This window comes from Cervus canadensis, chromosome 14, assembly GCF_019320065.1.
Source record: "Cervus canadensis isolate Bull #8, Minnesota chromosome 14, ASM1932006v1, whole genome shotgun sequence".
Taxonomy (NCBI): Eukaryota; Metazoa; Chordata; class Mammalia; order Artiodactyla; family Cervidae; genus Cervus; species Cervus canadensis.
This window is the reverse complement of record NC_057399.1, coordinates 8,278,601-8,350,505: the sequence shown is the minus strand read 5'-3', so window position 1 is coordinate 8,350,505 and position 71,905 is coordinate 8,278,601. Positions and strand designations below refer to the sequence as shown.

Below are 71,905 nucleotides of genomic sequence, written 5' to 3'. Positions count from 1 at the left end.
GAGGACGAGATGGTTGGATGGCATCACCGACTCAATGGACATGAGTTTGAGTAAACTCCAGAAGTTGGTGATGGACAGGGAAGCCTGGCGTGCTGCAGTCCATGAGATTGCAGAGACTCAGACACAACTGAGCGACTGAACTGAACTGAACTGATACATTTTGTTATAAGCACTTTTATATAATTTATAATTAGTCAATGGTTTAGGTGTTCTTATTATCATTATTATGCAGCAATTAGTGTAATAATATAAATTAATAAAAATGAATTATTATAATAATATATTGGTTTATAAGAAGTTAAATAACTTAACCAAGTCCACACTACTAGTGAGAGATATTGCTGGGGCTGGAAGTCTTATTGCTTGTAATGCTATCCTGTCTTCCTTACTTCAAACTGAGTTTCTGATGTAATCTTATAACTAGACCAAAGCACGTTAACTGTAGTTCAGTTAAATGTATTTTTGAAAATTAGAGACACGTGCACCCCAATGTTCATCGTAGCACTGTTTACAATAGCTAGGGCATGGAAGCAACCTAGATGCCCATTGGCAGATGAATGGCTAAGAAAGCTGTGGTACATATACACCATGGAATATTACTCAGCCATTAAAAAGAATGCATTTGAATCAGTCCTAATGAGGTGGATGAAAATGGAGCCTATTATGCAGAGTGAAGTAAATCAGAAAGAAAAACACCAATACAGTATATTAACGCATATATATGGAATTTAGAAAGATGCTAGCAATGACCCTCTATGTGAGACAGAAAAAGAGTCACAGATGTAAAGAAGAGATTTTTGGACTCTGTGGGAGAAGGTGAGGGTGGGATGATTTAAGAGAATGGCATTGAAACATGTTATTACCATATGTGAAACAGATCACCAGTCCAGGCTCGATGCAAGAGACGGGTGCTTGGGGCTGGTGCACTGGGATGACCCTGAGGGATGGGATGGGGAAGGAGGTGGGAGGGGGGTTCAGGATGGGGACACATGTACACCCATAGCTGATTCATGTCAATGTATGGCAAAAACCACTACAATGTTGTAAAGTAATTAGCTTCCAATTAAAATAAATTAATTTACAGATAAAATAATTGTTTTAACAATAGGTGAGACATGGAAAAAACCTACGTGTCCAGTGATGGATGAATGGATAAAGAAGTTATGGCATATATATTAAACAAAATATTATTCAGCCATAAAAAATGAGGAAAGCCTACCATTTGTGACCGCATGGATAGAACTTGAAGACAATATGCTAGTGAGATAAATCAGACAGAGAAGGCAAGTCCTATACAAGCTCACCTTTTGTGAGATCTAAAAGAAATATGAACAAAAACACCCAAACCCATAGAAAAAGAGATCTGACTTGTGGTTAACAGAGGTGGCGTTTTGAGGGGGAAGGGGCTGTAGAAAGGCAGTGAAAAGGTACAAGCTTTCAGTTATAAGATAAACAAGAACTAGAGATGTAGCGTACAACATGACTATAGCTCTCACTGCTATGTGACACATAAGAAACTGCTGAAGGCAGCAGATCCTAAGAATTCTCATCACAAGGAGAAGCTCTTTTCCCAATGCTTTTCTTTTTATTGTATGTGAGAACCGAAGTCAGTTGAACCAATCGTGGTAATCATTTCACAACATATGTAGATCAAACCATCATTCTGTATGCCTTAAACATATACAGTGATCTATGTTCATTATTTTTCAATAAAACAGGAAATTAAAAAAAATTCGACATTAACTGCAGACTTCTGACTTATAGAACCGAGATTACAGATGGATATTTTTATAAGCCACTAAAGCCACTATGCTGTTCTCAGTTGCCAAGTTGTGTCAGACTCTTTGTGACCCTACGGACTGTAGCCTGCCAGGCTCTCCGTCCATGGGATTTTCCAGGCAAGAGTACTGGAGTGGTTGCCATTTCCTCCTCCAGGGGATCTTCCCAACTCAGGGATCGAACCTACGTCTCCTGCATTGGCAGGCAGATTCTTTACCACTGAGCTACCTGGGAAGCCATAAGCCCCTATATATTTGTGGTAATTTGTTACAACAGCAATAGAAAAATAATACAGAGGTCTTGCTTTTCTTTAGACTGGGCACCAGCCACCACCAAAGAACTTTCCAAGCAAGACGATATGATAACACTCAAACATTTAGTACCATGTGATACCCACATTAGATGCTAAGTATACTTTCAAAAAACAAAAAAAAAACAATTTACTGACAGATCTTTTGATGACTAGGAGCAGGAAGCTAGTCAAGCTACTCAAATGAAAGGGCGTTTGTTGTAACAACATGAGAGGAAATTTCCTGTGCCACCAGCAGCTAATGAACCAATCATTCCACAAAAGAAAAGGAATCCAGTAAGGACTCCTGGGGAAGGTTTCCGTCACATCTTCAAGCCAGGTCACAGTCAGAATAAACACAAAAGTAGATCATTGTCAATAAATTAGTCAAAATTAAATGCTTCATTTCCATGCACTCTCTGCACACTGACGGTTCATTTGATAAAGACGCGCTGTGTGCTGTGCTGAGGTGTTTCAGTAGTGTAGCCTGCCAGGTTCCTCTTGTCCTGGCAAGAATACTGGAGTGGGTTACTAGACCCTCCTCTGGGGGTCTTCCTGGCCCAGGGATCGAACCCACGTATCTCATATCTCCTGCATTGGCCGGTGAGTTCTTTACCACTAGCGCCACCTGGGAGGCCTAAAGCCCTCTATGTACCTGACAATATAGGAGCTCTGTAACTTAGGATTTGAACAAGTATCTACAGCAGTGGCAATGGTGGGGAACAGAGGAGGTGGGTGCAGAGAGCTCATGAGTAGCGGAATTCATGCGTCTCCATGATGGATTGGGCATAGAGGGATGCAGAAGGAAGAACTGCGTGATTCTCAGGATTTTAGCTCCTCTGCAAACTCCAGGAGGACTGCCAAAGTCCAGTCTCCTTTCCTTCCTCAGCCTACAGCCAGACTACATTGTCCAGCCTGTGCTGGGTTTGGTATGGTCATTTGAGGATGTTCTGCTCTATCATATGTTTCCACTTACATGAGGCACCTAGAGCAGTCAAATCCATAGAGACAGAAAGTAGAATGGTGGTTTCTGGGGTGGGGGGTTGTGTGGAGAGAAGAGAATGAGGAGTTATTTAATGGGTATAGAGTTTCAGTTTTGCAAGACGAAAATCATTCTGGAGATGGATTGCACAACAGTGTAAATGTATTTGGCACTTTAAAATGATTAATCATTTTATATTTGCTTTTTATATGCTTTTTATATGCTTTATATATGCTTTTTATATTTTACCAAATTAAAAAATTAATTGAAAATAAACACAGATGCAGGAGTTCTTCAAAGGAGAGTGAGTATAGGAGAAGATGACTCACAGCTAACATTTCAGGAAATTTCCTGACCAAGCCAGTTCAGCTGTGATTGCTCTTTTCTCTACCTTATGTACTTATTTTGTATTTAATCACTTTGATCTTTTGGTTAGATAACTGATTTTTGTCATGCTTTTGCATGAGTTTAGATTCATGTGTTCAGTCGCTCAGCCCTGTCCAACTCTCTGTGGCCCTGTGGCGTGGAGCTTGCCAGGCTGCTCTGCCCACGGGGTTTCCCAGGCCGGACACGGGCGTGGAGCGCCATCCCCTCCTTCGGGGGATCCTCCCCACCCAGCGACTGAACTCGTCTCCTGCATTTCATGCATTAGCAGATGTTTCACCACTAGTGCCACCTGGAAAGCCCCATTTATTAGTAGATTATAAGCCCTTTCAGAATAGACATTCTTTTCTACTTCTCTGTAACTAGTAAATGTTTAACTTTACTTTAGAACTACACAGATTTAGGAAATTCAAAGTTTTCATTGTGAATTACTAGTAAGAATGATTAAAAACAACACCGGTGGACGCACTGCCTGCACATTCTCTATTTCACAACGTCTAGTCCGAGGCGTCCTTCCAAGGTCTTCTCAGCTGTTACTCACGATCACGATAAACAGAACAAAAGATATAATTCACACACATGAAAATCTTAGCTCTCCCTCACACAGTCAACTAGCGTGATGAATAAAATCACCTTAACATGGTCCTGGAGAACAGGGTTATTTTCTCTGCCTGCAGCACACAGCATACGGGATCTTAGTTCTCTGACCAGGGGTCAAACCTGCACCCCCGGCATTGAAAGTGCAGAGTCTTAACCACAGGACTGCCAGGAAGGTCCCCTGGAGAAGGGGCTGAAATTCCTTGACTTTTGCAACTTGCCTGAAGCTTGGATGAAACAAGCACCTGCCTTTCTACAGTTCACCTCCCCTCCTTTCTCAGACATCAAATTGTGTTCCCTTCAACTTGGGTCATCAAGGAGTGTTCAAAGACTGGGCAATAATCATACGGATGCTCAATGCTGGCTGAACTTTTACTTCCTTAAATAAACAAAAAATACCATATTTAACAAGAAAAATTCAACACAATATAGAAAAGAAGGGAGGAAGGAAACTGACGGTTGCTGAATGTGCACTTCATGCCAAATGTCAGGTAAGAGTCCACTTCAACATCAAGTTATTGTCCTACAACTTTTAACCTTAAAATTAGGATGCCTGTTTTTTTTGTTTGATGTAGGAAATTTTATCTGCTCATTCTATACGTATGAAGGGAAATTAAATTTGTTCATAAAATTTGTATTATTTAACTAGCTACTATGATTTCACAGATCCTGGTTATAATTAACATAATCAATAGAAGACTATTTAGACTATCTCTCATTGAGGAAAAAGGTGCTTACATTTCTTTTAGAATCAATTATGGTTCACATAAAAATAAATTATGATTATAAGAGACATATTTTTAAAACACATTTTAGAACTAGTCTTCTGTGACTGTTTCCTGAACCCCAACGCTCCCTAATGCAACAAACTTATATACTAACCCTTATTTGAAATTTGTTTAATTATTTCATCATAGAATTCTTGTAGCAAGTATTTTAATGAAGTAAGAATATTGCCTTTCAGTGAAATTTATGTGCCAATTAGGTGTTATGGGGTATGCTAATGCAAATTCAACTTATTTTTTGTTACAATTAAATATTCACCATAATGGAAATTTAAAATGTAACTTGGAAAAAAACAAAACAAAACTCCCAAATGGAAGCTATTTGTGCAACAATTTTCTAGAACTTCCCTCCTCAGACTAATAATAGCCACATTAGCACACATGGAGAACAGCAGCATCTCAAGTTCTTTCTGGTGCCTTTTGGGAATCACGCAGCTGCATTTTTCACTTGGAAATCCCATTAACCCAACTATACTAAAGGATTTTTACATTGTCCCATTTCAAGTCCCTTGCACATTGTATAAACACTCACAAAATGAACAGAGTATATCTATCTTAAATCTTACGCATTTGATCTTCACAAAGCAATCATATGTGGTATATTTACTAATACCTGATAAGGCATTTAAAAAGATTTTTTTGAAATATTTATTTATTTGGCTGCACCAGGTCTTAGTTGCAGTATACAGAGTATTTAGTTGGAGCACGTGGGATCTTTTGGTTGTGAAATGTGGGCTTTTAGTTGCGGCACGTGGCATCTAGTTCCCCATCCCGGGATCAAACCCAGGCCCCCTGCACTGGGAGGATGGAGTTTTAGCCACTGGACCACCAGGGAAGTCCTTAAAAAGTATTTTTTGATTACTAGATATTGTAGAGAATCACTCATGGGACGTATTTATAGACCAGGCTTGCATGAGGTGTACATTAATTCTGAATACCTATGAGTAAATACAAATCTAAAATATTTAAAAATTTATTTAATTAAAATTCCCCTTGTGCCCAAAGCGAAAAAAAAATTCTCCCGTCTTCTTTCATTTTAGCATTTCGTTTTAGAAAACTTGAAGCTGTAATTGCTTTCTCTGTCTCCTGGAGATGTATGTAAATCTTTTTTAGAACTAAGTGAGCTTCTTGCCAGTTCAGCATCTCGGGAATCTCTTTTCTGGAGCCACCTTTTTGAAACTGAACCTCTAGAAGCATGGTTTCCTAGCTACCTGGTCTGACCTGGGATGCTTGGCTACAAGATGGGACCTCTCGCTTGTTGAAAAGATATGAGAAAAGAAAAGATATTTTTCCACTTTGGTAAAGATAGTTAACGTGTGTATATAAAAGGGTGAGATTTCTTTTTGATTTTACATCTTTTTAGTCATTAACTGTGATAGGTATGGTGTAATGCTTACTCAATGATAAAACTTTTTTCTTTCTTGAGTACCTTTGTGGAAATGTTTCCTGGGTTGTCAGTAAATTTATTTAAAATTATTTCCTCAACACTCATGTTCCATTGACTAATGTTCAGTTACAGGGCCACAGCTACAGAGGGAATACAGAGAATATAGCTAAACTGTGTGTCCATGTAAATAAGGGAAGGAAAACTTCAACGACTGAGGTCAAACTGATCATTGGCTGTGGGATTGGGGGGGCAGGGCGGGGCTGGGGGGGAAGCTGCAAATTAACTAACAATAGACAGATTAACAAAGAATAATTTATTATGCTCAAAAGAGTACTCAGTAGTGAGTAATTCCCTGACTAGTCAGAGATAAATGTTTATATACCAGCTTAAAAAAAGGGGGATGATTTAGGGCTTCAAAGGGAAAGTATGTTTCCCACTGAAAGGAAGGTTCTTTTGAGTTTTTTTATACTAATGTCAGCTGAGTTTGGGCTTCCCTGGTAGCTCAGATGGGTATAGAATCTGCCTGCAATGCAGGAGACCTGGGTTTGATCTCTGGGTCGGTAATATCTGCCGGAGATGGAAATGGCAACCCACCCCAGTATTCTTGCCTGGAGAATCCCATGGACAGAGGAGCCTGGTGGGCTACGGTCCATGGGGTTGCAAAGAACTGGACATGACTGAGCGGCTAACACATATAAACGCAGCCGAGTTTATACTTTCTCGTGCTGAGGGTTAGTCTTCTTCCAAGAAGGAAACTTTCTTGGAGGAGGGTAAATGGCAGCTCTATTTTCTAGAGGTTCTGCTTAAGTTCAGATAACAATTTTTTTCTGTGGCTGCTGATTGCTGAGATGTTTCCAGTTTAAAATAATTTCCAGACCACTTTCATACCACTTTGGTGAGCTGTTAATGCTTTCAGTTTGATAACAACTAGCTAGCTTTTGCTTCTGTAGATCAGATTCACATGTCTTCCCCAACACAGAACACATTCAACAGTTAGCCAATGAAGAAATCCTAATGTTCCATCCTGTCAATGCATTCAGGAGGAGAGTGACTTAGTACATAGCTCCTGTTGAAGATCTTGTCTCCTCTTAGCGACAGAGAAACCAGTGTAGGTGTTGGATTTTTATTTACCCTTAGGTAAGCAAAAGTAATGTACGCCTCCTTCAGGCCTGGCCCATAAAAATGTTCCATGAGTGATTCTCTATATGCTTTCTCCATCTCATATTTTGAGATAGAGAAACCAGATGCCACATTTATATGGCTTTTCCAGTTGTTCATTGCTAACATATAGAACATATCCCGGTTCAAATAGGTTAATATGCAAGAGGACAAAATTTTTCACACACTTGGATATCTAGGATGGGAGTAGTCATTTGAAAAGGGCCATCTGCTGGTCTTGGAGAGCCTCCCATAGATGAGGGAGGCAACTGGGACTCCACTGGGGACACAGACTCTGGAAGCAGCCATTCTGCTGGGCTTGTTTCACCATGAGGATGCCGATGCTGTCAAAAGCCACTTTGGAATCCTCACTCTAGTTTATTAGTGCTGACGTGGTCCTGCCCATCAGGCAGTTAGCACCAGTGCTGGGGTACCCTAGACCAAGCAGCTAGCCAGGCAGGGCTGTAGCATCACCTATCAGCAGACCAGTTGCCATAGGAACCCCAGAGTCCCCAAACAGCTGGGGACAAAACCCAGCCATCAGTGGGCCAAAGCCCACTCCAGGAACCCTAGAACTCTGCAGCCAGAGACCCCAGTACCCAGCTCCACCCACCCCTGGGGAAACGCCAGCCCGAGGGCTATCCCAACCCCTTTAGCCAGCCAAGACCAGGCCCCACCCGCTAGCAAGTCAACACCAGCCTCAAGACACCTTTAGCCGCTCATCTAAATGCCTCAGGGTCTAGTCTCTCCTACCGGTGGGCTGACACCAGCTTTTCCCTGGTGGCTCAGATAGTAAAGAATCCCCCTGCAGTGCAGGAGACCCTGGTTCCATCCCTGGGTTGGCAGGATCCCTGGAGAAGGGAATAGCTACCCTCTCCAGTATTCTTGCCTGGGGAATTCTATGCACAGAGGAGCTTGGTGGGCTACAACCACGGGATTGCAAAGAGTCCTACACGACTCAGTGATTAACACACACACACCTGGAACACCTCGGAGTCCACAGCCAGCTGTGTCAGGAACCAACCTCACCTACCGGCAGGCTGCCGGTGCAGGGACCCCACGGCAGCCCCAGGGACCCCACGGGCCAGGCCTTGCCCACCAGCGGGCTGACACTGGCTCTGAGACACCCCACCTTGCAGCCAGCCATCTGGCGTCACCCACCAGTGGACCAGCAATAGCCCAGAGACCCACCCGAGGGAGGGCTCTGCAGTCGGCTGCTTTGTGACCCAACGACCCCAACCACAGGCTAATATTTATTAGTCTCAGGTGCATAGCATAGTGCGGGGGGGGGGGGTTGATACTGGCACATAGGTCAGTGGAGCAGAATAGAGAGTCCCAAAGTGAACCCACACATACATGGGCAATTAATCTATGACAAAGGAGGCAAGACTATATACAATGGGAAAAAGATAGCCTTTCAATTAACGGTATTGGGGGGACTTCCCTTGTGGTCCGGTGGCTAAGACTCCTTGCTACCAATGCAGGGGGCCTGGGTTTGATCCCTGCTCAGGGAACTAGATCCCACATGCACACCACAATGAAGAGGTCACATGCTGCAACTAAAGATTCCACGTGATGCAATGAACATTGAAGATCCGATGTGCTGCAGCTAAGACCTGTGCAGCCAAATAAATAAACATTTCAAAAAATAAAAATAAACGGTCTTGGGAAAACTGGACAAATACATGGAAAAGAAACAAACTGGACTACTTTCTCACACCATGCCGCTGCTGCTGCTAAGTCGCTTCAGTCATGTCGGACTCTGTGCGACCCCATAGACGGCAGCCCACCAGGCTCCCCCGTCCCTGGGATTCTCCAGGCAAGAACACTGGAGTGGGTTGCCATTTCCTTCTCCAATGAATGAAAGCGAAAAGTGAACGTGAAGTCGCTCAGTCGTGCCCGACTCTTAGCGACCCCATGGACTGCAGCCTAGCAGGCTCCTCCGTCTATGGGATTTCCCAGGCAAGAGCACTAGAGTGGGTTCTGGGACTTGGAATCCCTCCATAAGCCTCAGGCCCACAGCCTAGTCTGTGAGACTGTACTTTTCGCAGTCACCACCAGAGGTCTCCCTACTTGAGTTTGGTTTGCACCCATCTCAAGCCGCAGCGCGGAGGAGGCAATGGCAACCCACTCCACTCTCACACCATAGACAGAAACAAACTCAAAATGGATTGAAGACCTAAATGTTAATAACTGACATCATAAAACTCCTAGAATAAAACATAGGCAGTACACTCTTTGACATGTCTTAGCAACATTATTTTAGGGAAGGGGAAAAAAAGCACAACAAGCAAATGAAACTACATCAAACTAAAAAGATTTTGCACAGCAAAGAAAACAATCAACAAAATGAAAAAGCTGCTACTGAATGGGAGAGGATATTTGTAAATGATATATCTGGTAAGGGGTTAATATCCGAAATATACAAAGAACTCATGCAACTCAACATCAAAAAATTAAAAAACAATCCAATCAAAAAATGGGTGAAGAAACTGAATAGACATGTTTCCAAAGACATACAAATGGCCGACGGGCACATGACAAGATGCTCAACATTACTAATCATCAGGGAAATGCAAATCAAAACCACAATGAAATATCTCAAGAATACTGGAGTGGGTAGCCATTCCCTTCTCCAGGGGATCTCTCTGACCCAGGGAATGAATCTGGGTCTCCTGCATTGCAGGCAGACTCTTCACTTGCTGAGCCATCAGGGAAGCCCTTTTTAAAAAAAGTAAATCCTAAATCACAGGGGAAAATATTTTTTCCTTTTTATTTTGTGTCTGTATGAGATAATGGATGTTCGCTAAAATTATTGTGGCAATCATTAAAAAAGAACAAGCAAAGAAAACAAAAACTCAGGGAAAAAATCTAAGCAAAAGTGCAAGACCTATATTTATAAAAGCTATAAAAGCTGACCAATGGACATAAATTTTTTTCCTTCTAACTAAATGGAAAGTCGTTGTACATGGACTGGTTTGGAAGACCCAAATATAGTGGTGTTTCTTTTGCCCAAATTAAATCTATAAATTTCAAGGCAAGTCCACTTAAAATCCCAGTTGGATTAAAAAAAAAGAATTGACAAGATGATTCTAAAGTTCCTTTGATTCACGGTAGCATTCTTTGTTATAGCAAGGGACTGGGAACTACTTAATGTGCATTGGGAGGGAACAATAGGATGCTAAATAGTTATTAAAAAGAATGAAGCTGAACTATAAATATTGACATTGAAAGCTTTCCAAGATCTATTGTTAATGAAAAAGCAAAGTACAGAACAGAGTGCATACCACACTACAATCAGGGCCAAGAAGGAAGGAACGTATGTATGTATACGCATGCACACATGCTTGTGTATATCTGGAATACTTCTGGAACAATACGGAAAAAATTAATAAAGACAGTTTCCTCGGAGAAGGGAATTTCTGGAAGTTAGGGTTACAGATGGGAGGGGAAACTTACTTTTCACATAGCCTTTTGTCACCATGTACATGCATTAATTAAAAAGAAAAAAACATTTATCAAACAAGTTCAGTTGGAAGCATATGCATAAGAATAGGCAGATTCTGACAAAGAAGACAATGTAGGGGATTTATTCAACTGAATTTCCAAATACACAAAGCTGTGGTAATTAAACTTCTGTGATAGCAGACCTAGAACAGACAAATAGATTGGTGAAACAAGGAGACCCAGCTATACTGTGTTAGTCCAGATCCTCTGAGAACCAAACGATGAGATATGGCTGCTTTGTTGGTGGGAATGTAAATTGGTACAGTCACTGTAAAGAATGGTATGGAAGTGCCTTAAAAAACTAAAAATAGAACTACCAAAGGACCCAGCAATCCCACTACTGGGCATATACCCTGAGGAAACCATAATTCAAAAGGACACATGAACCCCAGTGTTCATAGCAGCACTATTTACAATAGCTAGGACATGGAAGCAACCTAAATGCCCAACAGATGAATGGATAAAGAATATACAGATACAATGGAATATTACTCAGCCACCAAAAAGAATGAAATAGGGCCATTTGTAGAGATGTGGATAGACATGGAGTTTGAAGTAAGTCAGAAAGAGAAAAACAAATACAGTATATTAACCCTTATATGTAAAATCTAGAAAAATGATACAGGTGAGCCTATTTTTAGGGCAGGAATAGAGATGCAAGTGTCGAGAATGGACACGTGGCTGCAGCGGGGACGGGGAAGGCAGGACTGATGGGGCGTTAGGACTGGTGTGTACACACGCTCTGTGAAGAAGAGACAGCTAGTGGGAGCCTGCTGCCACGCACAGAAAGCTCAGCTCAGGCTCTGTGATGACGTGGGTGGGTGGGATGCGGGGGAGCAGGACAGAGGGAGGCGGGACAGGGCGTAGGTGTGTATGTACACGTGTAACAGATCCACTTCATTGTAGCAGGAACTAACACAAGTTGTAAAGCAATCACATTCCAACTTAAAAAAGAAAAGAGCTCGCCTGCCACCACTAAAGATCTTGTATGTCCCAGCGAAGACCAAAGATCCCAAGTGCTGCTGCAGTTAAGACCCGGCGCAATCAAAGAAGTGAAAACAAAGGAGAGTATTAAAAGAACATCAGAGGATGTAAGTGACTGTGGTTATATGCAATGTATTCCATTTAGAGTAAATGGTTGTACTTATGTACAATATATTATGTTTTAAGAAATATTGTGAATCCATTAAAAAGAAAAGAATACTATAGCTTTACATAAAACTAGTATGTAAAGATCTCCAAGATCTCTTTCACTTTTAAGTGAAAAATCATTGTGTGGAACAATGTTATAATGACTTCTTTTGTGTTAACTTTTAAAACAAAAGAAACCTATATGGATAGTATATGTTAATAAATGTAATTTTTTTCTAGGAAGAATCACATGTTATCATGTTTTTCTTTTCTGAACTGTTTCTATTCTCTAGCCATGAATGATTATTGCTTTTATTATTTAAAAATATCCATAGATGGAGAGTGAGATTATGGTCTCCTCTGTATTTTTTTCTGAATTTGAAAAGAATAGCAAGCATTATTTTTTAATTTATTTTTAAAACTTAAGCCACACTGCAAGGATGTGAAATCTTAGTTCCCTGATCAGGGATCAAACCTATGCCTCCTGCAGTGGAAGCAGGGAGACTTTCCCAGACTGCCAGGGATGTTCCAGGAACATTATTTTTAAATAACATTAAAAAAAAAGAAAAACTTTACAATAAAAAAGTTGAATCTGATGCCTATGGTTTATTGTGGCAGGAAAAGAGAAAGTCATACAGCAAGTATATATAAGACTTCTTTATTAATTAAAAGCAAACATATGGAACTATATACTTATATAAATATGGATAAATAGTATAATAGATATTGATACACTATGGATATAGATGTACACCCATACACTAAGCAGTTAATAGGGCTGTATGTGGAGAGGGAAGTGATATTGAGGGTATAGATGAAGGAGGACTTCAACTGCATACACTTTTTACCTCTGTATTGTAGTCTTTAAAGTTTTTCTTATTCCTTATGCTTTTACAGAGTCACTAGACTGTATCTAAGTCTTTCTCTCTGAGAACTTAGCTTTCTTTTTAAGTTCTAGACAATTAGCAGTTGCTGCCTCTTCACTAACGCTTCCCTAGCATCCTTTCTGTTCTCTTCTGAAATTCCTATATATCTAGATCTAGATCTATCTTTGAATTTGTTTTTAGGCACCTTTACCGAGATATAGTTCACATGACACATAATCATTCACCCACTACTAAATATATATTTGAGAGGTCTTAAGGTGTCTTCCATGTTTCTCAACTGCTTTTTCACATTTTGGAAACAATCCTTTTGACTGTGGGTACTCTGGATGAACTTATCCATACTATTTCCCAAGTCCATGGGAACACTGCTTCTTTCCTCATCCCGTGTCCCAATCATCTCTTCCACCTAGCTGTTTCTAAGTTACATCCTTTTGCAGTAAACCAGTAATATATTCAGTTCAGTTCAGTTCAGTTGCTCAGTCGTGTCCGACTCTTTGCGACCCCATGAATTCCAGCACTCCAGGTCTCCCTGTCCATCACCAACTCCTGGAGTTTACCCAAACTCATGTCCATTGAGTCGGTGATGCCATCCAACCATCTCATCCTCTGTCGTCCCCTTCTCCGCCTGCCTTCAATCTTTCCCAGCATCAGGGTCTTTTCAAATGACTCAGCTCTTCGCATGAGGTGGCCAAAGTATTGGAGTTTCAGCTTCAACATCAGTCCTTCCAATGAACACCCAGGACTGATCTCCTTTAGGATGGACTGGTTGGATCTCCTTGCAGTCCAAGGGACTCTCAAGAGTCTTCTCCAATACCACAGTTCAAATGCATCAATTCTTTGGTGCTCAGCTTTCTTTATAGTCCAACTCTCACATCCATACATAACTACTGGAAAAACTATAGCGTTGACTAGACGGACCTTTGTTGACAAAGTGATGTCTCTGCTTTTTAATATGCTATCTAGGTTGGTCATAGCTTTCCTTACAAAGAGTAAGCGTCTTTTAATTTCATGGCTGTAATCACCATCTGCAGTGATTTTGGAGCCCAGAAAAATAAAGTCAGCCACTGTTTCCACAGTTTCCCCATCTATTTGCCATGAAGTGATGGGACCAGATGCCATGCATAAGAAGCAGTGAAACAAAACAAACGTCACTACACAAGTATCATCGAATGAAATAAATTTTAATCATGTATGTCAGGATGAAGAAAACTGAAATTTATCAATGCAAGAGAAAATAACTTAGGGAAAAAGAATCAGTGTAAGACAAGAAAAAAGGGAATTCAAAATTAAGATCTCTAGAAAAGAAAGTGGGAGAGAAAGATTTATGGACTCTAAAAACATTGCTTAGCGCCCTGAGTGACATGTGGACCCTGATCTATACCACCTCAGTCTTCCCTGACGACTCAGCAGGTAAAGAGTCCACCTGCAATGCAGGAGACTCAGGTTCAATCCCTGGGTTGGAAGGATCCCCTGGAGGAGGAATGGCAACCCACTCCAGTATTCTTGCCTGGGAATCCCATGAGCAGAGGAGCCTGGGGGGTTACAGTCCGCGGGGGCAGAGTCAGACGCGACTGGGTGCGCTAGCACCTGCACCATCTCATCGTGTGAACAGCCCCTCGCTGGATGCCGCCTTCAGCAGAAAGCCTCTGTCCTCGCTACGTTAGCAAGGCTATGTGGTACCTAGCCTTTCACCAGGCACTCAGGCCTGAGCACACCTTTCAGATCTTTTAATCACAAAATCCCTTGCCTAACTTGTCCGTTCTTTCAGTATTGGCAAAGAAGTAAGAATCTAAGAATAAATAATTAACAAATGACCAGATTTCTTTCCTAGATTCCCCTCAGTAATCCTGTAAACAAACTGTGTGAACAAGATAAGGACTAGAGGAAGATCACAAGAAGTCCTGGAGCCTGCATGCAATGATTCTGACTCCATCTCAAGGATTAACTGAGATTACATCTCTCCTTTCCCTAGTAGTTCAGCTGGTAGAGAATTTGCCTGCAATGAAGGAGACCCTGGTTCGATTCCTGGGTCCGGAAGATCTGCTGGAGAGGGGATCGGCTACACCCTCCAGTATTCTGGCCTGGAGAATTCCATGGACTGTATAGTCCATGGGGTCGCAAAGAGTCGGACACAACTGAGCGACTTTCACTTTTCCTTTAAAATTTTCATGATTGAGCAGAACCTCCAGAAGTGGTTTTTTGGGGGACATTGCATTTACCATCTTCCCAGAGTGCTGGCACTCTGATTAAAGGCAACTTTCCTTTCTATCAGTAAGTTTGATTCTGTAAGTGGTAAGCAGTGGGCCTTGATTCAACAATTCTGTAATGCCCCTTCTCTGTCTCTCACCCTCAGCCTGACGTCCCCACAACCCAAGGTTTTACTCTTTGGTTGTAACTCAGTTCAGGGCACTATGTCCCTGCTGCACCTAAAAATGAGAACAGGGAATGCAGCGCTCTTGCGTGCTGGGGGTCTGCATATGGTAGACATGAATGCATATTTCTTTTAAAAAAATATTTATTTGACTGCATTGCATCTTAGTTGCAGCATGCAGGATCTTTAACTGCATCATGGTAACTCTTAGCTGTGGCATGTGAGATCTAGTTTCCTGCCCAGGCATCAAACCCAGGAAGCTGGGGCAGTGAGTTTAGGACCCTGGGGGTGGGTGAGGGGACGTGGGAGTGGGAGAGGAATGGCTGGGCATCTATGCTAGGAGCAGAGGTGTGAGGACTGCCAGACTGGACCTCAGCTCTCAGCCTGACAAGGGCTTCCTTGTTCTGTCCCCAGCTCAGTCTCCTAGGTCCCCCACATTCAAGAGCCTTCTGTGCTGCAGGCTGGAACTCCCTTCTTCATGGCCTGGGTCATATGCTCCAGTTCAACTCAATTGTCCTGGACACTGGGGACTTCTCTAGCTCCACTGGGAGGAGGTCCTCCCTCCTCCAAACCCGGGGAGTGATGCTTCTTTACTTTGAGAAAGATCCTTACTCCCCTGCACTACAGACACCTGACAAAATGTCTTACTTCCTGTTGCTAAGGGCTGAATTGTGTACCCCCAATTCTTATATCAAGTCCTGACCTCCAGCACTTCAGAATGTGACTTTCTGTTGGCAGCACAGTCCAGCATGTGGGATCTAGGCTCTTCACCCAGGGACCGAACCCATGCCCCCTGCAGTGGAAGCCTTAAGTCTTAACCACTGGACAACGAGAGAAGTCCCGATGTGACTTTATTTGGAGTAGAGCTTTTAAAGAGATAATCAAGTTAAGATGAGGTCACTAGGTTGGGTCCTAATCCAGTACGAATGGTGCCCTTACAGAAGGGGAAATGTGGACACAAACGCACAGAGGGAAGACGATGTGAGCACACAGGGTGAAGATGGCCGTCTATGAGCCAAGGTCAGAGGCCTCAGACTTCTGGGCTCCAGAACCGTGAGATGATAGATTCCTGTTGTCTAAGCCACAGTGCCTCTGGTATTTGTTACGGCAGCTGGAGCTGACTGATGCTCTTCCTCTGAGGCCTGTGCATCCCCACGGTAGGAGCCTCCCTTCTCTCCCCCGAGCTGGACTCCAGTGTCCCCACCCCGCCCTCTTCCTGCTGTGATGTCCCTGCCACTTGCTGTTCCCTTGTCCGGGGAGTCAGACGGCAGACCTCAAGTGAAGGGGTGCGTGCTGAGGGTCAGGAGGAGCAGTAGGGCCCCAGGACAGGATCAGGATGAGTCTTTCATTTGCTTTTATTTGGTTTTTCAAGCTTGGGTTGTGGGGGTCACAGCTGGTGGACGGGGAAGCCAAGAAGGGACCCCTGAGAGCTGATGGGGCTGAGGGAGGGGAGGGGGGAAGGTTCCAGTGAGCAGGCTGGGTCCTGAGGCACACCGCTGGAGCTGAGGGGCTTGGCGGATCACCACAGGGCCTGTCTCAGGGCCCCGAGCAGGAACAACGCCAGGGGCCAGGTCTGTGGAGGCACAACGGCTGTGCCTGGCGTGGACGCGCCGGCAGCCCGCAGAGACTGGTGTGGAACCTGGGTCTGTGGAGGAGGGGACGTCGACTCAGGGGGCAGTGTAAGGGCAGACGTGGGCTCAGGGTGGGGTGTGAGTCTCTGGATCTCATCGATCCAGTCGGTGAAGTAGGTGACGTTGGTGAAGATGCTGGGGTAGATGGGGTGTCGGCAGTCAAAGCCCCAGCTGGCCAGCCCCATCAGAACCCAGGAGCTGGTGAAGTCACAAACCAGGGGGCCCCCAGAATCACCCTAGGAAAGAAATGGGAGTTCAGGTGGGTGACTGAGCCAGTTCTGAGAAGACCAGGTAGCAGGGTGGGGCCTATGAGCCTCTGCCCTCCAGCCTCATTCTGTGAATTTCCAATCACCAACTTCCCACTGCAGATCAGCCCAATTAAGCCATGCAGGCAGGCACTGGAATCATGCTTCAGGAAGTCCTGATTGACCCTCAAAACAATCACAGATCTATATCCATCTATATATGGATCCTAGGAAATGGCAACCCACTCCAGTACTCTTGCCTTGAAATTCCCATGGACAGAGGCTACAGTCCATGGGGGTGCAAAGAGTTGGACACGACTGAGCCACTTCACTTTCACTTTCACATGCCCAGGGAGGCTGTGGTGGTTAGGAGTATGTGGTGTCCAAGGCCGAGAAGGGACAGATAGCTGCAGGATTTGAGCTCAAGAGGGCTGGTCTGAGAGCGGAACCTAGCCAGCTGAAGTTGCTGCAGACCTGGATCTTGCAAACTGAGCTGCAGCAGCACGTCCCCACCCAGGTCCTCCTCCTTTTTCACTTGTTTAGTCAGTCCTTTAGTTTTCTCTCAACTTCTTGATTGAGCATCTTCAGAAAGTGCCCATACCCAGGCCTGGGGGAGGCAGCCTGTATTGGTCAGGGAGCAGCTGAGGGTCCCCTGAGAGCTGCTAGGAGCTACTGGAGTCCTGAAATGCTGTCAGGGCAGGACCACCTGGGTGGAAATCCTCTCACTTCATCACCCAAAGGGAAGGGGTCATCCTTGGAGGCAGGGTGAGAGGAGCAGGATAGGATCCTGCCTTCCACACACTTGTCCAACACGCATGTCCAGCATCCAGGGCAGCTTCTGCCCTCAGGCACAGGGGTGAAATGTCAAGGTTCCTCCTTCACAGAGTTATCGTAAATAAGGCAACCAGCCTGCCATCGTCAGACGTGACATGTGAAAGCAAGCCATGGAAGGGACAGGACAGGAAGGGAAGGGCAGGTTCATAGGGTGGAGACACGGAGCTTTCCTGAGCTGAGATTCCAAACAGGACAACCCAACTTTCTGGTGCTGGCGCAGAGGGAGCGGGGAGTGCAGACGAGGAGAGGAGGGATGGCCAGGCGGGCGGCAGGAGGAGCAACGACACGTGGGAAGCGGGGCGGGGAGACAGGACTCGGGTTCCCAGGGCCTTAGGGTGGGGTTGGGGTTGCCTCCCGTGAAGAACTGTCCAGCTCATGTCGAGCACCTGGCTTGCTCTGGTGCTGTGATCTGGTGTTGTGTGGAGAAGGAACCTGTTTGGAGGCAGCTATAGGAGAGAAGGCGAGAGATTATGGGTGGGGAGGGGCCAGCGTGGTGAGAAACAGTCAGATTTGGGACAGTATGTTGAAGGAGGCAACAGGAACTGTCACAGCAGAGCCTATCTCAGGAGGCTGTGCAGAGGGGAGGAACAGGCTAAGCGTGGAGCCCCGGGGCCTCCAGCGTTTAGCGGTGGGAGGGGAGGGGCCCAGGTGCAGAGTGGAGTAGCTGGCTGGCCCTGGTGCCCAGGAAACGGCAGTGAGGCTTGCCCAAGTGCCGAGTGAGAGGAGGGTTTGGAGCCACGGTGGCTCGGGCAAGGCAGGCTCCTGGGGACACTGGCCACGAGGCTCCGGGGGCCCTGGGCATACTCCTGGGCAGAGCGGGTTAGATCCAGGGCTGTTAGGAGGGGTCCCTGGGGGGAGGAGGCAGAGACCGGGCAGCAGCGGGAGGGCGATTGCCCCTGCACGTTTATACGAGAGCTGCGAAAGCGGAGACAAGTATGGAGCAAGGGAGCCTCTGGGCACCCGGAACTCCAGGAGGGACTGGGCACGACGGGCCAGGAGGCTCAGGAGAGACGGAAGATGCTGCTGGACTGGGAAGATGAACGGCACCCAGGCCAGTGAAACAGGAAGCCAGCTCTCCAGCTGAGAGGGAGGGGTGGGGGAAGCGGTGACTTGAGGGGAAGAGAAGGGTACACGGTGTGGCTAGCCAAAAGTAACCCTCAAAGACGGCCGTCCTCATCACTAGAACCTGGGGCTATGTTACCTTATGTGGCAAAAGGGACTCTACAGCTGTGATGGAGTTGAGAATCAGGAAACAGGAAGATTATCCTGGATTATCTGGCTGGACCCAACATAAACACAAAGGTACCCATGAGGAAAGAGGGAGGCAGGAGGTCAGAGTCAGAGGAGATGTGATGATAGGAGCAGAGGGAGGAGCAATGTGACTTGGTGACGTAGGAAGGGGCCATGGGCCAAGGATTGCTGAGGACCTCTAAAAAGATAGAAAAAGCAAGAAAACATTTTCTCCTAGAGCCTCCAGAAGGAAGCAGCCAGGCCAACACCTTGACTTTAGACTCTGAGGTCCAGAAATGTGAGATAATACGTTTGTTGTCTGAGCCACCAATTTAAGGTGATGTCACCAAAGCACCAAGAAAGTCACACCAGGGGCTGCTTGGACTTTGGGAATGTGCCACCATCTCCTCAGCTCTTCCCCTCTGGGGTCCCCACCTGGGGTGCCCTTGTCCCTCCCCACAGTGTACCCACCCTGAGCTGTCCAAGGCCAGGGGCAGGCCTGGTCCCTGTCTACCACAGGCCTCCAGGATTCGTGCAGATAAGCCTCGTGGTTGCTGATATTATGGTGGAATCTGGGCCAGTCTGAGGGAGATGGGAAGGGCTCCAAAAGCCTCCTGCTCCCTGGGGAGCTCTCAGAAGGCAGAGGAAGCTCCAACACTAGTGTATCCAGTGGAAAGTGAGCTGTGGTTTGCACTACTGAAGAGACAGAGCAAACCAAGGCAGTGTGTGTGTGTGTGTGTGTGTGTGTGTGTGTGGTGTATCATGTATATATGTGTTGGATGGGGCCAGGGCAGTGAATTCTACCTTGGGTGAGAGGACAGGTCTAAGGCCCAGAAGAACAGGCACAATCCTGGTAGAAGGAGACAGACCAGGCCAGGAGATTGAAAGCCAAGACTTGCTAAGTACCTACTGAATGTCAGGCACAGTATTAAACTTTCTATAGGGACCTTATTAAGAGGAGGCTGTTAGCAACCCCATTTCATGGGTGAGGAAACTCAGTAAGGTCACAATCCCAGTAAACGACATTGAATACTGAAACCAGGGCTCTCCTGCCCCACAGTCTGAGCACCGAATGCTTCTGTGGCCGGTCTCTCCTCAGACCTGTTTCTGGGTGCCCTGTGCAGGGAGAGGGGTACTTCCAGGGAGAGAAGAGGGGCCTGGGTTTCATGGTGGGGGCTGGAGCAGGCGATGCGCAGGAGATGAGTCCAGACAGAGTGTCTCAGGGAGGCTGTGGTGACTGAAAGGGTGAGAGTGGGAGGAGGGGGTCATCTAATGCCTTGGCTCTTGGGGGTCCATCTCAGCACCATCCTCAGCCGGGGAAGAAATGAGAGGAGTGGGCTCAAGGGCACTATGGACATCCAGCAGGCAGGCAGACAGAGGGTTCCAGCCCTGGGCTCCGTGGGCAGGACCTCTGCAGGCTGGAAGGGAGGTCCGGGGTGACAGCGGATGGGGGCGCAGGGGACTGAGCCCTTCGTTTCACCTTCGGGAGCGGCTGACTCTGTGAGAAGGCCAGGCCAGGCCGGACAGCCAGACCGCTCATACCACTGGCTGTGGACTGGGAACCTGCAAGGAGGGCAAGGGGCCCAGCTTCCCGCCTCTGGCTCAGCAGCCCCGTGGGCGGCCGTGGGAACAGCCGTGGGTGAGGCCATCCTGTGGGCCAGGGGCAGCTCCTCCCTCCTGTGTGCATCTCCTGGCGTGCCAAAGCGTATCTCCACAGACTGGCTAGCTCTGAAAACAGCAGAAATGGATCTCACAGTTCTAGAAGTCAGAAGTCTGAAGCCAACTATCTGTGTCTCTCCCTCTTCTATAAGAAAACAAATCATTGGATTTAGAGCCCGCTCTAAATTCAGCAAGGTCTCATCTTGAGATGCTTAACAACCGTATCCGCAAAGACCTATTTCCAAATAAGGTCACATTCTGAGATTTAGGGGACACAAATTTAGGAGACACCATCCAACCCACTACACCATCCTTGCAACAATCCCATGATGGAGGCCTCCAAAGCCTACGCTGTGGATGAGGACGCAGGCTCAGAGGGGAAACGACCGCCCGAAGTCACGTGGTAGCGCAGTGTCTCCCTCCGGAGCCCTGACACTCCCTCCGCTCCACGACACCATCCGTGGAAGAATCAGCAGGGGATGCCAGCCTGGGAGCCTGGGCCCTGAGGATGATGCCGTGGAGGTCAGGTGGGGCTTGGGGTCAGAACGCAGGGGCCCAAGCTGTGGCCCTTATTGTAGGGGCGCCACCTTCCTTCTCCAGGCTTGCTTTCTCACCATAAAGACACCACAGAGAGTGGAAAAGAAGCTTCCCAGTCAAGTATCCAACAGCGGGACTTCCTTGGTGGTCCGGTGGTGATGAGTCTGCCTTCCAATGCAGAGGATGCGGTCCAATCCCTGGTCAGAGGACTGAGATCCCACATGCCCCGAGGCAGCTAAGTCTGTGCGGCAACTGCCGAGCCCACGTGCCCGGAAGGGCGCACGCCTCAAGGAAAGCGGAGGCCACGCGCCCGGAAGCGCGCACGCCTCAAGGAAAGCGGAGGCCACGCGCCCGGAAGCGCGCACGCCTCAACGAAAGCGGAGCCCACGCGCCCGGAAGCGCGCACGCCTCAACGAAAGCGGAGCCCACACGCTGCCGCGGGTAGCCTGCCCGTCGCGACTCACACCCAGCCAACACGGCCGCAACAAACAGAGCGAGGCCAAAAACCCCACAAAACAAACGTCCAGCAGTAGACTGATATCCGGAATATGTAAAATACACAAGAGCCCCTAAAGGAAGAGACGGACAAACCAACCGAAAAATGAGAGGGGGGAAAATCCTGAAAGGAAACGTTACAGAAAAACATGTCCAAAGGTAAAAATATGTGAAAGTACATTCAATTCGTCACTGGAAAAGTGAAAATCACAATAAGTTATTAAAATGAGAAAAGATGGAAAGTGCTAAGTACTGGTGAGGATATGAACTCTCATCCACTGCTCGAATGAATGGAAATGGAGAACCACTTTGGAGAAGTTTGGTAACATCTGCCAAAGTTTAATATACACACACCTTTTAATCGAATAATTCTACTCAAGGGTTTCTGTGAAATAGAAGATAAAACATTTGGAAGTGAAATGAAATGAAAAATTTGGAAAGTACTAAAATACGCATTAAAGTGTAACTGATCATAGGATTCAATGGACACAGGAGAGTCCTGTAGAGTAAGGAGACTGAACAGGTAACAGTATGGATGAGTCTCACAAACACAACGTTAAGACAAGAAAGACTGACAACCGGAAATAAATTCTACTTACAGAATATTCAGAATCTAATCCAAGGTATTAAAAGTGAAGATGGTGGTTTCCGTTGGGTGTTGGTGACAGGAAGGAGGTGTGAGTGGGCCTCTGGGGTATTGATCACATGTTGCCTCACTATGTGAAAATTCATGCAACTTATGAAAAGAGCATGGGTGTATGTATGTTACACTTCAATAAAAACTTTAAAATATGCCTCAAGAATAGATGCCGTAGATGCCCTCATGTGCCAGGGCCTTAGGAAGGGGGTGGCCTGGGGGATGTGGCCAAGGGATGGAGCCCAGGAAGATGCAGAGAGGAGGAAACGGGAAGCCCAGGGGTCCACAAAGAGAGCAGAGGACCACAGCCCCTCCCCAGAGAGACTGAGGCCCTGAGAACAGCAGGGAAACACACAGGGCCTGACTCACGTGGCAGATGGACTTTCCTGCGGAGAAGTCCCCGGCACACAGCATGTCCTCGCGCACAGAGAAGTTTTTGCCTCTCGCACGTCCATATAACATGTTACAGAGCTTGTTCCCAATGAAGCTCACCTTACCCGCCTGGAGATGGAAGGGTTCCAGCAGGGGAGCTGCGAGGATAAAGAGGAAGTCAGGGAAGGATGCTGTGGCCTAGCTACAGAGCTCTGCCTTACCAGTCAGCACCAGCCCTCAGCTCGGGGCTTTCTCCGCACAGCTGGGCGTTCACCCTTGTTTCAGTCTTCTACTTATGTCTAATAAGCCCTCCTGTGTTTCTCAGACGTTTCCAAACTCATCCTATCCCCTCCACCTCTTTCACAGCAACAGGCCACACTCCTGTTCCACAAAGGGAGCAGGCGAATCCCTCCAGCACCCGCCGCTCACTGGCGCTTAGCAGCCACTCACCAACCGGTCTACCCTTTCACCAACCTTCCCACCCACTCACCTTTTGTTTATCATTAACCTTGCTTTGCATCCACCTACCTATCTTTCCTCATGTCCCATTCACCCACTCATCCTTCCATAAATTTGCCTATACACTCATCTTTTCATCCATCTCTTCATTCTCCCCTCCAGCAATAGACCGCTCACTCCATCTCTCTGCCCACCATCCTTTCATCCATTCGCCCAAACATCTTCCCTTCCACCCACTCGTCCTCCCACCTTGCCCCATCCATTCTCTCATCCAATCACTGATTTATTCATCATTCAATTACTCATTTATTCCTCTGTCCTTGTGCTAAGTATCTTTTAACTAATGATACAGGGGAACGTTTTAGTTGGGGCAGACAGGGTAAATGAAGTAAATAAGTAGCATTACTTTAGATCTAGTAAGTGGTATAGAGGACATAAAACAGGGAGACATGCTATTAGGGGCAGCCTGTTTTAGCTCACATGATCAAGTAAAACTCCGCAGAGGAGCAGCGGAGTTCCATATGGAAAAAAAACGAGTTATGACAAGGTTAGTTGGGAAAGCAAATGAGTCCAGGGGGATAGTCAAGGTGGATACCTGAGGTGGGAATGGCCTTGGCATTGTCAAGGCAGGAGGGAGATCTGCTGGCTGGGGTGGTGTGGGTGAGGGATGCAGCAGGAGATGAGAGAGAGGAATGGGCCTGAGAGCCAAGGCAGGGAGTGTCGACCTTATTTTAAGAAGAAACGAGAAGCACTGGGGGTGATGAGCAGGGAACTGGCATGACGCCTGCTCTGAAGCAAATGCTCAGACAGCCATGTGGAGAGTGACACAGAGCACGCAGGGTGGGAGCCAGGACCAGCCTGGGGCATGGGCTGGGATGTCAGGGTCCCTGACCTCAAGGAGGAGCCTGTCTGTGTGTGTGTGTGCGTATGTGTGTGTATGAAGTATGGTATGCATGTGTTCTGTGTGTGTGTGTGTGAAGTGTGGTATGCATGTGTTGTATGTATGTGTGTGTGTGTGAAGTGTGGCATACATGTGTTATGTGTGTGTGGTGTGAGAATTCTGGGGACCTGGTTGTTTGTCCTATGATTATTGACTGTTAACTGACATACTAATAGGCAAGGACCAGGGATGCTGGAACATCCCACCCAATGAAGCAGCATCTGTTCAAAATGCCTGGAGCACCTCTGTAGAGAAACACCATACCAAATTATGACCCTACAAATAATTACAAATGAATATTCTTTCCCTCCCTAATTTGGCATCCTAAGCATTTTACCAAGTCATAAACACTCCTTTCTTCAGTGAAGGCTCTTGCTCATAAGTTTTGGTCTACTTTTCTCCTCTTTCAATCTTAAAAAAATACAATTTGCCTAACAAGTCTACAAATTAGATAGACAACCTGAGCTGGGAGAAAACCAAAGTGAGGTCTGGAGAGTGAAATCCTCTAAGTCATAATCATTCTAAACTGATCAGGCAGGCTCAGAGATCAGAGGTCATACTTGTGTTTTCTTTCCACTTTTCCCAAGCACCTCCTATGCCACTGGGAAATCAGAGAGGTTGTCAGTGACCTAGAAGGAGTCAGGCCCCAACCATGACCTTTGAGTTGGATCAAGTCATCTCAGATCTATGGTTGATTTAAACCTTGGAATCAAGAACCAGAAAGACTTCAAGAACTCAGATTCTTGATTCCAAAGTCAAAGATTCCCAGACTTCAGAGCTTTACACTTAGGGAACACCAAAGCTTTAGAAGCACACACTTTCAGAACTAGAAGTAGAATGGTCCAGTCCCCTGGAAATGAAGCACAGTGGGCCAGGGGCCCTTTGTCTGGGGACCCCTCAGATGGAGGCACACCTCCCTTCTTTGTTCCTGTCCTTCTCCCCTTCCTCCGCCTCCTCTCATCCCCCCCAACTCCCCCACACCCTCTCACTTTCCTCGTTGAGCATCCCCCAGCCGGTTATCCAGCAGGATGAGTTCCTGGGGAGCTTCATGCCAGGGACTGGGAGGCAGGCGGGGACGATGGAGGAGGTGAAGTTCACAGGAGACGGCAGCTGCAACATGGCGATGTCGCTCCCGAAGGGATGCAGCTTCTCGAAGTCTGGGTGCGTGATAATCCGGCTCACGGGTACCTCCCGGGTCTGAGGGCCGTGCTGGTAGAGCTGGGTGCTCCCTAACAGAACCCGGTAGCTCTCCGGGGCTTTGGGTTTGCTGGAGAAGGAAAGGCGCCTTGTCACCATCACCTCCAAGCGGGGACGCGCTCTCTGCCTGCATCCCCGTCTAACTGCCCGCACCCCTCTGGGCCCCTCCACTCCTCGTCTCCCCATTTCTAGTGTTCAGGAGCCCTTCTTTCCTGAGGCTGATTGATGCCCTGCTTACAGTTTCAGACATGTGGCTGGCATCTCCATCACACACTAGAATTGCAGAAGCACCAAATCCTTGTTCTGGAAAGGTCCTCGGTGGGGTCATCACATGAAGGCCTTTGATTGTAGGCAGCAGGCATTCTGGCTCAGTCCCAGCTCTAACTTCACCCTTCCCGAGACGCCACACAACGCACCTTCTGGCCCCACACTCTTCCTTCCAGACCATCCCCTTTTTTCAACACCTACCTGCCCAAAGCCTGCTTCTCCACTGAGTTACAAGGACTCGCAAAAGATTCATTAAATAAATGAGCCAGTGAAGGCAGGAAATGGAACCTTGCCTTTTTCCCCAACACAGGTGCCGAATCTCCCCCACCCTCACTGTCTCCACGGCCCATCTGCTTGGAGCCCCTCTCTCGTGTTCCCCTCATGGACCCTTCCCCTCCAGCAAGCCCTCCCTCTCCACAGCCCTTCTCCTGACCCCCACCCCATGTGCTCTGCCCTCCTCATCCATGCTGGGCTTTCTCTTCTGACGGGATGGAGACGTGGTGAGGTGGGATCTGCCACCCCTGATGCCACAGAGGGGCTTGCACGGAGCATGGCTCAGAGTGGGTGCCGACAGACCCTGAGCCCGAAAGCTCCAGCGCCCAGACCTGGGCTGCGGTGCCTGAACGCCCTGGTGAGCCCCCTCCTCTGTTCAGAAGCCTGGCACCGCGCCAGCCCCGCGTGGCTGAGTGAATGAGACTCCTGAGCAGCCCTGTCACTCTCCCAGCGAGCCCACCTCCCCCTTATGAGCCTAGTCCCTACCATGGCTCCTCAAATGCATGCCAGGGCCTGCGACTCCTCCCGGGCACACAGTTTCGCAGGAGTAATAAGAATCTCCCAGCTGCTGACCACACATGCAGTGCCAGGCGCCCCCTGATAGTCTGACACCTGGAAACAAGCGGACACTGAGCAGAAGCTGTGATCTGAGACGGGTCCACACCGCATGGCAGTGAGGATGGACACTGTCCGTCTCCTGAGGCTCACCTGTGCTGGGGACAGAAACACGGGCCAAGGGTGGAGCATGCCCACGATCTGGGCAGGTGAGCGGGAAGGACAGTCCAGGTGCGGGGTACACAGGCCAAAGGTGGAACGACACGCCTCTGAAGGCACACACTGCCCAGAGGAGGGCCCAGAGGAGCTAACGTGGGACGCCCATCCCCCTTCTCTCCTCTGCCCCTGCATCCCCCTCCCCTGCCAGAGCCTGTGCTGGCAGCCTAGGAAGGAGACTCACTTGAGAAAGCAGTGGGCGGTGGAAAGGAGCCAGCTGGAGTTAATGAGGACGGCTCCACACACGTGCGAGCCCTGGGACTGCAGGCTGGCCTGCCATGGCCACTGGCCGGCCTCCACGTCCCGGCCGCCGTAGATCCTCCCCATCACCTTGGGTTTCCCGCACACTGTGGAGACTCCCCTGCCACCTGTAACAGAGACACTGGTGGTGCCCCAAATGTCAAAACCAGGAAGGCCGCCCCGCTTCACAGATGGGAGAACCACGCCAGGTGTCCAGCGGCCTAGCCGAAAGGCCAGGCGTCCAGCAGCCTAGCCAAAAGGCCAGGACTCTGCTTCACCGGCCGCCACTGAGGACGGGAGGGCACAGCACAACGCATCAAGCCCTGTGGGGTGACGACCCGGGGGCCTGGGGGGTGGGGCAAGGAGGGACCAGCTCACAGGAGCGTCTCCAGGCAGATGAACATCCTTGAGCAAGGCTGCCAAGGGCTGCACACATCACAGACCTCATTTCCGTCAACTAGCCACCTCAATGCCTTGTCTTGTAGATCAAAGAACTAAAGGTCTCAGAAGTTGCCAAGATTACTCTCTCAAGATCATGGCTTCTAAGGGCCTGTGCTCCCTCCACTTGACCCCATGTCTCAGGGAGGGAGATTTGCAGGCAGAAGCTGTGGCGCTGCGTGATCTGGGGCAAGTCACAGCCCTCTCTGACTCTGCAGGAGTCTCCATTTCTAAAAGAAGAAGGAGTGGGCTAATGAGGACAGCCCTGGTTCCAGGACTCACGCCTGGGAGGGCAGGAGTGTGCCCAGGCCCCCTGAGACCGGGCATCCTGGTCTAGGGCCTGGGCTCCCAGGGCCGCGGTGAGGGAAGTGACAGCCCTGGGCCCTGGACTCAGGCCCATTCACGCAGTAGACCTAGCACTTTCCTCTATCCAGCCTCCAACCTCCGGACCAGACCCTGCTGGTCCCCACTCCCTCGCCCCACACAGGGACTGGGTCTTCTCCCACCCGAAGGCCTCACAGAGGAGGGCCTGACCCACCTGTGTGGAGGGGACCTCTGGGCTGCCTGGCTGGAGGGAAGGGCAGAGAAACGATGAGACTGAGTGACTCACCAGGCCCTGGTCACGGCCGTCACCCTCAGGCCCTGTAGCCTAGGGGATCTTGGCCCGAATGGAGGCCCCAACGCACCTGTGGCTCCCGGGGCCAACCGCTGTGCTCGCCAAGTCGGGGCGCCGCCCCCCAACGCTCCCGCCTCGCCTGCAGTCGGGCCGGGGGCGGCCGTGGCTGGGGACCCTCGCAGCTCCACGGTGGCCACGTCCAGCAGCAGCAGCCAGAGAAGAGCCGCGGGCTGGCCCGGGCCGCGGGGGATCCCCGCCGCCCTGCCCATTGCCGGGGTTACTGACCCCCAGCCCGGCCCCACCCTGCTCTGGCCCCGCCCCAGACCAACGCCGAACAACTCTGCTTCAACACGATTTTTAAACCGTGAAGTTCATTTATACAAAGGGCACGTCAATGATTTTCAGTAAATGTTTTAAAAATTTATTGATTTATACTTAAATAAACCTTTTAGTTTAGAATGGTTTTAGATGTATGGAAAAACTGCAATGATAATACGAAGAGTTCTAGTATTCCTCCTCACCCTGTTTCCCCTAATGATAAGATCTTTGTTTTTTTTTTTTTTTTTTTTTTTTTTATGATAAGATCTTTGGATGGCCCTCGCACATTTGCCACAACTAGCGAGCCAATACTGATACCTTAGTATTAACCTAAGCCCATTATTTCTTTCTTTCTTTCTTTTTTTTTTAAAATCTTTTAAGTTTAAGGTGCATAGCATAGTGATTTGGAGAGGGAAATGGCAACCCACTCCAGTATTCTTGCTTGGAGAATCCCAGGGACAGAGGAGCCTGCTGGGCTGCCGTCTATGGGGTCACACAGAGTCGGACACGACTGAAGCGACTTCGCAGCAGCAGCGGCATAGTGATTTGCCTTATATGCATCATGAAATGGTCACCCCAATAAATTTAGTGAACCCACATAGGTACAGAATTAAAGAAATAGGAAAAAGAATGTGTCTCCCAGTGATGAGAACTCAGGATTTACTCTAACAAGTTTCCTGTATCATATAGAGCACTATTAATTATATTTATCATGTTGTATATTACCTTCCTAGTTCTTATAACCAGAAGTTTGTTTCTTTGACTATAGCTGTCTAATTCCTACCTCCCCATTCCTGGCTTCTTGTAACCACAAATTTGAGATCTCTTTTTTCTGTGAATTTGTTTGTTTTTGAAGTATAATTGACCTACAATGCTGTTAGTTGCTGTTACACAACATAGTGATTGGATATTTCTGCACATTTCAAAATAATAGGAATAGTTATGATATGTCACCATACAAAGACATTACACAGTTATTCACTATATTCCCCACAGTGTACATTTCTTACCCATTTCACACTCATTTATTTGGCAATTGGAACTTAAAAATATATATATTTATTTATTTATTTTGGCTCCCTTGGGTCTTGTTGCTCCGCGAGGGGTTTGTCTAGTTGTGGAGAGTGGGGAGTAGGTACTCTTTATCGTGGTGTGCAGGCTTCTCATTGCTGTGGCTTCTCTCGTGGAGCACATTCTCCAGGGCGTGGAGGCTTCAGTAATTGAGGTGCACTGGCTTAGTTGCCCCATAGCATGTGTTGTCTTCCTGGATCAGGAATTGAACACATGTCCCCTGCGTTGGCAGGTAAATTCTTAATCACTGGACCACCACGGAACTCTTGCCATGGGAACTTTGTACCTCAATCTCCCTCAGCTTTCGCTTTCTTCCCCCCAATCCTCTCCCTTCTGCTAACCACCTGTTTGTTCTCTTTGTCTATAACTCTGTTTGTTTTGTTATGTTTGTTCATTTATCTTTTAGATTCCAAAAGAAGTGTAATCATACAGTACTTGTCTTTGTCTGACTTATATCACTTAGCATGATAGTTTCTGGGCTTCCCAGGTGATGCTAGTGGTAAAGAACCCACCTGCCAATGCAGGAGACATAAAACAAGCCAGTTCTAACTCTGGGTGGGGATGATCCCCTGGAGGAGGGCGTGGCGATTCGCCCCCAGCTGCCCCAGCCCAGTGTTCTTGCCTCGAGAATCCCATTTACAGAGAAGGCTGGTGTGCTTCTGTGCTCAGCTTTCTTATGGTCCAACTCTCACATCCACACACGACCACTGGAGAAACCATAGCCTTGACTAGACGGACCTTTGTTGGCAAAGTAATGTCTCTGCTTTTTAATATGCTGTCTAGGTTGGCCATAACTTTTCTTCCAAGGGGCAAGGGACTTTTAATTTCATGGCTGCAGCCACCATCTGCAGTGATTTTGGAGCCCCACGTAAATAAAGTCTCTCACTGTTTCCATTGTTTCCCCATCTATTTGCCATGAAGTAATGGGACTGGATGCCATAATTTTAGTTTTCTGAATGTTGAGTTTTAGCCAGCTCTTTCACTCTCCTCTTTCACTTTCATCAAGAGGCTCTTTAGTTCTTCGCTTTCTGCCATAAGGGTAATGTCATCTGCATATATGAGGTTATTGATATTTCTCCCGGCAATCTTGATTCCTGCTTATGCTTCATCCAGCCCTGCATTTCACATGATGTACTTTGCATATAAGTTAAATAAGCAATATGTGTGAATGGACCCTCATCTTTCTGAATCATTGCATTGTTCCTAGCAGGTGGATGAAAGAATTCCCATCAGCGTCGGGGATCCTCAGCAGAAATCATGCGTGTGGATAGAGGGGTGTCTGTGGCTTACGCTGGTGGGCACTCCTTCACCATCTGTGTGGTCCTAGCATTTGGGCCCCTAGAAGGGTGGGTCTGGTGGGCAGATGGCATGCAGAGGAGAACCTTCAGAGGTGTGTTGTTGGTGTAGTAGGCAGCAGTCAAAAGTCATGGTGCTTCCTGGGTAAGAGGCCAGATAACCAAGTGCTCTCTCAGGATAAAGGCCCTGAGAGTCGGCTGGACAGCACCAGGTGTTGCTGGCTATTCTGTGGCACAGCTGATGGGCAAGGACAACTCCACGTTGGGCCAAGGTGGTGAAAGTCTACAAAGTCTTATGTCCCTGAACCCAACTGCCCCAGGAGCCATGGGGACTATTGAGTATCAATCTGGTCAGCTGTATCACTAGGTCTCAACCAACCTGTGTGTGTATGCTCAGTCATGTCTGACTCTTTGCGACCTCATGGACTGCATCCTGCCAGGCTCCTCTGTCCACGGGATTTCCCAGGCAAGAATACTGCAGTGTGTTTCCATTTCCTCCTTCAGGGGATCTTCCTCACCCAGGGATCGAGCTCAGGGATCCAGGGATCAAACTCAGGGATCCAGGGACCAATCTGCACTGCAGGTGGATTCTTTCTTTTAAGGCACCAGGGAAGACCTTCAACCAGTCTAGCTCCATGGAAACCTAACTTCTCAGGGATACACAGGACCTCTGGGGATCAGTGAACTGACAAGGATGAAAGTGGGTGTTTTGCAGAAAGTTTTCAGTTTCGTCTCAGGTTCAAAGAATTTGTTAACAAAATAAGCCACTTGTTATACACAAATAAATAATACCAAAATTTTTTAGAGAATTATCTAGCTTTCTTTCAATATACTAATGTTAAAAGAAAAGAGAAATAGAAACAGCAGAGGATACATCACTGAATTGGGTTTTGACCAACATCCAGAATTAAACAGCACAGGGAAATCCCCTGACACAGCATTTTTGGAGTCCCAGTTAGGAAAAGTTCCCAGCAATGCATCTGCTTCATGAGTGAGATTTCAAATATTGCAGTTTGGGATTCCAGTTTATAATCCCAGGATGCAAACTATACCATCATCAATCTGTGAGCAGTTTCAGCTAGGTTTCAGGCTAATGCTATTTGTTTGTCATGTAAAACTTGGAATATTGTTAAGCCTGGGGCTTGGTTGGCCAGTGTCCCTCTGGGGGCTCAACAATTTCAAGACTTGTCTCCTGTCTTGCCTATGGTTCTGCAAAGCTTGCATTCACAGTAGGCAATTAGGACACTCAAGTCAGGGCTGTGTCCAGGCAAATTAAAAGCAAGGTCAGAGGCCTGATCTGTTTTGTCTTTGCGCCTGATCAAGACTATTTATTTAATTTACCTAATACTGGGGAGGTTTTGTCCCTGAGAGAGAGCATGAAGGACTGAGAATTGGAGAGCCTGGGGAGTCCTGCTCTGAGGACATATAGCTCTGACGTTCTCAAATCCTTTAGACATGTTCTCTATTCTTTTCTGAAGGCTTAGGATTCTTCTAGCAGTGGGAAGCTCATCTCAGTTTCATGTTTCCCTGATAGGATGAAGTGACCCATTTTTTAAAAAAACTATTCAACAGGAATTTGGCAACAAGGAGCTCATGATCTGAGCCACAGTCAGCTCCTGGTCTTGTTTTTGCTGACTGTATAGCGCTTCTCTGTCTTTGGCTGCAAAGAATATAATCAATCTGATTTCGATATTGACTATCTGGTGATGGCCATGTGTAGAGTCTTAAATTCAGACCTAAATTGAAGAAAGCAGGGAAAACCATTAGACCATTCAGGTATGACCTAAATCAAATCCCTTATGATTATACAGTGGAAGTGAGAAATAGATTTAAGGGATTAGATCTGATAGACAGAGTGCCTGATGAAGTATGGATGGAGGTTTGTGACATTGTACAGGAGACAGGGATCAAGAAAATCCCAAAGAAAAAGAAACGCAAAAAAACAAAATGGCTGTCTGAGGAGGCCTTACAAATAGCTGTGAAAAGAAGAGAAGTGAAAAGCAAAGAAGAAAAGGAAAGATATACCCATTTGAATGCAGAGTTCCAAAGAATAGCAAGGAGAGATAAGAAAGCCTTCCTCAGTGATCAGTGCAAAGAAATAGAGGAAAACAATAGATTGGGAAAGACTAGAGACCTCTTCAAGAAAATTAGAGATACCAAGGGAACATTTCATACAAAGATGGGCTCAATAAAGGACAGAAATGGTAGGGACCTAACAGAAGCAGAAGATATTAAGAAGAGGTGGCAAGAATACACAGAAGAACTGTACAAAAAAGATCTTCACGGCCCAGATAATCACGATGGTATGATCACTCATCTAGAGCCAGACAGTCTGGAATGTGAAGTCAAGTGGGCCTTAGAAAGCATCACTACGAACAAAGCTAGTGGAGGTGATGGAATTCCAGTTGAGCTATTTCAAGTCCTGAAAGATGATGCTGTGAAAGTGCTGCACTCAATATGCCAGCAAATTTGGAAAACTCAGCAGTGGCCACCAGACTGGAAAAGGTCAGTTTTCATTCCAATCCCTAAGAAAGGTAATGCCAAAGAATGTTCAAACTACTGCACAATTGCACTCATCTCACATGCTAGCAAATTAATGCTCAAAATTCTCCAAGCCAGGCTTCAGCAGTATGTGAACTGTGAATTTCCAGATGTTCAAGCTGGTTTTAGAAAAGGCAGAGGAACCAGAGATCAAATTGCAAACATCCATTGGATTATCAAAAAAGCAAGAGCGTTCCAGAAAAACATGTATTTCTTTTTATTGATTGTGTGGATCACCATAAACTGTGGAAAAGTCTTAAAGAGAAGGGAATACCAGACCACCAGACCACTTGAGAAATCTGTATTCAGGTCAGGAAGCAGCAGTTAGAACTGGACATGGAACAACAGACTGGTTCCAAATAGGATAAGGAGTTGGTGATAGACAGGGAGGCCTGGCGTGCTATGATTCATGGGGTCGAAAAGAGTCAGACACGACTGAGCGACTGAACTGAACTGAAGCCATGGACAGAGCCTGAAGCTAATGAAGATTTGTGGGGGAAAGACTTTGGCAGATCTGCTCGGGGAACACCATGGCTCTCCTGTTCAGAGGCAATGGTTACAAAGGACAGAGGGCATGACCATCTCCCCAAGCAGAGAACACCACTTAGGGCCATGCTGAGGGTGTCTGGATGTCTGGAGCTCCGCCCTAAATGGTGCCCACTTAGGGCAATGCTGAGGGTGTCTGGATGTCTGGAACTCCGTCCTAAATGGTGCCCACTTAGGGCAATGCTGAGGGTGTCTGGATGTCTGGAGCTCTGTCCTAAATGGTGCCCACTTAGGGCAATGCTGAGGGTGTCTGGATGTCTGGAGCTCTGTCCTAAATGGTGCCCACTTAAGGCCATGCTGAGGGTGTCTGGATGTCTGGAGCTCCGCCCTAAATGGTGCCCACTTAGGGCAATGCTGAGGGTGTCTGGATGTCTGGAGCTCTGTCCTAAATGGTGCCCACTTAGGGCCATGCTGAGGGTGTCTGGATGTCTGGCGCTCCGTCCTAAATGGTGCCCACTTAGGGCCATGCTGAGGGTGTCTGGATGTCTGGCGCTCCGTCCTAAATGGTGCCCACTTAGGGCAATGCTGAGGGTGTCTGGATGTCTGGCGCTCCGCCCTAAATGGTGCCCACTTAGGGCAATGCTGAGGGTGTCTGGATGTCTGGAGCTCTGTCCTAAATGGTGCCCACTTAGGGCCATGCTGAGGGTGTCTGGATGTCTGGCGCTCCGTCCTAAATGGTGCCCACTTAGGGCCATGCTGAGGGTGTCTGGATGTCTGGCGCTCTGTCCTAAATGGTGCCCACTTAGGGCAATGCTGAGGATGTCTGGATGTCTGGAGCTCTGTCCTAAATGGTGCCCACTTAGGGCAATGCTGAGGGTGTCTGGATGTCTGGAGCTCTGGGAGTGGGGGTCGGGGCTGGGCACCATCCCTGGTCCTTCTCCTGTGCTGCCTGTTTGTTACCTGACATCAGACCCCCATGAAGGACGGGACAGCGGGCTGGTACTCAGATCCTAAAGATCACCTGTGAGGTGTGTGCGGGGGAGGTCTCAGGAGGAGGTCTCTGTGGGATGGGCTGAGAGGTCTCTGGGTGAGATTTCTCAGAGTGGGCGTGTGGGAGGTCCCCGTGTGGGGACAGTGTGGGTCTCTGTGGGGACTCTTGGTGAGGGGACCTCCGTTGGTGGCTGTCCTGCCCCTTACAAGAGAAGGGCACAGGATTTTCCCTTCTGGTTTCCTGCTGTTCTGCTGGTGGCCCTCTGGGTCACTTCTCAGCACAGGTGTCTTTGGGGTCAGCCCCCCCACCCCCAGCACTCCCCCCTCGATGCCTCTGGGGGGACCAGGCAGCCCCAGGCTCAGAGTCTCTGCCTGTGCCTGCCTCTCCCCTGAGCTCTGGAGGCCACTCTGTGCCCTGAGTCCCAGCCGCTCCCTGAGACCCTGTCTGAGCCCCCACTGCGGTGCCCACCCTGAGAGATGTGGCCCAGAGGCAAGACCTGGCCCCAGGTCAGACCTCAGCACAAGCAGGCCTGTGCACGCTGCCATGCAGGCCTGGAGCTGGTCCCGTGTGTGGGGGTCCTAGCAGGCGTGGGGCAGGCCCATTCCAGCTGTCACGCGGATCAGGGCCCTCCTGGAGCCGGTCCCTCCACCCCATTAGTGACTCTGACACAGAGCCCCAAATCGCTCTAGAGAACTGCTCTTGTCTCCCTGCTTTCCAGGGCTTCCCTGGGGCTCACGTGGGAAAGAATCTGCCTGTAATTCAGGAGACCTGGGTGCGATACCTGGGTCGGGAAGATCCCTTGGAGAAGGGAATGGCTACCCACTGCAATATTCTTGTCTGGAAAATTACATGGACAGAGGAGCCTGCAGGCTACAGTCCATGCTGTCTCAAAGAGTTGGACATGCCTGAGTGACTGACACTTTCCTGTGTAGCTGGGTCCTGGGGAAGAAAGCTGACTGCACCCTTCTCCACAGGTCACTTCCCGCTCACTGGGTGACACATCGTGTCTGCTGGCTTCCTCCCTGTCTGGGCTCCGGGCTGAGCAAGGCTGATGACAGCTGAGACTTGCTATGGCTGTAGCAGAGCCCCTGGGCCTGTTGAGTCCCACCTGTCCTCTGGGAGCCTCCTCGGGCCACATGCATGCATAGGTAGAGGTCCCGGACCACGAGTCTGTCCCAAGCTCCCAGTCCTGTGCAAGCCGATTAACTACACTCTGGAGAGGTGGAGACTGCCTGCTTGGAGGCTCTGCTGCTTCTGAGGGCCTGGCCGTCTGTCAGGGGGTCCAGGTGGCCTCCCTCTGTCTGGGCTCTGGGAGCTGGAGTAGAGGGGGGACTCTGGGGCGGGGCCGCCAGGAGCCACCGGCCCCTCACTTCTTTCCTCTGGGCCTGTAGGTGCCGGTGGGACGCCAGGGGCTCCTGGGTCACTGCACCATCTATGGGCACCTCTGCCCCCTGCCTCCTTTCCCGGTGTCCGACACTAGGGGCACAGTGTCCCACCCTCAGACAGTGAGGGGACTGCTCACCAAGACATGCCCCTGCCCATTCCCTGGCAGAGGCGGGGACTATGAGCAGGGCTGTCCTCTTCTCCAGGGCAGGGGTGGACCAGCCCTCCGGGGCCTCCATGTTCCACACCGCAACCCTCAGAGCTGAGAGTGTGTGGTCCTCATCCTCACCACCTCTCCAGAGCAGGAGAAAAACAGAGGAAAGTTGACAGGCCTGGCGCATCTCATTACATCTCCATCTGGGAGAGGAGGGGCTTCCAGGACGGCGCCATCTAATCCCACCATGACACGGGGACGAGGTTTCTCCCACCCTGGACTCGGCCAGCACTGCCCCAGACTCCCCTCCTTATTCTGACATGTGAATAGTCTCTGACACCTTCTGAGCCTGGGGGGAGTTTCAGCTTCTGCAAACTCCTCCCCTACAGGCTCACAAGTTCAAGGTAGAGAAGTGGGGGGACAGAGGCGCATCCTGAGAAGAGGGGGGTCTTTAGGGTTAGTTCCCCGCGACACATCCTGATGCTGTGGCTTGTTTCTGTAATGCTGGTGTGACGGACGCTGAGGTGCAGGGAGGGAATTGAGTGTGGGTGAGTATCCATGCTGGGGTTCACTTTCCTTCCGTGACCCCGTCCCATGTGGAAGTCAAAGCACGCGCCTGGGAAGAGTGGCCCCTGATCCGTGTCCTTCCCCCGAGCAGGGCACAGACAGAGCACCATTTCTCAGGAGAAAAAAAAAACACATTTATTTCAGGAAACTAATTTTGTGGTAGGAAGAAGCTTAGCATACAGAGGATGTGCTAACACGAGAGAAAAAAGGTGTCATATGCACGGTATGCATTTTTTTCTTGGAGAAGAGTTTTCCTTTCAGGAAAGCTGTGACAAACATGTTCTGATTGACCAGAAGAGGTGTATTTCTGAAGAAGACAGTGTCTTGGACGGGGTGGAGACGGCCTGGGACACTTGTCATTCTTGATCTGTGCTGGCAGGCTCTGCCTGGCCGGGGACCTGACTCCCTGGGTGGGAAGGTCCGCCTGCAGTCCCTGGGACTGGTCCACTTACTCTTTGTAGGACAGCTGTGACCCATGGGGCTGGCTCACTGATGGCAGGCTGTTTGTCTCATCCCTCTCCTTTGCTCTTTGTTGGAGAGAAACCTATGGTAGCAGTAAGCTTAACCTAGGGGCCCTGGAGTTCTGCTTTGTACCAATGAAACTCCGAAGATGAGGTCTACGGTGAAGCTCCATCTTCTCTAAGATCTGTCCAACAGTTGTCATGAGAACCTGAGCCTCAACAGTCTTGATGTCCAAAATCAGACTTCTTTTGACTGTTCCCTGGCTCTGGGCAGTGTCTGCAGCAGGCTTGCCTTTTAGCAGGGGCTGTTCTGGTCTTTTGCTTTATTGGGGAAAATCCACTGCTTAATCCTTTCTCTGAAGTGGTTTTCCGAAGAAACCTGTTCTTTTTTCAGGATTAACTGGTGAGACTTGCTTTGTAGGGACTCTGCTGATTCCTTTTTCTGGGCAGGGTGGCTCATCCTGCGGGCCTGGAGGGCTCTGTGTACCACCAGCCCTTTTCTCTGCTGTGCTGGTTTGGGCCTCCTATTAGTCTCTCTCGCATCAGTGGAGATGAACTTCCTGCTCTGACTCTTATGTTAGGGCTGCCTTCTCAGGGCCTCCTGCTGTCCCTGGCTGCCCTCTCCACTCAATGTAACATCACATGTGCGGGAATTGGATGTGTCTCCACTGGACAAGGTCTCAAAACAGCACAGAGATTCCTGAGAAGCCAAGGCGTTTGTGGCAATGAATGTGTCCGAGTGACAGTCTTTGAGAAGCCTCTCAGCGGCACAGTCTTGAAGGAGCAGGCAAGTGGCCTGGCCTTAGCCTGTTTCTGTCAGTCTATGAACCCTTGGAACTTAAGCTTATGAGACTGTTCATCAAAGTCTACATCTTCTGGATTTGTGGCAACAGACTTTGTGTTCGAGGAGGGATTTTTATGGGACCTTGGATACCATGATCTCCTCATATCTATATTAATTATTTGGTATTTGATTAAGAGACTAGGTTCAAAAGTACCTTTCCAAGTAGTGTCTCTGTCCATCACCTCTTGTCCTCTGGAAGACTGGGAACAGTCACTGAAGTCCATGACTGTCTCACTAGAACAAGTTTTTGGAGAGGTCTGTCCTCCAGATTCCTTCTGTGGCTCATTCCTGGCCATTGCTGGATGTGGACTTGGCTCCAGGCTGCCGTTCTCAGCCTCCACAACAGACTCACTGTGCCACATTCTGCCCACAAAGCTGTATGTGGGGGCCTGAGAAGGTGGCTTGTCTTCCTGTCCAGTCAGAGGGGCCTCTGAGGGCTTCTGGGTGTTGCCAGTTGAGGTTCCTCGCAGAGCCCCCCAGGTTCCCTCAGTCACATGGTAGGGGGCAGGAAGGGCCTCTCCAGGGTGGGCCCTGCCTGCATTGCTATCACTTTCTATCCTGGATGGGGATGAGAATGTTTGCCCAAGCCCTCTGGTAACTGGGCTTGTGGGTGGTCCCCAGAGGGGCCTTCAAGATGAACCTTGGAAGGCAAATGCAGTGAGTACTTTTCAACTTCAAGCTCAATGTGATCTTGAGGACCTTGGGTAGTAGGACCCATCTTTGTCTGACCCAAAATCTTGTCAAAGGCACTTCCAGCTCCTAGAATATAAGGACTGAGGACAAGAGACCTCATGGGAGGTGTTCATGGAGGCTTCCCTATCCTGAGAGGATCCTGCATTTTCTGTACCCGTAGGAGCATTTGACTCTCCAGGAAGGTCTAAGGAGTGGTTGGCAGCAAACCTTGAACAACAGACATTAACAGGGATCCGGCACTCATGCATCTGCTCCCCCTTCCTGCTTATAAGGACCCCCAGGACTTCTGGATGCTTCCTGCCTGGGCTCAACTCTTTCCAACTCAGGCTTTGCACTTGGAACCTTCACTGAAGGGTTGGCTGAGGTCATGTACAGAACTTTTAGGATCCTCCCACACTCTGCTTCACTTCCTGGCACAGGTGCTTCCCTCGTGGGATCCTTGCTGGGTACCAGGACCTCATCTTCTGTGCATCTGGATTGCTTTTGCCTAGACCTGCAGACAGACTTGAGGGCCTCTTCTTGCCCAGTGCCTTGACGAGGCCTTGGGGAATCCCCCTGAGGCTGCATCTCTTTCTGAGGCTCTTGGGTTCTGCAGGGCAGGGCCCTCTCTTATTGCATGAGTCTTTTGGAAAGATGGTACTCCAGTTTCTCCCAAACCTCAGGGCTGATCAAATCCCTAGGAATGATGGAGACAGAGGTGTGGGCCTGAGAAGACCTGTTCCCCTGGGGAAGATTGGGGGTGACCTGGCTAAAGACATGCTGAGATTTTTTTAACCAAAGAGGATAAAGTTCTCCCACTTTCTAGTTGCTTTTTAAAAAAATGATATTCCAGGATTTGAATTGCACTGGGGATCAAAGATAGTGGCTTAATTTGGATTATAGGGCAAGAGTTCATAGTACCTAGTCTCCAGTTGAGAGGAAGATGGTTGGATTGGGAAAGACAGGGTGAGATGAGCAGCGGTCTCTAACTGAACCCAAAGTGGTCCTTGATCTTGGGGCATGGTTAGAGTCAATTGTTGGGGTCAGGCCACGGTTGTCATATGAGCCTGAAATTGAGGTTGAGAGTGAGGCTTGGTTGGAGTCAAGGATTGGAGTTGGGTCTGAGTCTTTATGTCAGCCCGAGTTTGTGGCTGTGAGTCAGATATGATTGGAGTCAAGGTTTGGTGTCAGACCTGGGTTCCCTTGAGAGCCTGAGGTTGTGGTTGTGACTGAGGTTTTATTGGAGTCAAGGACTGGGGTCAGGTCTGGGCCCTCATGTGAGTGTGAGGTGGTGGTTGAAAGTGAGGCATGGCTGGAGTCAAGGGTGGGAGTTGGGCCTGGGTCTCCATGTGAGTGTGAGATGGTTGTGGGTGAAAGTGAGCTGTGGTTGGAGTCAAGGGCTAGGGTTGAGCATGGGTGTCCACATGAGCTGGAGGTGGTGTTTGAAAATGAGTCATGGTTGGAGTCAAGTGCTTTGATTGGACCTGGGTCTCCACTTGAACTTGAGATGGTGTTGACACTGGGGTAAGGTTGGAGTCAAGAGTTATGGTCTAGCCTGAGTCTCCACGTGAGCCCAAAGGTGGTGATTGAATCTGGGGCATGGTTAGAGTTAAGGGTAGGGGTCTGGCCTGGGCCTCCGTTTGACCCTGAGGTGATAGTTGCAACTAGGACATGGTTGGAGTCTAGGACTGAGGCTGAGGCTGGGCTACAGCGTGGGTAAGGGCTGGACCAATGACAGTTGTGATGTCAATTTAGCTTGAATTTGGAATTGTTCAGCCTTAGAGCATTCATTCGGAGAAGGCAATGGCACCCCACTCCAGTCCTCTTGCCTGGAAAATCCCATGGACAGAGGAGCCTGGTAGGCTGCAGTCCATGGGGTTGCTACGAGCCAGACATGACTGAGCGACTTCACTTTCACTTTTCATTTCCATGCATTGGAGAAGGAAATGGCAACCCACTCCAGTGTTCTTGCCTGGAGAATCCCAGGGACCGGGGAGCCTGGAGGGCTGCCGTCTATGGGGTCGCACAGAGTCGGACACGACTGAAGTGACTTAGCAGCAGCAGCAGCAGAGCATTCATTGAATAAGATAGGGTGTAACTCTAGAGAGGATCCAAGTACTGTGTCAGTAGACACCAGAGACTCACTCTGCAGAAAGGGGAGACCCAGAAGAGCTTCCCGCATGTCTTCTGTAGATGGTCCCCCAAAGTGTCAGGATATCAGGTCTCTTTGGGACCAAGCAGCTGTTCTGGTTTGCCTTTTATGCTCCATAAGTGTGGTGTGGTGTGGCTCCATCTGAGGGGTCTCCAGGCAAAGGTCCCCTTGGCCCACTATGCTTCATTTCCAGGGGACTGGACCATTCTACTTCTAGTTCTGAAAGTGTGCGATTCTAAAGCTTTGGTGTTCCCTAAGTGTAAAGCTCTGAAGTCTGGGAATCTTTGACTTTGGAATCAAGAATCTGAGTTCTTGAAGTCTTTCTGGTTCTTAATTCCAAGGTTTAAATCAACCATAGATCTGAGATAACTTGATCCAACCCAAAGGTCATGGTTGGGGGCTGACTCCTTCCAGGTCACTGACAAACTCTCTGATTTCCCAGTGGCATAGGAGGTGCTTGGGAAAAGTGGAAAGAAAATACAGGTATGACCTCTGATCTCTGAGCCTGCCTGATAAATTCCGAACCTCGCGTTGCTCTTTTCCCAACCCAGTTCACCCGTCTGCTCTGTAGGCTGATTAACTGGACTGAATGACACGGGAAAGTAACTGTTTTTTAACGTTTGAAGGTGGAGAGATGGAGGTACAAACTTATGAGTGAGAGTTTCTATTAAAGAAAGGGTGGTTTATGATTGGTGAAATGCTTATGACGCAAAATTAGGGAGGGAGAGAGTATTTATTTGTAATTATTAGTTGGGTCATAATTTGGTATGGTGTTTCTCTACAGAGGTGCTCCAGGCATTTTATACAGACGCTGTCTTCATTGGGTGGGATGTTCCAGCATTTCTGGTCCTTGCCTATTAGTATGTCACTAACACACCCTAATCACAGGACAAACAACCTGGTCAGCAGCACTCTCACACCACAGACACACACACACACACACACACACACACACACACACGCACACACACACACACACAAGGCTCCTCCTTGAGGTCAGGGACCCTGACATCCCAGCCCACGCCCCAGGCAGGGCCTGGCACCTGGTAGGTATCCCAAGCTGCCCCCGGGCCCCTCCTCCCTGGACTCCAGACTGGTCCCGGCTCCCACGCTGGGTGCTCTATGTCGCTCTCCACACAGCTGTCTGAGCATTTGCTTCAGAGCAGGCGTCATGCCAGTTCCCTGCTCATCACCCCCAGTGCTTCTCATTTCTTCTTAAAATAAGGTCGACACTCCCTGCCTTGGCTCTCAGACCCATTCCTCTCTCTCATCTCCTGCTGCATCCCTCACCCACACCACCCCAGCCAGCAGACCTCCCTCCTGCCTTGACGATGCCAGGGCCATTCCCACCTCAGGTATCCACCTTGACTATCCCCCTGGACTCATTTCCTCTCCCAACTAATCTTGTCATGACTTGTTTCTTTAGGAGTGAGCAGCTCAGCTGCTCCTCTGCGGAGTTTTACTAGATCATGTGAGCTAAAACAGGCTGCCCCTAATAGCACGTCTCCCTGTTTTATTTCCTCTATACCACTTATTAGATCTAAAGTAATGCTACTTATTTACTTCATTTACCCTGTCTGCCCCAATTAAAAATGTTCCCCTGTATCGTTAGTTAAAACATACTTAACACGAGAACAGAGGAATAAATGAGTAAACTGAATGATGAATAAATGACTGATTGGATCAGAGGATGAATGGGGGAAGGTGGGAGGATGAGTGGGTGGAAGTGTAGATGTTTGGGCGGATGGGTGAAAGGATGGTGGGCAGAGAGATGCAGTGAGTGGGTCTGTTGATGGAGCGGAAAATAGATGAATGAAAAGAGGAGTGTATAGGCAAATGATGGATGGAAGGATGAGTGGGTGAATGGGACATGAGGAAAGACAGGTAGGTGGATGGAGGAACAGGTGGATGGAAAGCAAGGTTAATGATAAACAAAAGGTGAGTGGGTGGGAAGGTTAGTGAAAGGGTAGACCGGTTGGTGAGTGGCTGCTAAGCGCCAGTGAGCGGCAGGTGCTGGAGGGATTCGCCTGCTCCCTTTGTGGAACAGGAGTGTGGCCTGTTGCTGTGAAAGAGGTGGAGGGGATAGGATGAGTTTGGAAACGTCTGAGAAACACAGGAGGGCTTACTAGGCAGAGGTAGAAGACTGAAACAAGGGTGGACGCCCAGCTGTGCGGAGAAAGCCCCGAGCTGAGGGCTGGTGCTGACTGGTAAGGCAGAGCTCTGTAGCTAGGCCACAGCATCCTTCCCTGACTTCCTCTTTATCCTCGCAGCTCCCCTGCTGGAACCCTTCCATCTCCAGGCGGGTAAGGTGAGCTTCATTGGGAACAAGCTCTGTAACATGTTATATGGACGTGCGAGAGGCAAAAACTTCTCTGTGCGCGAGGACATGCTGTGTGCCGGGGACTTCTCCGCAGGAAAGTCCATCTGCCACGTGAGTCAGGCCCTGTCTGTTTCCCTGCTGTTCTCAGGGCCTCAGTCTCTCTGGGGAGGGGCTGTGGTCCTCTGCTCTCCTTGTGGAGCCCTGGGCTTCCCGTTTCCTCCTCTCTGCATCTTCCTGGGCTCCGTCCCTTGGCCGCATCCCCCAGGCAACCCCCTTCCTAAGCCCCTTGCACATGAGGGCATCTATGACATCTATTCTTGAGACATCTTTAAAGTTTTTATTGAAGTGTAACATACATACACCCATGCTCTTTTCATAAGTTGGATAAATTTTCACATAGTGAGGCAACATGTGATCAATACCCCAGAGGCCGACTCACACCTCCTTCCTGTCACCAACACCCAACGGAAACCACCATCTTCACCTTCAGTACCTTAGATCAGATTCTGAATGTTCCATCAGTAGGGTTTATTTCCAGTTGTCAGTCTTTTTTGTCTTAACGTGGTATTTGTGAGACTCATCCATAGTGTTGCCTGTGGGTGCAGCGTGTTCACGTTCCTTGCTCTATAGGAACGTTCCTTGCTCTCCTGTCTGCACTGAATTCTGTGATCAATTACCTTCTTAATGGGTATTTTAGTGCTCAAAGCTTTTCATTTCATTTCACTTCCAAATGTTTTATATTCTATTTCACAGAATCCCTTGCTTAGAATTGTTGGAGTAAAAAGTATGCGTGTATTCAGCTTTGGCAGATATTACCAAACGTCTCCAAAGTGGTTCGCCATTTCCACTCACTCGAGCAGTAGATGAGAGTTTATAATCTCACTAATACTTAGCACTTTCCATCTTTTTTCATTTTAATAGCTTACTGTAGTTTGATTTTCTTGATGACCAATTAAATATACTTTCACATATTTATTATCACTGGATATCTTTTTTTGTAACATTTCTTTTCAAGATTTCCCCTCTTATTTTTCTGTTGGGGGCTCTGTCTCTGCCTTTAGGGGCTCTTTATGTATTTTATATACTCCAGATATGAGTCTACTCTAGGATATTTTTTTTTGTGTGTGTTTCTTTGCATTTGTTTGTTTGTTTGTTTTCCTCTTTTGGCTGTGTTGGGTGGGCACTAGTTACAGCTCTCAGGCTCTTCATTTCAGCGTGTGGGCCACTCTTAGTTGTAGCATGTGAGCTCCAAGCACGTGAGCTCAGTAGCTGCAGCACGTGGACTTAGTCGGTCCGTGGCACGTGGGATATCAGTTCCCTGACCAGGGATCAAACCAGTGTCCTCTGCATTGGAAGGCAGATTGGTAACCACTGGGTCACCAAGGAAGTCCCATGTTGGATATCTGAATTTTGAGGCTTTCTTCACACTCCCTGTTTTCCCCTGTTTTAAAGGTGAGGAAACAGGTCCCAGAGAGGGTAAGTGGCTACCCTAAAACAAGGCAGCTCAGCCTGAGCCCGAGTCCACTCTTACACCCCACCCTGAGCCCACGTGTGCCCTTACATTTCCCCTGATTCCACGTCTGCCCTTACACCTCCGCCCGAGCCCATGTCTGCCCTTACACCCCCCCCGAGCCCACGTCTGCCCTTACACATCCCCCTGATTCCACGTCTGCCCTTACACCTCCGCCCGAGCCCATGTATGCCCTTACACCCCCTCCGAGCCCACGTCTGCCCTTACACCCCACTGTGAGCCCACATCTGCCCTTACACCCGCCCTGAGCACATGTCTGCCCGTACACATCCCCCTGAGCCCACGTCTGCCCTTACACATCCCCTGAGCCCATTCTGCCCTTACACATCCCCCTGAGCCCATGTCTGCCCTTACACTGCCCCCTGAGTCGACGTCCCCTCCTCCACAGACCCAGGTTCCACACCAGTCTCTGCAGGCTGCCGGCGCGTCCACGCCGGGCAGAGCTGTTTGCCTCCACAGACCTGGCCCCTGGCATTGTTCCTGCTCGGGGCCCTGAGACAGGCCCTGTGGTGATCACCCAAGCCCCTCAGCTACAGCGGTGTGCCTCAGGACCCAGCCTGCTCACTGGAACCTTCCCCCCTCCCCTCCCTCAGCCCCATCAGCTCTCAGGGGTCCCTTCTTGGCTTCCCCGTCCACCAGCTGTGACCCCCAAATCCAAGCTTGAAAAACCAAATAAAAGCAAATGACCCCACTGATCCCTCACCCACCCTATGGTCCCTCACGCACCCCCATCCATCATCCCTCACCCACCCCCACGGTCCCTCACCCACCCCCACAGTCCCAAACTCACTGCCCACCTTCCTGGCCCTCAACCCCACATGAAACTGCTCCTTTCTGGCCAGGGGCCCAGGCCAGCCTGTCCCAAATGTCCATACACCTTCAGCAGTAGGAGCCTAGTGTCTTCTTTCTGCTTCGCTGACTCAGGACTTAGCGGCCTGGCAATAAGCCTTGAAGCCATGTTCTCATCATCCTTCCTGCCAGTCTACCCGACACAGAGTCCTTGTGTAGCCCGCCGCATCCCAGGAGGCCTCAGAATGCACCCACCCCAGCCTTTAGGACACACGATAAAATGGTAAAGTTCCCCTTTAGCAGATATCCGATACGGACTAGATGCTATTCAAAAGATTCAGGCCAAGTTGTTTGCAATCCTGGCATTCCCGCATATCCTGGACTCCCCCTGATAGACGACCACCAATGGACTCGCATGCACTCCCGCACGGATCCCATGTGTGGAGCCAGGATCTTGCGCAGGAACTCCCTCCCCAAGATGAGCTTGGAAGGCCTCCAGAGTGTCTAACAAGCGTCCACACATTCCCACAGTCCCTGCATCTGGCTGGAGTTCTACCACTGAGGCACCTCCACCAGCATCAGCCCTTAAGAGCCCAGCAGTCTCTGGAAGGGGGAAGACTAGCATTCCCTCCCTTGGTGGTGAACTCAGGGATGGGTCCTCAGGCAAGACTGCCAAGGGCCCTGGAGCCAGGGAGCTACTGAGACGCCATGTGGTGCACACGCATTCTCCAGAAGGTCCGGGGAGCTCAGGCCGTTCAGCTGCACCAGGAGCCGCTCCACTGGTCCTAAGTTCTTACTTTCCTCCCAACCCCAGCAGCCCCAGACTGCCTGTGCCCTGGAGCCTGGCCTTTCTCATGTTATTTCTGGAGTTAGGTGTTTTTCCGCCCATCCTGGTTGTCCTTAGACCTCTAACCAGGATTCCAACACATGCCATATCCACATAACAGATGGACCCAATGTCAGCTCCAGCCCAGCCAGTTCCCCATTGCCTGAAACCGACTCAGTGCTCAGCATTATCATCTCGGTTTCGCTGCTTTTTAAAGATAAACTGAAGCCTAGCAGGGTTAAGCAGCTTTTCAGAGGTGACATTAGTGGGAATGAGTGGGAGCAGGAATCCCAATCTTGGTCTTTCTTACAGAACTTGAATGTCTTTGTTCTTCGCACTGCTGCAGACCGCACTCAGATGCCTGTCACCCTGTGTTCATTTCCTGGAGTAAACAGCCAGGGTTGCAGTTGCTGGACCACATGGGAAGGAAATGTTTAGCGTTTTAAAGGGACAGCCATACTGCTTCTCAGCGTGACTGTATCATTTTACACTTCCCTTAGCAGTACCATCAGAAATCTAATTTCTTGGCATACTCACTAACAGTAAAGTTAGTTTTCAATTTAGCTGTTCTAAATCAACATGTGATTATTCTCATTGTATTCCTAATTTGAGTTTCATTAAAGACCAGGAGTTTTGAACGTCTTTTCATGAACTGCTTGTCAAACAGATGTCCTCTTTTGGTGAAATGTCTCTTCATATCTTTTCCGCATTTTCTAATTGAATTGTTCCTATTTTTATTGAGTTTTGATAGTCTTTTATACACTCTAAGACTTTTGTCAGATGTGTGACTTGCAAATAATTTCTCCAAACCCATACCTGCTTCTCTTCCTTAACAGAGGTGTATTTCATGTAGGAAAATATAGAATTTTTGTAAAATCCAATTTTCTCTTCTTTTATGAATAATATTTTTGCTCTCAACGTGTAAAAAGCCTTCACCAATCCCTAGGACCCAAAGACTTTCTCCTACTTTCTTAAAAATGTTTCAAAATTTGAAATTTTACATTTAAATGTATGGTCCATTTTGAGTTAATTTTAATATTTGTTAAAAACTCTATTCCTTTTCTTTTATATTGCTTTTTAAGGTTTGTAAAAATTTAAAAGTGCAGTTGAGTCCCTTGGGACACAAGTTTTTCTTTCTGCTTAAAAAGTTTTTTACTCCTGGTGAAAAAAAGAAAAATAATGAAAGGAAAAACATGCCTCAAAAGGGCAGACTTGTATGAAACCTTAACAGTGGCCATATTGAAAAAGAAAGATAGAGAATTGGGAATTCAGAACTCAGGTTTCTTTCCTCTTCTTTGTTACAACTGTGTAGGAAATTGTCCTCAACCTATGCCCATTCCTCCTGATTTCTAACCTTTTCCCCAGCTCTAAATCTGAAAGATTTCAATGATGCATATATTCGATACTTTCAGAGGGTTTTACCAGTCACTTGAAGGGAATGGCTTTTCCATCTGCATATTTCCCAGGCCTTTAGTGCTCTTCAGCACAAAAATGTCTTCTTACAGGCACCTCACTTTTTATTTTTTATTCTCTGGGTTACCTACTCTGTGCACTCTCCCTTGACCTCAGTTAAGAAGATGAGGTGAGAGCAGTTTAAGGAAAATCACAGTAAACTTTATTTAAAACAAAACAAAACAACAATCAAACTGTTTAGGGGTGAAGAAATTAACAACTTGGAGACATTTCTCACTATTTGAGCCTTTCTCAGGGGAAAAGATGAAATCATTTTTAACCAGTAACTTCACACTAGAGGAATGGGGAGGCGAAATATTGACCCTGGCACTTCAGAAAGCGGGCTCTCTCGTTGACTCTTCCCCTGGTCCTGTCAATCAGTTGTTAAAAGAGTCTCATTCATGGTTCTGAGTAGAGTTTGAATGGGCCTTCCCAGGGCCACCGACATAAAAATTGAATTGTGGAAAAAATTAAACCATCTCACGTCTACAATCATTTTGTACTCCAATAAAATCTTAGACCACAGAGGCAGATATAATTAAATTAGTCCAGAAGTCATTTGGGGAGACAGGCAACAGAAGGGAGTAGCAAAAGTCCTTTGGACCATGATCTCTGACTATTCATGCAGAAAGGTGGGGGGCAGGTATTGTTTGCTGAGAAAAAAATCTATGGTTATGGATCACAGAGCTTAGATGATCGATTGTATTCTACTAAAGCATGGAACATTAGGAGTACAGTGGGATCCCATGCTTATGTCTTGTAGAGTTTTCAATCTGTGTGCTTGGAGGCTCTCAGTATTGTTAGCTATCAGGGGTTTTAAGAGATATTCTGTGAAGTAGAAATGGTACTAATTTTGGAATTGACCACTAAGAGAATCTGATGACTGAGTTTTCTTTGTAAAGTATTACTAACCCAAATCAATAAGCTGATTCTGAAACTCTTTCTTTCTTTCTTTCTTTTAAGATTGGGCAGCTTATATTCTCCAATATAAAATATAAATGGAAGGGAGCATATAATTATTCCCATGCTACTGCTATGTCAACTGAAACTGACCCAAATTTTCAGGTCTTGATCAAAGTTATTGACATAACAAAAACCTTTCAAGGAAACATGTGAGTATCAACATTTACTGCAGAACCTCCATGTAGTAAATAAATAATAAGAAGAAATACTCAGTAGAGTGAATGCATTTGGAAAGTGTAGGAATGGAGTCAGTAGACAGTAGTATTTCAGAGCATTTCCCAGATCTGAAATTCTTTGCTAGAATTGTTCTTTAATGGAAACTTTTGGCCTACTAGGGAAAAGGACCCACTGGTTTTTGACAGACATAAACAAGAATCACGGAACTGCAGTCCAAGGGCAAGAAAAGGCAAGAAAGGGCATGAAAACACTCCCCCAATTTAAGGATATTGTGCTCAGGGTGTGGAGAAGGCAATGGCACCCCACTCCAGTACTCTTGCCTAGAAAATCCCATGGACGGAGGAGCCTGGTAGGCTGCAGTCCTTGGGGTCGCTAGGAGTCGGACACGACCTGAGCGACTTCACTTTCCCTTTTCACTTTCATGTATTGGAGAAGGAAATGGCAACCCACTCCAGTGTTCTTGCCTGGAGAATCCCAGGGACGGCGGAGCCTGGTGGGCTGCCTTCTGTGGGGTCGCACAGGGTCCGACACGACTGAAGCGACTTGGCGGCGGCGGCGGTGCTTAGGGTGGCGGTCTCCAAAACTCTTGTATCTAAGTGCATGCATTTCACGTGTGCAATGTAAAAATCACCGGTGCGCATCTCACAACAGCTGGTTTTAAGAAGAGAGTGCTACGAAGGTTCCCGGTGAGAAGCATGGACAGAGACGCTCCCCAGCGTGCCCGGACCCTCCACCTCGCTCCGCTCCGGCCGCGACCTCCGGGACAGCTGTGTGCCCGCGTCTGCGCGCACGCGCACGCGCACGCCCCCTGCGGGCGGGCTGACGGCCGTTGTCCGACAGCTGCTCCCGGCGTCGGTTAAGGCTGTCCCCTCAGGAAGACGGAGCGCTGGCTGCAATGGGCAGGGCGGAGCCCCGACGGCCAGCCTGGCCTGGGCGAGGCGGGCTCTGCTGGCAGCCTCTAGAGTCCATCACAGGAACTGTGAGGTGTCTGAGGTAAGGGAGACGCCGAGCCTTCAGCGCTCAGCTGCGGCGCTCTATGCCGGTGTTTCACGCCGGGGATAGCTGTGCCCTGGTCAGGGCAGGGAGGCTCCGCCATAGCGCCCGGTTCCCGGGCGGTGCTCACACCAGGCTCACGGGCATCCGCGGGGAGCAGGCTGCCAGAATGCTGCCCCGACTGCAGGGCCTGCAGTGGCGGGTCAGCCGTGAGAGCAGGTAACAGGCGCCATTCTCGCCGGTGCCTTCTGAGGAGAATGAGCGCCAGAGGGGACTTCTTCCACTGGAGAGCGCTCATCGCAAGAAGTAGCGCAGGTCATTGGAAAATGAGTGGAGACTGAGTGAAGATCTAACATACATGCTCACGGTTTCACAGACGTCTTCCTATTTAACGTGAAAATATCGGTCAACACGTGTTCAAAGGGCCCTCTTGTCCATGATGAAGCAGCAGACATCTGTTTGTAGTCTGATGTCAAATCGTGATTGATTTGCAAGCACAGATGGGGTTTGCACCTAATTAATTGGTTGGTGGGGGGTCTGATTGATTGTCCGACGTGCAGGTGGTTTTGTCTGTGGATATTTGTGATTAAGGGGACTTCATGCCTCTGTTCTGGTGAGAGTGTCTAAGGGTGAGTGTTGTATTTGTATTTGTGATTAAGGTGAGTTCACGCCTCTATTCTGGTGAGAGTGTCTAAGGGTGAGTGTTGTGTTTGGAGGGTGTTGAGGTTGTAACAGGCATCAAGTAGTTGGTGATTAGGTGTTTGATGTTTGAGGACTATTTTTACCTGTGCTGTTTTCACCCATGAATTTGGGGATTTGTATGTGTTGCATGGTGGATTTTCATATGCGTAAGGGCAATGTTAGGAAAAGTACTGGTGTATTCTAGTTTGGGTGTACAGTCTGTTCTGTGTCCGAGAGTAATGTCGGGTAATAATCTGTGTACTGAGGGCAGCATTTGTGTCTAGGTCTTGTACGGTTCTGCGGTTTCTGTGTGTGTGGGTTTTCAGGAGCTATCTATGGGGCCATCTATATATATTTTGCTGTGTAGGGGCAAGTCTGTGGCTATTTTTTGGGGCTGGTGGATGTTGTTTATACTTGTGTTTATGTGTTTCTATATTCTGCAAGATGGGAGGATTAATTCTGTGTGAGAATTTGGGAATGTGGGATAAGCATATGCAGGTAGTGTGGTATGTATTTGAAACAGAGTATATGTATATTGTCATATCTTTGCATATTTGTAGTGTAGTGTGTAATTGTGGTTATATTTGGGGCTTATGGAGAGTTGTGTGTATAATGAGCTTGTGTGTACATTCAAGGGGCATGGCCATTTGGAGGAATATTTGCTAGTGTTTGGATTTCTGTTTTTCAGTAGGCTTATATATTTTGAGAAGTTAGTATGTGTATATCTGATGAGAAGGTGAGGTTTCAGGTTTATACAGGGGAGTTGGTAAATTTCATTTATATATATTAGAAATATGTGATGTGATTATTTGTTAGTATATGCAGATGTATGAGCTGGCTTCTACTAGCTAGGGATTATTTGGTGTATGGAAGTTTTTTCATAAGTGGTTTCCTGGAGATATTTCTGTGTGTCTTGTGTATACTGATTTGTATGTGTCCATCATTAGGTGTATGAATTATAAAAGTGTTCATAACGTATGGAGTGCTAGGAGGGTTGAAATGTATTTCTTTGAAGACTGTTAGGGTGTTTATACATGTGTGTTGTAGTAGGTAATATATTCGTATATTCAGGGTGAGGGTTGATATACATATATAGTGTCTTTCTCTTTATACTTTGGGAGAGAGGTGAGGAGGTTGTATTCTGGAGAGATAGCATAATGGATCCTCCAGTGTTCTTGCCTGGAGAATCCCCATGGACAGAGGAGCCTGGTGGGCTATAGTCCATGGGGGTCACAAAGAGTCAGACACGACTCAGTGACTAAGCGCAGCATAGCACAGCATTTCATTCTTTATATTCAGAATGGTGCTTTTTCCTTAATATCCTTTTTGGGATAGTTCATCGCTTTTATAGAATGACTTCTATACACTGATTTTATATCCTGCAACTTTGCTAAATTCATTTATGAGTTCTGATGGTTTCTGTTGCCGTTGTCACTGTTGTTGTTTTTGAGACTTTAGGATTTTCTACATATATGATCATCTCATCTGCAAATGGAGGCAATTTGACTTCTTCCTTTCTGATTTTAATGCATTTTATTTCTTCGTCTTGCCTAAGTCCTCTGGCTCGGACTTTCAGTGCTGTGTTGAATAAACGTGGTGGGTCTGGGCATTTTTCCTTCTTCCTGATATTAGAGCAAAAGCTTTCAGTTTCTCACTGTTGAGTAATATGTTTGCTGTGGTCTTTTCATATATGCCATTATTGTGGTGAGGTGTGATCCTTCTGTACCCAATTTGCTGAGAGTTTTTGTCATGAAAGAATGTTGAACATTGTCAAATCCTTTTCTGCATCTATTGAGATGATCATGAGTTTTTCCCCATTTTGTTAATGTAGTGTATTATGTTGATTGATCTGTGTATTTTGAACCATCCTTGATGCCATGAATAAATCACACTTAATCATGGAGTAGGATCCTTCTAATTAATTCTTGAATTAGCTCTGCTAATATTTTTTGAGGATTTTTGAATCTGCTCATTCCAGATATTGACCTGTAATCTTCTTGTAATGTCTTTGTCTGACTTTTATATCAAGGTAATGCTGGCCTTATAAACTTAATTTAAAAGTGTTCCCTCCTCTCTAGTTTTTTTGGAGGACTTTGAAAAGGATTGGTATTAATTCTTTAAATGGTAAAATTTACCAATGAAGCCACATGGTCCTGGATTTTCTCTTATTTCTACATTATTGATTCCGTCTCCTTATCTGTTATTGGTCTGTTCAGACTTTCTATTTTGTCTCGATTCAGTGTTAATAGGTTGTATGTTTCTAGGAATTTATCTGTTTCTTCTAGGTTATCTAATTTGTTGACATAATTATTTATGATAGACTCTAATGATTCTTTTATTCCTGAGGCATCATTTGTATTCCTCCTTTTTCATTTGTGATTTCATTGATTTGTCCCTCTTTCTTCTTAATCTAGCTAACAGTCGGTCACATTAGTGTTTTCAGAAAAACACTACTTAGTTTTGTTTATATTTTCTATTATTTTTCTGTTGTCTAAGTCCTTCTGCTAAATGTGAGATGAGTGTTTTCATTTTCTATAGTTCCTTGAGGCAGAAAATTAAATTTTTTATTTGAAGGTTTTCTTACCTTTTACTGTATGCATTTATCACTATGAACATCCCCTGTAGTTTTGCTTTTGGTTCATCCCGTAAGTCTTAGTTGTTGTGTTTCATTTTAGTTTGTCTCAATCATTTTCCCTTTGATTTTGTCTTTGAGCCATGGTTTTTTAAAAAAATGTTTTATACATCATGTCAATATAATTAAAATTGGTGTATTTTATATATGAGGGTTAAGAAAGTAAATTCTAAGAGTTCTCATCACAAAAGAAACATTTTTTTCTTTTATTTTTATTTTTTGTATCCATACGAGATGATGTTCACTAACCTTCTTGTGATAATCATTTCCTGATGTATGTAAGTCAAAGCATTATGCCGTATGTCTTAAAATTATGCAGTGGTCAATGTCAGTTAAGCCTCAATAAAACCAGAAGTGGGGAAAAGAGTGTATGGTTTAGTTTCCACATATTTCTCAATTTTCCTGTGTTCTTGCTCTGCAGGGGTTTATTTCATCCTATTGTGGTCAGAAAAGATACCTGAAATTATTTCAAATTTGTTAATTATTAATTAATTCATTAATAATTATTTTGAAACAGTATAATTTCAAAAACAAACTAAAGTTGTTAAAACTTGACTGTGGCCTGCTAAATATCCAGGAAAATGTTGCCTGTGTTTGAGTGTATGTGTGCTGCTATTTGGTGGTATGTTCAAATATGTCTGTAAGGAGCATGTGATCTCCAGTGTTTTCAAGGCTTGTTTGTTTATTGATTTTCTATCCATTTTTATAAGGGGATTATTGAAGTTCCTTTCGGGCAGTTTATGCAATCAATTTTTTTCTTTAATTCCAGTATTTGCTTTATACCTTTATGTGCTCTGATGCTGTATGCATATATAATTTTTATATCTTCCTGTTGAAGTGTCTTTTATTAAAATATAGAGACCTTCTTTTTCTGTGGAGACAATTTTGGACTTAATATCTATTTTCTCTTTTATATGAGTAGCCACCCCTGGTTTCTTTTGCTTACTATTTACATGCATGGAGTATCTTTTTACATCCCTTCATTTTGAGCCTATATGTGTCTTTAAATCTAAAATGAGTTTCTTGTAGATAACTTTGAGTTGGGTCTTTTTTTTTTCTTTTTTAAACCATTCAACCACTGTTTAATCCATTTATATTATTTATAATCAGTAGGGATTACTCTTACTGTTTAGTTAATTGTCTTCTGTATATTTTGCAGGTGTTTTGTCCTCTTTCTGTCTAGCTTTCTTTCACTGTTGTTTGATGACTTTTTAGTAGTGATTTGCTTTTACCCCTGACTGCATTTTGTTTTCAAGGTTTTGTATCATCTTTACTATCAGTGTTCTGAATTCTCTGATAGACTCCCTGACTCCTCTTTGTTTGTTTGGTCTAGTGAGTTTTTATAATGTTCCTTCACCTTGTATATTTCTCATCTTTTCATTTTATTTAGTTTGCTGTTTGGTGGCTCGTTGCTTTAGGCTGGAGGGTTCTTCAGTTCAGTTCAGTTCAGTTCAGTTCAGTCGTGTCCGACTCTTTGCCACCCTATGAAGTGCAGTGCGTCAGGCCTCCCTGTCCATCACCAACTACCGGATCTTACTCAAACTCATGTCCATCGAGTCGGTGATGCCATCCAGCCATCTCATCCTCTGTCGTCCCCTTCTCCTCCTGCCCCCAGTCCCTCCCAGCATCAGGGTCTTTTCCAATGACTCAACGCTTTGCATGAGGTGGCCAAAGTATTGGAGTTTCAGCTTCTGCATCAGTCCTTCCAATGAACACCCAGGACTGATCTCCTTTAGGATGGACTGGTTGGATCTCCTTGCAGTCCAAAGGGCTCTCGAGTCTTCTCCAACACCACAGTTCAAAGGCATCAATTTTTCGGTGCTCAGCTTTCTTCACAGTCCAACTCTCACATCCATACATGACCACTGGAAAAACCATAGACTTGACAAGATGGACCTTTAATGGCAAAGTGATGTCTCTGCTTTTTAATATGCTGTCTAGGTTGGTCATAACTTTCCTTCCAAGGAGTAAGTGTCCTTTAATTTCATGGCTGTAATCACCATCTGCAGTGATTTTGGAGCCCCCCAAATAAAGTCTGACACTGTTTCCACAGTTTCACTATCTATTTGCCATGAAGTAATGAGACCAGATGCCATGATCTTAGTTTTCTGAATGTTGAGCTTTAAACCAACTTTTTCACTCTCCTCTTTCACTTTCATCAAGAGGCTTTTTAGTTCCTCTTCACTCTCTGCCATAAGGGTGGTGTCATCTGCATATCTGAGGTTATTGATATTTCTCCCGGCAATCTTGATTCCAGCTTGTGCTTCTTCCAGCCCAGAGTTTCTCATGATGTACTCTGCATATAAGTAAATGAGCAGGGTGACAATATACAGCCTTGACGCACTCCTTTTTCTATTTGGAACCAGTCTATTGTTCCATGTCCTGTTCTAACTGTTGCTTCCTGACCTGTGTACAGGTTTCTCAAGAGGCAGGTCAGGTGGTCTGGTATTCCCATCTCTCTCAGAATTTTCCACAGTTTATGGTGATCCACACAGTCAAAGGCTTTAGCATAGTCAATAAAGCAGAAATAGATGCTTTTCTGGAACTCTCTTGCTTTTTCGATGATCCAGTGGATGTTGGCAATTTGATCTCAGGTTCCTCTGCAGTTTCTAAAACCAGCTTGAACATCTGGAAGTTCACGGTTCATGTATAGCTGAAGCCTGGCTTGGAGAATTTTGAGCATTACTTTACCTAGCGTGTGAGATGAGTGCAATTGTGCAGTAGTTTGACCATTCTTTGGGATTGACTTTCTTTGGGATTAGAATGAAAACTGACCTTTGCTAGTCCTGTGGCCACTGCTGAGTTTTCCAAATTTGCTGGCATATTGTGTGCAGCACTTTCACAGCATCATCTTTTAGGATTTGAAATAGCTCAACTGGAATTCCGTCACCTCCACTAGTTTTGTTCTTAGTTATGCTTTCTAAGGCCCACTTGACTTCACATTCCAGACTGTCTGGCTTTAGTTGAGTGATCACACCATCATCATTATCTGGGTCATGAAGATCTTTTTGGTACAATTCTTCTGTGTATTCTTGCCACCTGTTCTTAATATCTTCTGCTTCTTTTAGGTCCATACCATTTCTGTCCTTTATTGAGCCCATCTTTGCCTGAAATGTTCCCTTGGTATCTCTAATTTTCTTGAAGAGATCTCTAGTCTTTCCCATTCTGTTGTTTTACTCTATTTCTTTGCACTGATCACTGAGGAAGGCTTTCTTATTTCTCCTTGCTATTTTTTGGAATTCTGCATTCAAACAGGAATATCTTTCCCTTTCTTGTTTGCTTTTCTCTTCTCTTCTTTTCACAGCTATCTGTAAGGCCTCCTCAGACAACCATTTTGCCTTTTTGCATTTCTTTTCCATGGGGATGGTCTCGATCCCTGTCTCCTGTACAATGTCACGAACCTTCATCCATAATTCATCAGGTACTCTATCAGATTTAGTCCCTTAAATCTATTTCTCACTTCCACCGTATAGTCATAAGGGATTTGATTTAGGTCATACCTGAATGGTCTTGTGGTTTCCCCTACTTTCATCACCATTAGATCAGTCTAATAGGAAATGTTAAAAGGAGTTCTACAAGCTGAAATGAAAAGATGCTAATTAGGAAAAGGAAAATATATCAAAATATAAAACTCCCTGGGACAGATAAGTACACAGTTAAAATCAGAAAACTCTAGTGTTGAAATGGTGGTGAGTAAAGCATTTATATATCACATATAACTCATATATCACTTATAAATTCAGTATGAAGGTCAAAACATTAAAATATCAAAATAATGATAACTACAAGATGGACTAAAGGAGCCATGCTTGAAGAATTAGATGAAAATATGATACTAACTCAAAAGAGACACTCTGAGTAGCTAGGAATTATTTTTAAAAAGGACACTAATATAAATCCTAGAATTGAAAACTATAATTATTAAAATGAAGACAGACAGTTTCAATAGCACACTTGAGATGGTAGCATAAAGAATCCATAAACTGAAAGATGAATTCAGGAAATCAATGTAAAAAACAAAGAGAGAAGATGTTGAGGGGAAACGATCTACAGCATCCATTCAGCACACCATCACATATGGAAGGAAAGAGACTCTCAGAAAGAAGGGAGATGAAAGGGGACAGGATAAAAGTACTTGTAGACATAATGGCTGAAAGTTTATAAAATTTGATGAAAAACACTCTCCAGATTCAGAGTTCACCTCTAGAAAAATGACAGGAAACAGATCGACTCTAAGACACATCTTGGTCAAACTGTGGAAAAACAAAGGAAAAATCTTGAAAGTAGCCGGAGAAAAACTGTTCTCCATATATGTTGCTGCTGCTGCTGCTAAGTCATTTCAGTTGTGTCTGACTCTGTGTGACTCCATAGACAGCAGCCCACCAGGCTCCTCTGTCCACGGGATTCTCTAGGCAAGAACACTGCAGTGGATTGCCACTTCCTTCCCAATGCACACATGCACGCTAAGTCACTTCAGTCGTGTCCGACTCTGTGTGACCCCATAGACAGCAGCCCACCAGGCTCCTCTGTCGACGGGATTCTCTAGGCAAGCACACTGAAGTGGGTTGCCATTTCCTTCTCCTCTCCGTATATGAGGAGACCACAATGAGATTAATCACTGACTTCCAGTCAGAAACGGCAGAGGGAAGGCTCTGAGATGCCATATTAAAAGATCTGAAAGAAAAAATTGTCACCCAAGGATTCCGTGTCTATAAAATCTATCCTTCAGAAAAGAAGGCAAAATAAAAATATTCCCAGATAGACTGGGAGAATTGACTGCTAGCGGTCCAACTTATAACAAATACTGAAAGATAACATTTGAACTGAAAAAAAAAACTTGGTTCTTAGATTTGAAAACACTGGGCTGATTTGTTAAAAGGATGTGTGTGTATCTGTACAGGGTGTTCCAAAACTTTTTGTTCAGTGTATTGAGTTCAGAAAACAAGGATGCTGGAAAATTATGAAAAACTTACTCTGAAGGTTTCTTTCAATTTGTTTTATATTTCATAGCCTTATAAATTTCAAATAATTTTAAACTAATTTTTAATTCCCGGTAGTTGAATATAGTAAAAATTAACTGAAATTAAAAAAAAAAATATCATAAAAGTAAAAATACCTGGGATTAACAAAAGTTACAGGGAGAACTCCAGGTTTTTAAAAAATTGATGGGACTCAAGCAATGATATCAAAGGAACCAGGAATTCTCTGAGTTCTAGGTGGAAAGAAGCAACGCTTGATTAATGTCTCTACCAGGATGAGAAGGTAGGACGGGAAGGCTCAGAGGAAGGGAGATGAATGGAGCTGTGGGGCTGGATCGTTAGGGAGGGGCTATGGTCCAGCCTCCTCCCCTGCTAATCCCTCCTACCCCCAAGGGCCCTTTGTGACCAGACCACACGTCTGTGATGCAAGCCTAGTACTTTAGTCCCAAGTGCACACCCTGGCTCAGTTGCCTGAGGGCAGCGGTGTGATTCAGATGATGGAGAATCTGCCATTTTCTCTGGAAAGCACTTTTGATACTTGGCTGAACTCCAGCTCCCCTTTCTGGGCGATCGATAACATCCTTGCCTTTCTATGTGGACTGGGGCTCTTTCTCCTGATCCTTCCCTACCTGGAGAATAACCCGTCCTTTCCTCCCCCTAGGAAACATGGAAACATCAGAAGGTAAGGAACTCTTGGTCCAGACTGACAAGCGTATAAAATCTTTTTTATTATGATTTCTACTTTTCTGAATCAACCAGAGATTCTTGAGGTGGGAAAGAACAGGACATCTATTTTCAAGGAAGAATAGAACATCATGCCTCTAGGGACAAACCAGGCTGGGCAGGAGTGAGAGTGAACACTAGGATTTCTAGCCGAAGATCTGAGATCAGGTGTCCAGGTGTGGTAGGGGATCTGGGCATGTCCCAAACACAGTGACCAGGGGTTGAGGATTGGATACTGAGTTCAGTCTCAGGCAGAGGACTAGTTCAGCAGCTGTGAACAGTGTCTCAGGGCTGATGATCTGGCAGCGCTGAAGCCCCAAGAGCCTCAGAGCAGGGGCTGGGGGGCGGGCTGGTATCAGGAAGCAGAGATCAACCTGATGAAGCTCAGATTCACCCACAGTCTGAGAATGTGTGTGTTTCTTGAGCAGAGCAACAGTGACGAAAGAAGTACAGAGTGCATTTCACAATGAAAATCATCTTTCGTTCTTCAAAGAGGGAAAACAGAAAATATTTTACCCACTTTAAAAATGAGTGAAAGGAAAGAAAAATCACAGAGCTCTGGCAGTGAAAAGTAGAAAGTCATATTATGTATGGACACTAGTGCCTGATGCTTGTCTAGAGAGAGGAGACTGAGATTTGGGTCTTAAGCCCTCATTTTTTCTCTCTCTCTCAGCATCCAATGGAACGAAGGGGAAGAAGCAGGAGCAGCAAGAGAAATGGCGCTTTGAAAGGTGAGATCTGACATCCAGCCATGAGTGCGCCGAGTGTTAGTCCCCACCGCTCTGGCCATGAGGCGCACCTCCACGGGCTCTGAGGGGGGCCAGTGGCAGAGGACTTCTCCCTTGAGCAGCAGAGCCCCCAGGTAGGCTTTTGGGAAAGAGGGTAGAATCCAGATACTTCCCAGATTCCATGTGTAGAATGTGGCTGTGAGGGGCTGGAAAAGACTCTGTACCAGAGGGGCGTGTGGGCTGCATTGGACTAATAGCACCTGGATTGGGAAGTGAGCCCTCCAGGACACATAGGACACATGGCTTAACTGTGCTCAGGTTCAACTGCAAAGCGATGCCTGCCCATTTCACCTACAGGTAGGTGGTGAGGGCAGTAAGGAGTAAAGGATATGGAAAAACTTAAGTGATAAACCCTTTCACGAGCGTCACCATCACTGTCAGGGATCATGTGGTGTTGAATACTGGAGCTTGGGCTCCAATCTCCCAATGGTGTCCCCTTAAAGAGACAGTGCACTCAATTTCTATAAGACCCCTAGGCTCCTATCTTCACCACCATGACCCAGTCTGCTGATTTCCAGCTTCCAGAGATTGCCTGGAAGCACTGGAAGAGGTCTGGGACCTGACTTCACTTCTGCAAAGGTAGAGAATCTACCCTTTCTTTCTAGGGGGTTCTTCTAGAGCCTATGGTGTGAACCCAGGGATACTGGCAGCCTGGGGCTGAGCTGGGAGGAGTCCTGGGGGCGTGGTATGGCTATCATCCCGTGGTGAGGAACAGCAGGATATTGTGAAGTCAGCACTGGGGCCATGCAGGGCTGCGGGGTGTGGCTGCCCGCCCCTGCCTGGCCTGTCTGGTCCTCCTGGCCTGGCAGCTCCTGGCTGCAGCTTGTTCTTTGTGTCCCCTGCAGACACCTGGGGAGGTTCCCTGACAAGGGCAGCTTTCATCAAGTCTCATGTCAAGACTCACCTGGTGAGGTTTGCAAAGCTGTGCCTGCTGGAGCCCACCCACCATGCAGGGAAGAGGCAGCTCCCACCGTTTCCCCAGCTCCTCTGACCAAGCAGCCTCTACCCTGGGCTTCTGCCATTTCTCCAGGTTCAGTCTCCACTTACTCAGACTCATACCTGAGTGCCTCTCCAACACCAGAGCCTTTCTTTCCCCTGGACAGCCTTTCACCCTGGCCACTGGCTCTTTCCCCTTCCCCACCAAGCCCGCCTCATGGGAGAGCCTGCCCTCCACCTCCAGCACCTTGCTCTGCCCCAACACCATCAGGCCCCATGCTGACTCTCACTCAGGGTGACTCCACGACACTCGCGCTGGGCACCACCCCACACAGGTCATCTCTGCACTCCCCCTGGTGACCAGCCATCTCAGGGCTTGTCCAGTCAAACAGCCCTGGATTGGCCCTGGCCTGGTGGCAGGAAGCAGCCACAGCCTGGAGCTTCTCCACCTCGACACACTTAGAGTCCCAGAAAGAAAGCCTTCCCCTCTACCCACCAGAGGCCTCATTCTGGGGAGATCCCAGAAACAGGCAGGTAGAGGCTGGTAGCCTCGCTTTTATCAACCCTGATGTCCAGGAGCTGCTGGAAGTACTCATCACCAAGAGAGTGGAACTGAAGTTTTGGAAGGAGAAAGAAAAGGAGGAGGAGGCAGGCTACAGCCTGAATTCTTTGGGGAAGAGGATCGAGTCACTGGGTCACAAACAGGACACCTTGGGTCACCAACACTTCTAGAACATAAAAGGCAAACTTGATCAGCTGCTTGGTCCCGAGAAGCCCCGATATCCTGACACTTTGGGTGGCGGACCGTCTACAGCAGACATGCAGCCAGCTCTTCTGGGGTCTCCCCTTTCTGCACAGTGAGTCTCTCATAGCTGCTGTCACAGTACCTGGCTCAGCTCTAGAGTTATGCCCTGTCTTATTTAATGAACGCTCTAAAGCCAAACCTTTCCATATTCCAGCTAAAGGAACTTCACAACTGTCATTGGCCAAGCACTTGGACCCACCCTGTGGCCCAGGCTCAACCTCAGTCCTTGACTCCAACCATGCCCCAGTTGCAGCCACCACCTCTGGGTCACATGGAGACCCAGGCCCAACCCCGACCCTTAACTCCAATCATGCCCCAGTGTCAACCATCATCTGAAGTTTCTGTGGAAACCCAGTCCAGCTCCCAAATCGTGGCTTCAACCATGCCTCACTCTCAACCACCAATTCGGGCGCACATGGAGACCCAGGCCCGACGCCAACTCTTGGTTCCAACCATGCCTCACTTTCAGCCACCACCTAGGACTCACATGGAGACCGAGGCCCGCCCCCCACCATGGACTCCAATTACGCCCCAATTTCAACCACCACCTCGAGCTCACATGGAGACCCCGGTCCAATCCCAACTCTTGGCTCCAACCATGCCTCGTTTTCAACTACTGCTTCGGGCTCACATGAAGACCCAGGTTCCACCCCTACTCCAGACTCCATCCATGTCCCAGTGTCAACCACCACAACCTCAAGCTCACATGGAGATTCAGGACCAATCCCTACCTTGGACTCCAAACATGCCCCAGTTTCAGCCACCTGTTCGGGCTCACGTGGAGACCCAGGCCCGATCCCTACCCTGGACTGCAACCATGCCTGAATGTCCACCACCATCTGAGGTTTCCACGAAGATCCAGGACCACCGACAACCCTCAGCTCCAACCATGCCCCAGTTTCAACCACCACCTCAAACTCACATGGAGACCCAGGTCCAATCCCAACTCTTGGCTCAAACCATGCCTCACATGCAAGCACCACCTCAGGCCCACATGGAGACCCAGGTTCCACCCCTCCTCCGGACTCCATCCATGTTCCAGTATCAACCACCACAACCTCAAGCCCACATGGAGACCCGGGTCCAACACCTACGCTGGACTCCAAACATGCCCCAGTTTCAACCACCTGGTCATTCTCACATGGAGACCCAGGCCCGACCCCTACCTTGGGGAGGTAGAGGTCAGGCAACCAAGCCTCAATGTCCACCATCATCTGAGATCTCCATGGAGGTCCAGGACCACCAACAATCCTCAGCTCCAACCATTCCCCAGTTTCAACCACCTCCTCAGGCTCACGTGGAGATCCAGGCCCAACCGACACCCTTGACTCTAAACACACCTCACTGTCAGCCATCTTCTCGGGCTCATATGGAGATCCAGGCCCGACCTCAACCCTTGACTCCAACCATACCCCAATATCATCCACAACCTCAGGCTCAGTTAGAAACCATTGTCCATCTCTCACCCTCCCCGCTAGTCCAGTCATCATCTTCTCAACGCCAGATTGGGTCCTTTGAAACATCTTGCCTTACAGTCCAAAGTAAGGCATCATCTTTCAGTTCAAATGCAATTGAAAACCTGCAATGTCACTTTTGGAAAAAACAACTAGAAAGCGGGAGAACTTTACCCTCTTTGGCTAAAAATTCTCAGCAAGTCTTTAGCCAGGTCACTCCCAACCCACCCCAGGAGACCAGGTTTTCCCAGCCCACAGCTCTGTCCCCATCCTTCCTGGGTATTTGATCAGCCCTGAGGTTCGGGAGAAACTGGAGCGTCACATTTCCCAAAGGTTCATGCAGCAACAGAGTGGCCTGCCCTGCAGAATCCAAGCATCTCAGAAACTGATGCAGCCTCAGGATCAATATCCAAGGCCATGTCAGGCACAGGGCAGGGAGGGGCCCTCAAGATCCTCTGCAGGTCGAGGCAAAAGGAGCCAGGATGCACAAAAGATGAGGGCCAAGTGCCCAGCATGAATCCTACCAGGGACAGACCTGTGCCATGATGTAAGGCAGAGTGTGGGGAAGATTGTAAAAGATCTGTACATGTTCTCAGCCAACCCTCCAGTGAAGGATCCAAGAGCAAAACCTGAGTCAGAAATAGAGTTGAGCCCAGACAGGAAGCAACCAGAAGTCTCACGAGTCCTTACAGAGAGGAAGGCAGAGCAGATCTGTGAGAGTGAGATGCCTGTGAATGTCTATCACTCGAGGCTTGCGGACAACCTTGTTTTAGGCATTCTGGGAGAGACAAATGCTCCCATGAAGACAGAAAGTACACAGTCCTCTCAGGATGGGAAGGCCTCCATGATCACCCCCCATGAGTCTCTTGTCCTTAGTCCATATACTGAGCAGGAGCTGGAAGCACATCTAATAAGGTTTTGGGTGAGGCACAGGTGGAGCCTACTCTTCAAAGTCCTGAAGTTCATATTTAGCTTGAAGTTGAAAAAGGTTCAAGTGCCCACACTGAAGGCCACCTGTGAATCTTGAGACCACTCAACTGCCCTATTAACCAAGGGCATTGGAAAACCTCCTCAACCCCGTGCAGGAGAGAAACTGGTCACGACAGAGGCAGTTCCCCCGCTGGAGAGGCCCCTCCCTGTCCCCTCACAGGTGACTGAGGAAGCCCGGGGGGCTCTGGAAGGACGCACACCTGGGGACACCCATAAGCCCTCAGAGGCCCCTCTGATGGGACAGGAAGACAAGCCACCTTCTCAGACCCCCACATACAGCTTTGTGGGCAGAATGTGGCACAGCGAGTCTGTTGTGGAGGCTGAGAAAGGCAGCCTGGAGCCAAGTCCAGGTTCAGCCATGGCCAGGAATGAGCCACAGAAGGAAACTAGGGGGCAGGCCTCCCTGGCATCTTGCTCAAATGTGATGGTTGTGGACCTTGATGAATGTTCCCCATCTTCCAGGGCCCAAGAGGTCGTGGAGGGAGACTCTGCTGGGAAGGGCACCAGGGAACCTAGTGTGCAGGTCAAATACCTAGACATCAATATAGATCTCAGGAGATCACGGTCTCCAAGGTCCAGTGAAAGCCCCTCACTGAATACCAAATCTGCCTCAAATACAGAAGATCTACTCTTTGAGACACAGTCTCGTAAGCTTGAGTCTCAAGGGTTCACTGCCCAGCAGGCTCAGGCTCAAGGCCGAGCTACCAGTGTGATCCTTCAAGACTGTGAAACTGGAGTGCTCCTTCAAGACTGTGCCACCGATGTGCTTCTTAAAGACTGTCACTCGAATATGTTTCTTGCCACAAACATCTTGGCTTCTCAGGAATCTGTCCTATTTTCAGATCTTATCCAGTGGAGACAAGTGCAATTCCCAAAAACTCTATGATGCTACCTCAAGTGAAGGGGGCAGCCAGGGGCAGCAGGTGGACATGAGGCGACAGCTCAAATATAAGAGCCAGGGCAAGAAGTCTGTCCCCAAGGATGGGAGAGAGAAATACACAAGGCCCAAATTAAGACAGATTAAAAAAGGGCCGGCAGAACAGAGGGCTTACCAAGCCCAAGGGATGAGTCCTCCTGGCCAGAAAAAAGAATCAACGGAGTCCCTGAGAAGCAAGTTTCGACAGTTAGTCCTAAAGAAGAGACAGGTTCCATCAGAAAGCCACTTCAAAGAAAGGATTAAGCTCCTTCTGCGGTGGATTTTCCCCAATAAAGGCAGAGAACCAGAAGAGCCCCTGCAAAAAGGCAGGCCTGAAACAGCCACTGTTCAGAGCCAAGAATCAATCAAGAGCAAATCGACCACGGACAGCAGGGCTATTGAGGCTCAGACTCTCATGACAGCTGTTGGGCAGATCCTAAAGGAGAGGATGGTGTTTCACCAGGGACCTCACGCCATGGAGTTAAACTGGTACCAAGCAGAATTCCAGGGCCCCCGAGGTCCACATTACTGCCACCACAGAATCCTGTCTTACCAAGAGGAAAGGAGAATGAGGAGAGACACACCCCGTTATCACCAAGCCACCCCGACGGGCCACAGCTTTTCAAAAAAGAGTAAGTGGACCAGTCCCAGGGACAGCAAGTGGGCCTTCTCACCCAGGGAGCCAGGTCCCCCTCCAGGCAGAGCCTGCCAGCATGGCTCACGAGTGACACGGGTCCCAGGCCATTCCCCCCACTGTCCAAGGCATGGTCTCCCTCAGAAACATACCTCTTCTGGTGAATCGGAACATGCTTTTCACAGCATTCCAGGTAGGAAAACTCTCCTCCAAGAAAAAAATGCATGCCATGCAGATAAATACATTTTTCTCCCATGTTAGCACATCCTCTGTGTGCTAAAGGCTTCTTCCTACCAGAAATTTTGTTTCATGAAATAAATGATATTTTCTCATAAGAGGTCTGTCCGTGCCTCACTGAGGGAGATGGAAGGCATCAGGGTCCATGCTCCCAGGTGCCTGCTTTGACTTCCAGACGGGATGGGGCCGTGAAGGGAGGGTGACCCCAGCATGGATACTCACCCTCACCCCAGTTTCCTAACTGCACCTTCAGTTTCCACAATGCCAGCATTACAGAAACAAGCAACAGCGTTTAGGACATGTCACAGTGAACTAAACCTAAAGACCTCCCCCTTCTCAGGATCTTGCTCAGTTCTATCCTACTCTCTCTCCACCTGGGCGTTGTGCAGCTGGTAGGGGAGGTGTGTTCAGAAGCTGAAACTCCCCTCAGGCTCAGGAAGTGTCAGGGACAAACTCACATGTCAGAATAAGGAGGGGAGTCCGGAGGTGGGACAATCCTCACCCCCGAGTCACAGCAGGGTAGACGCTGCTGCCCTGAAAGCCCCTTTCTCTCCCAAATGTGGCTGGGACATGATAGGTGAGGTTCATCACCCTCCCTCTGTCTTTCTCGTGCTCTGAAGCAGCAGCAAGAATGAGGACCACACACTCCCCGCTCTGAGAGTGTGCAGTGCGGAGCATGCAAGCCTCTGAGGGCTGGTCCCACCCGGCCCTGGAGGAGAGGACAGCCGTGCTTACAGCGCCCACCTCCCCCAGTGAATGAGCATGGTCGTGACTGTGTGTGGAGACACCTCACGGTCTGAGAGCTGGACGCTGTGCCCCTAGGATGGGATGCAGGGGAAGGATGTTAGTGGCAGGGGAGCCCATAGACGGGGCAGTTACCAAGGAGCACTGGTGTCCCACCACCGTCCACAGGCCCAGAGGAAAGAAGTGAGGGGTCCGGTGGCTCCTGCTGGCGTCAGTCCAGAGTCTCCCCTCTACTCTAGTTCCCTGGGCCCAGACAGAGGGAGGCCACCTGGAGCCCCTCAGCAGAGGGCCAAGCTCCCAGAGGCAGCAGACGCTCAAGCAGAGAAGCTTCACGTCTCCCCACTGGAGCAATCAGCTTTCACAGGACTGGGTACTCAGGACAGACTCACTGTCCGTGACCTCTACCTACAAGTGTGGCCCAAGGAGGCTCCCAGGGTACAGGTGGGACTCAACAGGCCCAGGGACTGTTCAGGAGTCACGGCAGGTCTCCCCTGCGCCCAGTCTTACTCACTCCAGAGGCCGGGGTGGAAGACACCAGCAGCCAGGATGTGTCACCCAGCGTGCATGGCAGGGACCTGCAGAAAATGAACACGCCATCAGCTTTCCTCCTTGGGCTCATCCACGGGGGAAAGTAGGGAGACAAGGGCATTTCTCCAGAGAGATTCAGGGCTCTATGTCACAGACACTCCCATGGCGCACAGTCCCCCTCCAGAAGGGGGCCTCTGGTCCAGGAGCTGGCAGGAATGGCCCCGCCTCCATGCCTGTCAGGGCCCCCACCTGTGGGACCAGGCCCGGGGCTGTGGGGGCAGGGGGCACGGGCCCGCTTGTGCTGTGGTTCCTCCTGGAGACTAGTCCTGCCTCTGGGCTGCATCCCCCACGGTGGGCACAGCGGTGGGGGCTCAGCCAGTCTGAGGGGAGGGACTGCGACCTTGCTCATGGAGTGACCGCCAGAGCTCAGGAGAGGGGAGCAGAGAGCTTGGATCCTGAGCCTGGCTGCTGCCAGGGCCTCTCAGCGGCACCAAGAGGTGAGCGCTGAGCTGGGGACGCTGGAACTAAGGTGCCCGTCTGGAGACGTGACGCAGACGGGACACTGACAGAACAGCCAGAAACCAGACCTTGGGAGTCCCTTCCTTCTCCTGCCGTGAGGGGCAGAGAGGACAGCACTGGAGGGGCCCGTGGAGAGTGGGCCAGACCCACACTCACCCCAGACAGGGACCTCCATGTGCACGCAGTGATCCAGCACAGGGCCCCCAGTAACCCCACACAGAGACCTCAACAGACCCACACTCACCCCAGACGGGGATTTCCCCCATGTACACGCACTGATCCAGCACAGAGCCCCCATGATGAGTGGGTCAGACCCACACTCACCCAGATGGGGACCCCCCCCATGTACACACACTGATCCAGCACAGAGCCCCCATGAAGAGTGGGTCAGACCCACACTCACCCCAGAGAGGGGCCCCCGATAAACCCACAGTGTCCCCGAACAGAAACCTCCCACACACCCACACTGACCTTGCACAGGGCCCCCCCAGAGACCCACACTCACCCCAGACAGGGACCTCCCACTGACCCACACTAACTCCACATGGGATCTCCCACAGACTCACGGAGACCTGCCCAGGAACCCTCAGACCTCACACAGAGACCTAGACAGACCCACACTGACCCACACAGAGACTCCACTAACCTCACTCGGGAATCTCCCACAAATCCACCCTGATTCCACACAGGGGTCAAGCACAGATTCACACTGATCCTGCTCAGGGATCTCTCGATCACCCACACTGACCCCACACAAAGACCTCTGATAGATGCACATTGACCCCACTAGGAACCTTTCACAGACCCACACTGATCCCATACTGAGTCCTCAGACAGACCCACACGGACCCCACACAGGACCCTCTCACAAACCCACATGGAGTCATCTCCCCCAGAGTCCTCTCAGATCATGGTACAGAGACCTCTCTTGTGACCCCCACACAGACCTCACAGACATTCTTTAGGATCTGAGTGTACACCCTTTGATAGTTCCTTCATGGCAAGCCCAATATCACTTAACAAACCATGTATATTGCTGTTTGGAGTATAAATTAGTGCAACAAATATTTAAAATAGTATGGAGGTTCTTAAAAAAATAAAATTAGAATACCATGTGATCCAACAATTTCACTTCTGGTCATATAGCAAAAAGAAACAAAGTTTGTAACCCTAAACAGTTACAGTATTTTTCTATGTTGAAAATTTATTCACAGTAATGACTTGGAAAGAAACTTCCTGTTTGTCGTGGTGAATACATAAAGTTTAATACATGATAATATGTGATACACACACACAAATATACATACATAGCATACACAGTGGGATATTATTCAGCCTGAAAAAGTAAATCCTGACATTTGCAAGAACATCAATGAACCTGGAGATCATTATGCTAAATAATATAAACCTGATAGCAAAAAATAGCAAAAAGACACACTGCGTGGTATCATTTATGTGTGGAATCTAAAAAAAAAATTGAAATCCTAGGACACAGGGTAGAAATTTTCTGTAGGTGGTCCTGGGGGAATTTGAAACAGGTCTACAAATAGATACAAATTTTCTGTTATAAAATGAGAAATAAAATGAAGAAATAAGGTCTGAGGAGCTAATGTATAACATGACAATGATAATTTATAATACTGTATTCTGCCACATCACGGATCGCAATCTTTTGTGATGATGGGCCTGTGTAACTCAGTGAAGCTCTGAGCCGTGTTGTGAAGGACCAGCCAAGACAGATGTGTCGTGGTGGAGAGCTGTGACAAAACATGGTCCACTGGAGGACAGGATGGAAAATCACTCTGGATTCTTGCTGTGAGAATCTCATGAGCAGTATGAAAAGACAAAAAGATATGACACCAGACGATGAACCCCCCAGGTCAGAAGGTGTCCATATTGCTACTGAGGAAGAGCAGAGGGCAATCACAAATAGCTCCAGAATGAATGAAGCAGCTGTGCCAAAGCAGAAACGGTCCTCAGTTGCGGAAGTATCTGGTGGGGAAAGTAAAGTATAGGAACTTGGAATGTTAGGTCCATGAATCAAGGTAAATTGGATGAGGTCAAGCAGGAAATGACAAGAGTGAACCTCAACATCTTAGGAACCAATGAACTAAAATAGGAATGGGAGAATTTAACGCAGATGACCATTATATCTGCTACTCCACAGTAGCAGACAAGAATCCCTAGAAGACACAGAGCACCCCTCATAGTCAACAAAAGAGTCCAGAAGAGCAGCACTTGGGTGCAGTTTCAAAAGTGACAGGATGATCTCACTTCATTTCTAGGACAAACCATTGAACATCACAGTAATCCAAGTCTATACCCCAACCACTGATGCTGAAGAAGCTGAAATTGAATGGTTCTATGAAGACCTACACGACCTTCTAGAACTAACACCAAGTAACAGGCAAGTTTGGCCTTAGAGTACAAAATGAGGCAGGGCAAAGGCTAACAGAGTTTTGCCAAGAGACTACACTGGTCATAGCAAACAACCTTTGCCAACAACACAAGAGATGTCTGTGCATGGACATCATGAAATGTCAATACCAAAATCAGATGGATTATATTTGTTGCTATTGTTCAGTCATTCAGTTGTGTCCAACTCTTTGCCACCCCATGGACTGCAGAATGCCAGGCTTCCCTGTCCTTCACTATGTCCGGAGTTTGCTCACATTCGTGTCTATTGAGTTGGTGATGCAATCTAACCATCTCATCCTCTGCCACACCCTTCTTTTTGGCCTTCAATCTTTCCCAGCATCAGTGTCTTTTCCAATGAGTCAACTCTTTGCATCAGGTGGCCACAGTATTGGAGCTTCAACTTCAGCATCAGTCCTTCTAGTGAATATTCAGGATTGATTTCCTTTAGGATTGACTGGTTTGATCTCCTTTCTGTCCAAGGGACTCTCGAAAGTCTTCTCTCCAGCACCACAATACAAAAGCAGCAATTCTTCAGGACTCAGCCTTCTTTAAGGTCCAACTCTCACATCCATACACAATTTCTGGAAAAACCATAGCTTTGACCGTATGGACATTTGTTGGCAAAGTGATGTCTTTGCTTTTTAATATGCTCTCTAGGTTTGCCATAACTTTTCCTCCAAGGAGCAAGTGTTTTTTAATTTCATGAGCAGTCACCATCTGCAGTGATTTTGGAGCCCAAGAAAATAAAGTCTGTCACTGTCTCCATTGTTTCCCCATCTATTTGCCATGAAGTGATGGGACCAGATGCCATGATCTTAGTTTTTTGAATGTTGAATTTTAAGCTGCCTTTTCCACTCTCTTTCTCCTCTTTGAATATATTCTTTGCAGTCAAATACAGAGAAGTTCTATACAGTCAGCATAAACAAGACATGGAGCTGACTATGGCTCAGATCATGAACTCCTTATCAAAAAATTCTGGCTTAAATTGAAGAAAGTAGGGAAAACCACTAGGTCAATCAAGTATGACCTAAATCAAATCCTCTATGATTGATTATACAGTGGAGGTGACAAATGGATTGAAGGGATTAGATCTGGTAGACAGAGTGCCTGAAGAACTATGGACAGAGACTCAACACTGGGTCTGAGACAGCAACCAAAATCATCTTAAAGATAAAGAAATGCAAGAAGGCAAAGTGGTTGTCTGAGGAGGCAAATAGAAGGGGAAAAAGTAGAAGCAGTGACAGATTTTATTTTCCTGGGCTCCAAAATCACTGCAAAGATTTCATTTAACTTTTATTAAACCTATGTGCCTCAGTTTACAAAAGAGGTTCAATAAAAGTTGGATTTCTGGCAAACAGAACAAACAGATGGCTATATATTTACAGAAAAGGCACTTATGATTTCTATTTACCCTTGACTAATCAATTTCAAAATTACTTTACCGTCTTTTCAAAATCTGCATTTTAAAAAGATAGCAGAGATGAGAGAGTTCCTGAGAAGACCAGATAGGACTTTTGCATCTCAAAAATACTGGCATATTTTCCTTGGATGACTTTGTTTCCCTTTTGTTTAGTACTTACAAGCCTCCTAAGATAAATAGGGAAGGTTTGGGGAGTGGTGTCTATTAGAAAGTCAATCAACTTCTTACCTACTGTCAAAGTTGCCCAGGACTCTTGTGGGGAAATTGAAATAGGATGCTTCAAGTGCAAGGGAGTCCTCTGGCCTATTACAGGATATTAGTGTGAGGGAAATTGCCCGGCCGTGGAAGTGGCTCCTGGTCCAAATTGGGTACCCTGTCGAGTCTTACATGGTGATACGAGACAAGGTCCCTGTGTGC

At 47.6% G+C, this 71,905-nt stretch overlaps 1 protein-coding gene across 1 annotated transcript; it reads right to left on the bottom strand.

Moving 5' to 3' along the window:
- Positions 1 to 16,607: 16,607 nt before the first annotated feature.
- LOC122452786 lies at positions 16,608 to 34,735 on the bottom strand. Its single transcript, XM_043486419.1, has 6 exons — positions 33,985 to 34,735; positions 28,169 to 28,441; positions 26,989 to 27,172; positions 25,286 to 25,563; positions 22,895 to 23,055; positions 16,608 to 17,124 (listed from the first exon to the last, which is right to left on the bottom strand). The coding sequence occupies exons 1-6, from the start codon at positions 34,733 to 34,735 to the stop codon at positions 16,777 to 16,779; spliced, it is 1,995 nt and encodes a 664-aa protein (XP_043342354.1). The 3' UTR covers positions 16,608 to 16,776.
- Positions 34,736 to 71,905: the final 37,170 nt, after the last annotated feature.

Coding starts and splice junctions, on each gene's coding strand:
- LOC122452786 (XM_043486419.1), bottom strand. CDS start 34,735: ATGGTGCCCAGCCCCGACCCCCACTCCCAGAGCTCCAGACATCCAGAC. Junction 27,173..28,168: donor GTTGGCCCCGGGAGCCACAG/GTGCGTTGGGGC, acceptor TCTCTGTTACAG/GTGGCAGGGGAGTCTCCACA. Junction 25,564..26,988: donor ACCGCCCACTGCTTTCTCAA/GTGAGTCTCCTT, acceptor TTCCTTCTCCAG/CAAACCCAAAGCCCCGGAGA.